We start from the raw sequence: 60,965 nt of genomic DNA, 5'->3' as shown, positions 1-60,965 counted from the left end.
AGCAGAATCATGAATATCATATCAGGTCCCTCCAGCGGACTGGACTCCATCTGAAGGCTCAGAACATGTCCATCATTCAGTTGTGTTTGAACTCTTTCACCTCAGCCACCCTCCGTGTCCACGCAGAGAGCAGGACTTGCCTTTCACTCATCGCTCCGTCAAGTCAATTAAGCCCCACTCGGATGCAGCTCCACTGAGGAAATGCTTTTTGATTTTCTCCTCACTCCATGTTTCATGAGGAGAGCAGGCAGGAGGTAAAGCCGTCCTCTTCCTGGAAACCTTATTAGGAGCTTATCTATAGGCAGAGGAGAGGAGCGCACACGGGGGAAAAGGAGATAGACGCTGGAGGAGACACAGAGAGAGAGAGGTTTGTTTGAATCCTGCTGTGAGTCATATTTGAGACTGTGGAGTTCAAATACAAAGCCTGCTTGTTCATATATAAGTCCACCTACAGGGATCACACCATGCGGCCTCTTTCAGAGCCTGGTGTGACAAAGGCATTATCACATTTTTATTTTTGCTTTGTGCAAGTCAGTGCAGACCTTTACTCTGGAAAGGAATTGTTTGTTTGCTCTAAATCGCTTGAATTAATGTGTTTTTCTTCATATATTCGCTGCTTTTCAGAACCTGCACTGAAGTCATATTAAATAAACTGAGAAAACAATTCTTGAATCCACTCCAAAATGTTATGGACTCAAGCCCCACTCCTCAAAATGTCATGGAAATCTGCTCAGTAGTTTTTTGCGTAATCCTGCTGATTAACGAACAAACAAATGCAGATACAAATCCAAAGACATTACATAACATAAAAGCCAAACAAGATGTCACACTCTACGACACCAGCAGCTTCTCTGTGTGCACAGAGGAACGAATGAGCACATGAAGGGTTAACGGCAGCAGCAGCAGAGGAAGACAATACAAGAGAGAATCTGAAGAACAAAAGCAAGAGCAAAGAGCTGCGTCAAAACAAAGGTCAGCAGTGAAGTGATCTGGGGAAATATGATGAGACAAAAGAAACAGAAAAGGTATTCAGAGGTTACATGAGAACAAAGAACAACATGCAGGAGCATAGTCCTCCCTCGACGTGACTGAAGAACCACCTGCAGCCATTCACCACCAGGGGGACTTGAACAGAAACGTACCGATACCCACTCATGTCACAACGGTTCCAAGTCTTGTCTCCATCTGAATTTGAATGTGTCCTTTCCTGCTCCTGTTGCATTAAACACATTTTAAAGCAGCTTTATATAAAAGCTCCTGTTAATCTGCTTTATTTGACTTGAAAATGAGAACACAAGCTGAAACGCTGCAGTTCAAACATCTCAGAGGCGGATAAATATAAACACAAGCTGTTTTCCTTCCCTTCCACTATATGCTTACAACGTCCCCGTCACTGTGGGAACCAACAACAACAACATCCATGCCAGCAACCGGCCTGGCTGCTCCACTCAGAGCTGAATGAACACACATTTAACGCAGCAGGCGCCGCGAGACATCCACTTGACCAACGTTACGTTCCACTTCACACGAGCTTCCACTTCCTGAACGCTACCAAAGAGAGTCCTGATTGGTTTAAAGACATATAAACAAATCTAAACAAGCCGATAAATGCGAACCCATTAAACCACTGGTCACCTGAGGGTAGTGACCAAAGTCAAGGTAGGAGGACTAGTTGGAAAACACTGAAATCAGTAGTTTGCCGTGTACTGTCGTCCTCCTGTGAGGAACCATTGAACCATTTGAAACCGCTTTCGTCATCTAAATTACAAGCTACCACCACATCGGCTCATTCTGTCAAACACTGCAGCCTCGGGGACGCTATCACCTCCAATATCTGTTTCTGTCTCTATTTTTAATCTTGACATGCCACCACATTTGACATCTGTGTTGTTAACTCGTAGTTAATGGCCGACAGCTGATACACCCAGTGGCCATGTGTCGGCTAACGGCGGAGAAGAATGAGTTTAACCATCAACCCCATCATGGTTTTTTCCCATCTTTAATATCAGAGGAGAACAGGCAGCACTTCATCAGAGATCAAGTCAGAGGGATTTCCAGACATTTCTATTCACTAATGGCAGCGACGATTTGATTTGATGTCTCTTTTATATGTTTAAATGTTTCCTAAAGCCTCAGAGCTGCAGGAGTTCACCACAAGGAGACAATTCACATCCTGTTTTCTTTAGTATTAATCAGTGACGTTTAGAAAAATATCAATTTAGTTGTTAATTGAAGGTGCAGGAGCCGAGACATTAAGATGCATAAGACGGCATCTTAGACTCGAACCGTTGGAGACATAATTTATTGCCAAGAACAAGGTCTTCTAAAGGTCAAACCTCGGCCCGGCATTAAATTGCAGCATCAAGGCTGAGTGTGCGATTGCAGTGGTTTTCATCATATTTGCTCTTGTCATTGTGTGTGAGTGCAGCTATTTCTAGCTTTTTCATGCCCCCCCCCCCCCCCAGCCAGCCGCCCCTTCCTCTCTCAGGTTCAAGCTCGTGAATACAAAACAAATCTGCATCACATTCCATTTACAACTAAAACATTTATCCTGTGAATTACGTGTAACAAGTCTGGAACTTCACAGATGTTCCCGAACTGACATCCAGCTTCACTGAATCACGACGGGAGCTAAGTGTCTTGTCCCGCCTTTGAATAGAAGTTTATTTCTGTGATTGTGAAATGAAAAGTGAGTTTTGTTATGATGACACAACGATTCCGGATGGTTTTAGTTTCAGATTCATCGCAGAACTCGACAATAGAACAAAATGTAATGGTGCAAAGCAATTTGAATCAAAACAGGAATTACTTCACACACACAATGTGGCCGGACTTTGAAACGCAGCACATACAGTGTGTCCAAACAAACCCTGAAAGCAAAATGACTTTGGGTTGGACGCTGAAGCGTGTGAAGTCTTTACAGGGAACATTAGTTTTTACACCAGAAAACAGGCCTTGAACGCTCCATCGCACACGGTGCAGGTGCTCGGGAGATGAGCGGCACGGGTCAGTGCTCCGACACGCATCGCCTGCTGAACTGATCAAACCGACCTCCTGACGCTGATGTTTGACTCTCTCCGGCGTCGAGCTCCCGTCTGTCTGTCGCCGTCCCCCGTCACCTGTGACCCGGCACAGCAGGTTCACTTCAGGCTCCGTGTACGTTCACCACCGGAGGTAAAGGCAACTTAGCGAGAGCGCCGCAGGAACAGGATGAAAGATTAAAAAGGGACGCACAGATGTCACATGATGTGTGTCTGATGTTAAAAGGCCATTTTCACCTCGACGCTCCCTCGTCTGTCGTTTGTGTGTCTCTCTGTGTGTGTGTGTAGCGTGTGCGAGGACGTGTGCGAGGACGTGTGCGAGGACGTGCTCCTTTAAGAGTTCATAAGTGGAATGTTTCATTTAAAAACATTAAATCTTCAGGAGCAGCATCTCTCAGCTTCTGCACAGACGCATGTAGTGTAGTGAAGTCTTATTGTGTAGCTCGCTCTGTTGCTGAATAACATGACAACTAACAGGAAACACAGGAACCACCTCACAGCAACAACATGTATGACAGAAAGAAGGTCAAGGAAGGAAGGAAGGAAGACATGTGCTCATCCCAGTAAGCTGCTCCCATCACGACACGTTCGAGCCTCGGGGTCGTACGACGACGCTTCAACCTCGGACAAATCGAGCTCTTTGACACAATATTGATATTCTCCTTGACGTGTCTACTCCCAGTTAAGATCCTTAACCCTTACGTGCAACCTCAACACTTAAACCCAACGCTTAACCTCTAAATAGCCTATTGACGAGGTGATGAGTGACCAACGCACCCCCCCCCCCTCTGAGTGCTCTGCCCTCGTGAGGATCCTCATTCTGCACAAATGACGTCACCCTCAAGGTCTGCGGAGCTCAAATGCGTCCTGGCAAAGATAGAATCACAAGGACACACACACACACAGAGAGATGTTCCTCTTCCTGACTAATCATCCGTGTTGTCAACAGGTAAACAGATATGTTCTATTTTCACGTCCACACATGTGGCTTCCACCTGCTCACAGCAACATACGTGCCTCAATGAACATGGACGAAAGAGACGGAGAGCAGAGGGATGGAATACGAGCAGGAGAAAACCCCTCGTGCACGAGCCCTCTCTATTACACGGCTATTACATGAGCATTTCACTTATTTCAAGCTCATGTTTGGACAACTTCAGATTTTGGCAAATTGAAAGTTTTCTGTTCTGTTGGCAGATAATTTTGGATATTTCAATATTGTTTCCCCCGATTTAATTGCTTTGTGCTTTAATCAGTGAAGAACAGAAGTTGCTCGCAGGAGAAAATGCTTGTGGACATCGGCTCGTTTTTTAAAGAAATGTCTGGGTGTTTTTCTTAAAATCGCAAAATCACAAAAACAAATGGAGAGATTTTGCATAATTTGTGGTGACTAATGCAAATGTCATTATTCCAGAATAAAAAGCGTATTTACGGAATGTGCATTAAAGCGTGAATGAATGAACTCTGTGTATGTGGAGTTCTCACTTGAAGTGAGAGAGTTAAATTGTTTTCGTGTGGTCCACTTCCCATCTGCTAACACGGAGGAGACTGGATTTATGTCTGATTGAGCCGTCCAACTTCATATAGAGTCTGAAAGCTGCTCCGCTTAGAGAGGCCCGTCAGGAACCTAATGAAAAGTCTCCTCTGCCCTTCAAACATAACGATGCTGTAGCCTGACAAATGTAAAGTTAATGGTGAAATGATATCAGACGCAATTCATAGAGGAGAAAATGGCAACTTCTGTTTATCCACATGCCTCCTATTTGCCGACTCATCCGTCGCGCTGCTAGCTGTCCCCGACTGTCACGGCAGAAGGGTTTTTAATGAGCAGCCGACTCTTCACATTCTGACTTTCGCTCGGAACAAAAGGCCAAGTGTTGCTTTTGTGAGACTCTGAGGAGCGAACTTTGAACTCTCCAGACAAAGTCTCTCATTACAGCCTCTGTTTGAAAGTGGATTTTCTGTGTCTGGGGGCTGCATCGCCTCAGACGGGTCGTAACCCGCCCCATTAACCACCTCCTGCGGTATCCTGATCCGTCTCTGTCCCACGCTGAGACAACTTGTGCAGAGACGAGCGGCGGTTGAGCGACGGACGCTTCACTTCGTCGGCCTCTGAGTTGAATCGCACTTTCAGCCATTTTCTGCGTCGCCACGCGCTCCGACTGCGGAGGACGACTCCTGAGTGGTTTTCTCCTCAAGTCAAAACGGATCTAATTTATTCTGGAGAGAGACAGATGGGTTTTTTTTTTTATTGCTGCAGAAATTAAACTGAAACAACCCAGTGGCTGTTTATTCCTGCGTCAGCGCGCTGGGTTGTGTTGATGGTGATATACTGACCTGATGTGGGGCTGTAATTTAAAAAAATACCGTCGGCCGACACCAGGGTGAGTACGGCTCATATTCAATTTAACTTATAGGTGATGAAGGTCACATTGTACTTGAGGTGAAGTACGGTTGACCCAAAGTTCAGACCCGTTAACCCACAGCCTCAGATTTCTGCTACAAGCCGACATGACGTTTTCCATCTTTCTGGTGGTTATCTGAGTTACCACAGCTTCTCTGTCAGCTGGAACCAGTGCGTCCCGTCTCCTCTGATGTTTCATTAACCCGGCGTACGGCAGCAGCTCTAGTTTTGAATTCAAGTTGTGTTTCAAGTCAGACTTTGACGAGGAAATATTAAATAAAAAGGATGTTTCAGTTCAATTTTCCAACGCAGACAGTTAGATGATCAAAACAGAACCATTACCTGCTCCGAATGGTTTCCTCTCCGACTCCCTGTTTGCCCCGTGAGGCAGCTTCAGTGTCCCGAGTGAAACTAAATGGTTTTGATTACCTCTGATCAATCCTCCGCTCGCTCTGTCCTTCCAGCTTTCTAATCACACACTGATTTGCACCTGGTGGATACAATTACCCACCTGGCAGGAGAGTGAAGTGGACGGCAGGAACACGTCTGCGTTTAGAACCTATGATCTCTGGAAAACATCCAAGTCCAACAAGGAAACACAACTTCTGTAGATGCTGTTTGACACAGTCTAGTTTAAAGTGTGTGAAATATTCTTTTTTTACTTTCTGGTGCGTTAAGAAAATCGAATTTGGGGCATTGGCGAAAGGTTTGACAAGAGCCGGGTGGGTCTACGACTTATCGAGGTATCAACAGCCGCTCACACCTCGACTCCGGAGACTCCGGAGACTCCGATGGCCTCACAGTTCGCCGACGACAAGCAACCACCCACAGAGGTGAAATACCGGGAACCTCAAACAGTCCATTAGAGCTGAAGAGGCCACTAGAGCCATGATACGTGTTCAAGAAACACAAGCACGTCCAGTTGCCTATAAACACATCGTGTATAACTCCTGTAAAAACAAAACGCTGTCGCCCAGTCCAGAAAAATCAGCTCGCAAAAAAGTTGCCCGTCCATTCAATCATAAAAATAATACTTTTGGTTAAGAATTCCTGTTAAAATCCTCGGCCATTGCTTTGTCATTCCGTTCAGCCAAAGTTTAATCACTTACAGGAAAGAGAAAGACACACAGAGACGGAGCTGTTGTCTCAGCTGGAGGACGATTTGCCATGAGTCCATTATAGAGCAGTGAAATATGATGGTCGTCCGTCCCAAATGGTTTTCATCACATCTGCCTCACAAAATAACTCACTTATATTATCATACATAATTGACTGAGGAGAATAAAATCGCCACAGGCTTCAGAGAAGTTCAAATATGTGGTTGGACAGGAAATATTCTCTACGAGGTCAAAAAACGCCCGTGACATGTTGTGTCATCCAGCTCAGATCTGCTGCCCTCTGTTTCTCCAATGGAAAAGAACATGAGGTTTCAAAAATCTACAAGGGTCCGACTCTCCAGCACATGAGCAGAAGACTCGGTGGCAGTGAGACGACGCAGATGAAGAGTTTCAACTGGGCTTTGTTTCCAAATAAGGACGAAGAGGAATTAGTCCAAACAACTGAAACTTTACTTATATTCCTTTCTTTTATTCTCTCGTCTTTAACAATCATATTGATAAGTAACGTGTCCAAACCGAAATAGTTTAAAGCTAATCTTGTTCCATCGCAGAGCAACTACACACTGAAACGGAACTAAACTAAAGTAAAATGTTGTTTTTCTCTACGTTGACGAGCGAAAAGCAGACCACGCCTTCTCCGTGTTAGCAGTCGGGACATAGACCAAAGTCAAAAGTCAAAAGTACGTTTAATAAGCAGCATCAGTATCTGGCTAATAAATAAACAGTTTCTATCTGTTGTTCTGTTCTTCTCTGCTAAAGGAACGAGTAGTTCTCAGAGGAGGAGCCAAAAGGAGGCTGAATATTTGACTTAAGTTCATCAGGCTGCCAGAAACACTAAATAAACGACGATGTTTAATGGGCTTTTTCATCACATTAGCCATAAAGATTTCATGAGGCAATAATCTGTCAATGTCGTGTTTGTCCTTTCTGTAACAAGCAGACACATTCCTGCAGCGCTTCTACACACCTCTGCTTTAATTTGGGATATTCCTCTGTTTTCATGGTGTCATGTTCTCTTGCAGCAGGTTTTTTTTCCCCCACCGTCACACGACAGGAAACGTGATAACGATCGTCTGTTTTATATTCTGGAGATGTTGGAATGAGCCACAGAAAAACCTTGTGAATCTCATCACACACACACAGACACACACAGACACACACACACAAACACAGAGATGTGACACACACTTGCGTAGTCACACAGGGGAAGTGGCGGTGAAAGTGCCGATACTCATTCATACACACACACTCCAACATGAAGAGTGTGTCGGGACTGATAAATAGTGTAATGGCCTTTTGTACCAGTGCTGGGTAACAGGTTTCATTGTCTCACTGGGAATTATGGTAATGGCAGCGAGGACAGGCTCGACGGCGCCAGATGTAGTCGGAGCCCGTGGAACGGCGACAAACTCGACCAACGTCGGCTCTAATGAATGGCGAGCGCTGGTGCGTGGCAAAGGATTTTCTATGCGGCGCATCATCAGCGGTACGTGCAGGTGGATCCCTGGGAGGCTTTGTTACAGCTGCTTGTAATCCTCGTCTGGTTTATGGGCCCGGACATCAGTCAAATCTGAGCAGAGTCTCCACGTGCACTTAAAACGTGAATTACCGTCGTTTGTACGTGACCTTGACGTCTGATTTCAGAAGTAACAAGTGTGAGTGGAATTTTCTGGCTGACGACGGATGAGGCAGCTGCAAAAACCGATGGTTTGATGTCGGAATTCACCAGAAAAATACGACAACTAGATTAACTGGAATCTGTTCACTTTGCAAACACATCGTTCAGTTGGTTGGTTTGTTTGTTTGTGAACAGCTTGACACAAAAACTACAGGATAGATTTCCACCAAACTTGGTAGAAGGATCGGAGAAGGGCCAAGAATGAACCCGTTAAAATGACGTGCAGATCGAGGAATCATTTTCTCCAAGTAGCAGATAGAATCTAAACGTTCAGATCCAGTTTCCGTGGCGACCACCACCCTGGTTGGATTTCTTCACACACGCTGAGCCGCTGTTTCCTGAAGTTCATCTCTGTCCTGGAGTCAGCGCTGCTCCGTCCGCCGCCTGCAGGACGCCCTCTAAGAACTGAGCCTGCTCATTAAGTTCCCCCCCCCCATCCAGCTGCCAACATCTGTTACACTTCACGTCCTTCAAGATGCCCCATCAGCTGACCCCCCCCCCCGACCCCTGTCTCACGAATGCTTTATTTTATATCGGAGTAACCATAAGATGAGCTGGGCAGCCAGCATGAGGAGTGATGGCTGAGAAACCTGGCGCATTAGACGTGGAACAGTGTGAGGGGATATTATTGGATGTATTTAGTCTATTGGACTCATTTCCACTCGGCCCAGTTCATTTATTTCCTTTATTAAACATCTGAATATCACACGGTCTGCACCGTTCATCACGGCCTCACTGTGGCGTGTTGTATTTCCACCGTCCGTCACAGCTTGTCTTTCCTTCTGAGGCATCTGGCCGGCTGCAGACACACTTTATGACTTTGGGCTCTATAAATAAACATAATTTGAACTGACATACACACACATACGCACACATGTACACATTTCTGGACCATCTGCTTTGTATTTAGACGTGTGGACAGACATAGTGTATATCCGTCTTTTCCAGCTGCTGACGGTTTTCCCGACACTGGATCGGAGCGGTACGGAACACTGACGGCTCAGAATATCTGCACACGACAGAATATTGGTAAAGGTTTCCTGGGCCTGCTGATGAAAGTCTTTCTTTTATGTTTGGTGAAGAGAAAAGAAAAGCGTTTGACCGGAAGCTCAGCATGAATCCGTCAACCTGCCTCTGACATCCTTCATTACAATCAACATACTGTAAATCAAGGCCCCTGTTACGTCTTCACAGCCTCCTTCAGGGTCCGTGCACGTCCACTAAAGGACTGAATTCACGCACTGCATCGCTCCGATGGCAGGAACCTGGTTTCCAGGTGTGGGTCAGTGAGTGAACCGAGTCTTTGTCAGGTTTTCAATGAAAGGCTGGAGTCTCCGTGCGGAGCGTGAGGTCGGAGGCAGATACGCTTTAACAGGTTTTAATACAGAAAGTATGAAAGGGGGCGAGTGAATGACTTCAGAGTCCAGAGGAGGATTTCTAACCGGCTTCATTTCCAGAGTCCTGGTGCAATTTACAGAAAGGGAAGGAGGAGGAGCAGCTTTTTAATGCACATTTAAAAATAAAACAATGACTTAATTAATAAATGTATCTTTAAACAAATGTGTTGTTGCCCATTTTTATGATTGTACAGTTATTAATCAATGATCAATAACTGTTTCTGTTTCAGGTGTGGTCCTCTGTAGACGTACCTGCATTAAAGCAACGCTACATCACTTTTACTGAGCAACAGCGCCCCCTGCAGTCACATGTGGTGATTCATTCCTGGCCTCAGATGAAAGTTTGATCTTTGTTTTCTCTGCTCATTCTTTAGAAAATGCTAAAATTCTAAATATACTTTTCATGCAGTAGATATATTTTCAATGCATCACGCAACGGAACAGTAACTGTAAATCATTTATTTGACAAACTAGTTCGAGCTGATTGAAGTTGTTATGTGCAACTAGTGATTAGTTTTATTTGCTATAATAACATTACATTGAAGTCGTAATTCATACTAAAGAAAGAGACAAGTACCAAATGAAAATAAACAAGCTGAACATGTGTGAAAATGAGCCTCAGGAAAAATAAACAAGCTTCAGATTCAACTAATGATTCATTTGTTCCTGTGAAGTTAATCTGGCAAACCGAGAGGTTTTACCAGAAAGTCCAGTTCCCTCCATCACGCCTCATAAAAGCCACTCAAGCTCTCAGATGTTATTCCTGCTACATTGTGGAATGGATTTACTGGAATTAGAAGTCGACAGCGACACCGGGAGTGAAAAGAACTTCTGGCAAGACTCGGCATTCCAAACATTTACATCTGCTGAACCTCAGAAATACTGTTCTCCGTCTGCAGACGTCTGGAACGTTTGATGAACCCCCCCCGAGAGAAAAGAGCAGTTCAACCACTGGCTAACCGAAACATGTCAGACCACTCGGGTCTGTGCAGGAAATATTTGCAGAAGAGTTCAACAGGTACAAGGACTTTCTGCTGAGTAACAAGATGAAACAACCCCTGAATGAATTCATCAAAAAGAGAGACAGGAAGAAAAGAGAGAATTAGAAAGACTAAGCTGTTTGGTGTCCGTTAGTCAAACGTGTATCTGGTGGGTGTCGGACGCCATGTTTCCCCCCCCCGTGTCTCCAAATCCTGTTTGTGATATTCACGGTCAGGATTTTAAGGCGAAGCCCAGAAGCTTCGGGTTGTGATCAGAATCCTGGAACTGGCTCTTTAGTCTTCACAGAATCAAATTCATATAGAAGCTCTGTCCTTATTTCCCATCACAGGAAAACACAGACGCACAAACATATGAACACAAATAGACACGTCGTGAACCCAATGACATTTAGATTTAATTTACTCATGCAGACAAAGAGACGGAGCAGAAGAGACAGGAAAACGCTGAGTAACACGACGGAGAGACAAGCTGCTGACTCATCACTCAACACAAACAGAGAGAGATTCTTCAGAGATCCGTTCACTGGTCAATAGCCAATCTCTGCTTTAAAGTCTCCACATCAGTCACTAGGAAAGCTGCCATCCCCGGCTCTAATAGGCTCATCCATCAATAACAAATGGCTCCACGTCTGCTCTGCCACGTGCCGACACTTCTTGTTTTTTCCAAAACTCTCTGGCCACGAGCCCAGAACTTCTTCAGGTGGAAACACCCTGAACTGACGTAGCTCAAACTCCTACAAATCACAGTGATAGAGGGGGAACCTGTCCGGTTTCATCTGGAATACTTTCCTCAAAAGTTACCGAGGGTGTGTCCATGAGCACATGGAGCCTCCGGGTTTACTGCGTCTTCCCCTCAGCGCCGCCCAACGTGTCCTCGAGGCACGGGGTGAATCCTCCACCAGGCGGCTCCATCATCAAATGTGACATTGAATTTCAATTTGCAGTTTCCACAGCAGTCCCACAATCCCCTGGCCCGCTGCTAATAACGGTCCCCGCCACGTCTGACAATAACAGATTACCTCAGGAAACAGAGAGTGTCAGTGTTACCAGCCTCTGTTCCAACTCCTCAAGGATTAGACTCACAATCATTAATATGTGGCAGAAACACAGCTCAGGTGTTTATTAATGTACTTGCTGTTTCGTTATAGGAACATTTCTATGAAGACACGGTTTGACACCTATTTGCTGGACAGTAAAAAGAGGAGAAGAGAGGAGAATACAGTATTTTCACCTCAATCTATAATCTCTATAAACTGCAGGATTGCTTCAGGACCCTCCAGCACTTTGCAGTTTAATCTCAACCATCTTCACAGGGCGCTGGAGACACTCTGGGATTCTGTCAGCCAGCTCAAGATTTAATCCACGAACCCTTCACATCACAAGATAATCTTGTCCAGCCGCCGCGGTCACCGCTTCCTCCGGAAGTTAATCTGACCAAAGATCTTCATCGGTGTCCACGCTCCGGCAGAAACCACATCTTAATCCACACCCTCCTCACCAGTACTGCTGGTTTTCATTTTTGATTCCATTACCGTTATTCTTGTTTCTGGTCCAGTTACCTGCTCGGTTTTGTCTCAGTTATGATAAATGTCAACATAAAAATGGAAAATAAAACGGCATCATCTGTTTAATCCGTTAATATTTAGATGTTTCTTACAGAATGTAAGTCGTGCATGATTCTTCTTTACTTTTCTGTCGGGAGAAATTTGGTATTGGTCAAAATATGGGGTCTGATCAAGTGTCAACGGGGGGAGGGCACTGCACGCTCCGCCTACACCTATTGGACGGTACTACCGGTCAATCACACTGCATTGTTCACGCCCCCAATGGTGCTTTATGGTCTATTTGACTCTAAATGTATCATAATTTACTTTTTAAAATGTATTATTATATTATAATTAAAAAGATTCCTTCGGGATCTTTTGTTTTATCTCATCTTACCTTATCTTCTTTTTTGCGACCAGTGGAGTCGCCCTCTGCCGGTCATTTGAGAGACTTCGGGAGTTACGTGACCCCCGAGGAATCATCCGGGACGGGACCTTCAATTATCCAAGCGTGAAGACGAGTAGCAGGAACTCTCAAGGATTCTCCTGCGTGACCTCCACCTGCGGAAATGAAATCACAGGGCTATACATAGATTTCTGTCAAGGGCACAGTTTAGGAGGCAAATGTAATTGGTGTTCGCCGTGTGTGGAGATCGGATAAAATAAAAATAAATAAATACAATGTGTGTTTCTGTCTAATCTAACGCAAGAGAGACAAAGGGATTTCCAGGAATATGCCGTTTCATCTCATTTCATGTTGCCGTGGATTGTGTTCACGTGTGCGTGTGTGTGTGTGTGTGTGTGTGTGTGTGTGTGTTGTCTTGTCTCCATGTTGAGTGGATTAAACAATAACCCGGTTTGACACTGGAATAAAACCAGAGTCATATTTCTGCCTCTCGCTCCCTGGTGGTCTCCCTCATTGTATACGAGATGAAGTAATAATCACTCAGAAAGAGAGGTACAGTGGATGCAAGGGTGTGTGTCTGTGTGTGACTGTGTGTGTCTGTCTGTGTGTGTTTGTGTGATGCAGGAGGATTCGGAGCGAAGCCGCAGCCAGGGTCATTCTGCCAGACACAATCCTTGACCTGAAGAAACTGCCCTAGTTTCCCTGTGAGTAATCTCTCTGGGCTGTCGTCTCCATTCAGCTGAATACTGAAATAAAACCACTGCTGTGTGTGTGTGCGTGTCTGTGTGTGTGTGTATGTGTGTGTGTGTGTGTGTCCCAATGCAGGTAAACGACACCACAGCGGCGGAGGCTCAGACCTGAGCTTCTGAAGGTCGATTCAAACCCTGCACGCTCATTATATATACTCCATATAAACTGTATATTCAAGGTGTTACTAGTGTTATGATTTAGTCCGACATATATAATGAAATATAAGATGTATCAACAACCTTTAAGTCAATGGAAGTTTAACAAGTTCATATAAACAGTTTTCACACTGAACTGCAGGGATTATAAACAAGTGCTTTCATAAACTATAATTATCACCAATCAATGACCCCCTCCTTTGGTCTGAGGAACCTTTCACACCTGGTATTTGATATTTCTCAGACCGGAGTTGCCTCAGAGTTTTAATTATTAGCTCTGCAGAGGGTGACACAGTCAGCAACATGGCTCAGAGTGCAACCACGAGAAAGTTCAAAAGGAGGGTTTTTATACAATGCGATAAAATGGGAAACAGAACAGAAAGCAGACAGGACCGTCTGCTGCCTGTCATCACTGTTACAGAAAGAGGAATCAAATCCAGCACACAGTTGCACAAATAAAGGTCAACAGGAGGTGGAAGACACTGATGTTGTATCAGCTTGACTGCATTCTTCATGAGTGGAGTGAGAGGCACTTCAAACTGCTGAGTCTGACTAATTAGTTTAAAGTTAGATTAAGTTAGATGAAGCGTCCACTTCTTTGATGCTGTCCAGGATGCACTCTGGCTTTGAGCTACAGCCTTAAACAATAGAAGAAGAAGAAGAAGAAGTCTTCACCTCTGACGATATAATGTTTGAACCACGAGGACGTTCATTTGTACAAACAGACACATTCCACCAACACTGTCAGTCGTGGAAAATTACATTTTGTTGAAAAGTTGAAAAGTAACTTTTATATTCCTGGCTGAATCTTTTATGAGCTTTCGATTACTTCTTTTCTATCTGCTTTATCTTAAAAGGAAACTTATACAGAGTAGTTTCCTGTTTCTTATTTCCTGTCTCAAACTGCGTCTACAGAACTGTTCATCCTTTCTGCAGAAAGCCCCTACTGAAATACTCAAAGACAAATTTGGGAATCCAGCCTCTTGTGTTTTCAGATTTCCATCACAGTACTCTAACTGGATCTGATGGACCACAGAAGTTGAGCCAGTCACTTTTCTTTTTTTCAGTTCAACATGCGCAGAACGGTGAAAAACCAGCCTCTTGTCGTGTGTCCCCGGTGAGACCGTCCATCTTTAACATCCTTGCTCACATAACCAGAGTGTTTGTAATCATGACCGTCTGGAAATTAATGAAATCTACATGAAATCAACAGGTTTAATGTTCTGACATGTTCACAATGACACGGATCACATGAAAATATCTGGGAATGTCCAACACTACCTCAATTTCCTCAAAGCAGTTTCTGTTTGATAAGGTCTCACATGTCTGCCCTCATGACATTGTGTCCTTCTTTTGTCCAGTTATTCATAAAAGATTACGTAATTTTCACCACAAATTCGTTTATTTATCTCCTGTCATGTTGTCCAATCAGACGAGAGGACGGATTCTGTATAAAAGAGACATGTTTCCTCCTCAGGTCACAGACTCAGTTTGTTCAACAGGTAAGAAAGAGGAGTTTCTTTACTGACTGCTACTGATGATTGAAAAGGAACTTAACATCTTTAACTTGTCTTTAACTTGTCTGTCTGTCTGTCTGTCTGTGTGTCCTACGTCCTCTCTGTGTCTCTATCTCTCTCTGCCTCTCTGTATGTCTCTGTGTCCTACATCCTCTCTGTCTGTCTGTCTGTCTGTCTCTCTCTCTCTGTCTGTCTCTCTGTCTGTCTGTCTGTCTCTCTGTCTGTCTCTCTGTCTGTCTGTCTGTCTGTCTCTCTGTCTCTCTGTCTCTCTCTGTCTCTGTCTTTCAATCAATCAATCAATCAATCAGTGGGATTAAATGTTTTTTCCTCCTGCAGCTTCCAGATCAAGATGGATCCACGTGTGCCTAAGTGTGATCTCGGTGAGTATTTTGCATGAAGTCAATGTTTCTTTTATTTGGATGAAGTAAATTATTATTTATATTTATTTGAATATTTTCCGTAAGTAGACCAAACTTTTTACTGTCTCATAAAACAGAATCAAATGTGAGGAAATGTGAAGCCATCTGCGGTTGAGTCCGTTAAAGTTTATATTGAAAGAGAGTTAAAATCCTTTTTCTTGAGTTTTCTCTTCCAGTCTTTGTGTGTCCAGATGTTGTCAGTGTGCTGCTGTTCACAGGGAACCAGGGTCAGACTGCTGCTCTCAGCTTCAGGGAACATCTGGCTGATTGTCTGGAGGACACAGACTATGAAAAGCTGCTGCAGACAGCAAAGACCGGCCTTCGGCCCATACACAGACTGCACCATGTTGTGATTGTTGGAGCTGGCATGGCTGGACTGACGGCAGCAAAGCTGCTGCAGGACGCAGGACACACGGTACGTGCAGCAGGTCCATCACTTAAAGCTGCTGAAGTTCTTGTGTTGACCACTAGGGGCAGACATACACTGAAACAATCCCGAACACACCACCTGAACCAAGGTCTGCCCCCTGCTGGTTCCGTGCTGCAACATGTTGGGTGTTTTGTATGATGATTTAAGGAGGGGACCACTGGACCAACTCCCGTATCCGAGATATTTCAGCTTCATTTCTGTTCAGTGGGAGGAAGTGAGGAAGCTTCATCTATCTTTATTTATTATCTAGTTCTTGACGACATCACTTCTGTTTGAGTTTCTTTATGTTTCAGACCTGACTTCACTGATCACTTCTAATCTTACATTTATGACCTTTTTGTAGCGTATAATCCAGAGTTCAGAGTCGAAAATACCCATTTATTATAAAATCAGGAATAAGATGCTTATGTCTAACCTGGTAATTTACCCGTTTGAACAAGGTGACCATATTAGAAGCTAGTGGTCGTGTGGGAGGACGAGTGGAGACCCACAGGAATGAGACAGACGGCTGGTACGTGGAAATGGGAGCAATGAGGATCCCAAAATCTCATGAGTGAGTAGAAATTGTTTTTTGTTGAGATTTTATTTCGTGGTATCTTTAGCTAGCTAATGTTCTTTCTTAGGTAACATGGGTTTGTGTACGTAGAAAAAACAAAGTGTGTCAATGTGTTGAGCTCTGACTGAGTCGTCCCACTGAAACACAACTGAACACTGGATATTACCCATGATCCTCTGCTCCCTGACCCTGAAGAGCTGCTGCTGTAACAAATCCACCAAACTCTGTTCAGAATTCTTCATGTTTTAACAGTTTCCTGCTGAATATTGGAGATAAACTCTGGTTTTTAATAACTTCAGAGTGTTTTTAACTGATCTCAGTTCAGCTTCACTCTTCAACTGGAGCTGATTGTGACAGTTGAAGCTGACTCTCAGTCAGTTCTTCTCACAGGAGATGGAACCCACTCAGCAGAGTTACAGAGAACAGACGTTCAGGGAGTGAAGGAGGAAACTTTCTCATGTTCACACTCACACATCAGACTCACTTTCATCAAATTGATGATTTAAGGTTAAAAATTAGCAAAGTGTTGCTTTAAAGAAACTCCAGAACTCTTGGACAGGTAATGTTTTGGGACTGCACTGTGTTTAGCTCTTGTTACCTTGCTCTAAGCTAAATGTGATTTAGTGATGTATAGATATAAAAAGTCTAGTAATTTGAATCTATTGTTATCATAACCCTTGTGTTGTCCCTGCTTCCCCCGGCTGTAGGCCCCCTCACATAGTCCACCCCATATTAGGACGCACACGTAGCGCAATAGACAAGTGAGCAGCCCTTGCAGATGTATTTGTTACACCCGCGGCACATGGTGTGAGTTTTACAGACCTTTTTCCTGGGGCATATCTGACACCTCTTCCTCTTACTCGCCCCGAGCGGGGCTGCTGCTAGGGCTATGGAGGAGGCCGGACACTCGGGTCGAGCGTCGTAGTCAACAGCTCTCTGTGCGGCGGCGGCGGCTTTTACAGCCTTCACAACCGCGGCGGACGCGTCCGTGCGGGGGATGCGCTCCCTTCGTGCGATGAACGGAGTCACGAGAGCCTTTCCCAGCTGCTCTAGGAACACCCTCCGCTTGTTACGCTTGCCCGGCATCCAGTCGGGGTTGATCTCTCTCCATATCACGAAGGCGTTGTAGGAAGAGACATCGAGAATGTTGTGAAAGACGACCAGGGGCCAGCGCGCGGTCATCCTCCTGCAGCTGTACGTTCCGATCACCTTGTCTAGGTTGTCCACGCCACCTTTGTTGCGGTTGTAGTCCAGGACGATGACCGGTTTCCCGTCCTCACGGTCGCTGATGTCGGCCTCAGGGTGCTGTGTGCTCAGGAGCACCACATTCCTGTTTTTCTTTGGGATGTAGGACACAAGAGTGGCAGTGGGCGTGAATGCGAACTTGGATGAGAACACCTCTCTTCCCTTGACCGCGAGCAGCCCGGTCGGGAGCTCGGGCTTGTTCTTCCGAACAGTGCCGACCACGGTGAGCTTCCTCTCCAGGAGCTGCCGCGCAAGTTCGTAGGAGGTGAAGTAACTAACCTCTGAACGGAACCAGTTGCTCGTCCACGGTCACTTCGGGCCCCGGGTTGTAGAGGTGCGGTAGCCGCGACACCCACGCGTCCCAGACCTCTCGCACGGCCGCCAATTTGTCCATGGCTCGTCTCGTCTCGCGGTCGTCGAAGCGCAGCAGTCTGGAGTACATGTGGAAGCGTTTTAGGGGCATCGTGGCACGAAATATCGCCCGGCCGCTCTCGGCGTCCCACAGGCTGGTGGCGGCCTCGCCCCGGGACCTATACACCCCGCTAAGATCAACAGCCCTACGTAGGCGCGCAGGTCGGTCTCGTCCATCCCTTTCCATTCGTCACCGTATTTTCGACGACCCTCCCGATTCGTCATCTCCAGGATGATGTTCTCTACCGTCGGTGTGATGAACAGGTGGAACGTCGAGGCTAGGTCACCAGTGCGGGACGTCGCATGGATCGTGGGGCCCCGGTGGACCCCGCTTTGAGCCGCAGCAGAGGAGGAGGAAGAGGAGGAGGAGGAGGAGGAGGAGCAGTGGCCCTCCTCTCGGCCGTACGCCCTCGAGGACCATGTTATTTCCCCGTTTCTTGAGGGGAAGGTCTCTCTTTCCACGAGTCCGGTGGTGGTGGTGTCGCCGTGGTCTTGTCCTCCTTCTTCTTCTTCTTCCAAGGATGACAAATCTGCAGAAGCATCACCCACTGGGTCGTAGTCTTCGTCACCGTCGTCGTCTTCGTAGTCACCGTCGTCGTCTTCGTCTTCTTCGCTATCGCCGTTGTCTCCGTCTCTGTCTCCGTCTCCGTCCTCTCTGTCTTCTTCTCCATCTCCTTGTCCGTCCGCTTCTCGGTCTGGCTCTTTCGTGTCCTCTTCGGGTTCAGAGGATGGTTGCTGGGAGAATAGCTGTTGGAGAACCTGTTCTCTGGTGAAACGCTCCTGACGCGACATCGTGCCATGGTCCGTGAGAGAGTGGCACACTGAGACTTATATGTGGGTCTAATGTACCCCCCCTTGATTTCAATTGGAATCAGGTGTGGGTCTAAATGACCCCACAGAGCACCACAGCGCCATCTCTGGTGGTCTAAATGACCCCTCCCAGGACAATCGAGAATGACAATCCATTGGTCTCAATTACCCCAGGAGAATTGGATAATGACAATCCTTGGGTCACCCTAACTCTAACCCTGACCGGCCAGGGCTTGCGTATGATCACACGCACGCACTCACGCACGCGCACACACACACACACACACACACAGACACACACACACTCTGGGTCAATTCGACCCAGGAACAACACAAGGGTTAACTACAAACTCGATAGCACGACATTCACATTCTCAGCTCAAATGTTTGCAAACTTCAGAATTTCTACAGACACAAGCTCACGACCTTGTGTCTCAACAGAATCGTCCGCTGGTTCGTGAAATCACTCGGACTCAAGCTAAATAAATTCATCATGACTGACAACAACACCTTCTACCTGGTCAATGGGATAAAGAAACGGACGTCTGAAGTGAAAAGAGAGCCTGACATCCTCGGGTATAACCTGGAGGGTCACGAGAAAGGGAAGTCGGCCGACAAGCTGCTACAACAAGCTTTGAAGAAGGTGTGGAAGCATCATGTGTTCTTTCATATACAGTAAATACCAAAGTATGAGATGAAAGATTGTCTTACATATGTATTTATACATTTTGTCTTAATTAATGCATTCCTCTAAATCTCAACCCTACAGGACGATTATGATTAATACGTATACATGTTGACATAATAAGGTCAGAATACTCCACGTTTCAATTCGATTATTGTTTCTTCCAAGTTTGACCTTACTTGGTTTAAGGTAATCAGGAAATACATGTCGCCCAGATTTGGCCCACGCTGCCCTTATTTGTTTTGGGACATTTGGGCCACATTTACTATTTCAAATTGTTTTAGACGTCTGAGTTTTATACATAAACATTAAATTAAACATTTACAGTATTTATTTCAAGTATACACTTGAATATAAAACACATTTTCTCTTCTTGTTTGATGGTTATGTGACTTAAATGTGTACCTGTCGTTGTAATTGATCTTTTTTGTAGGTGTATGACTATGTGGAGAAACATGGCGGTGCTGAAGCTCTTAAGAAGTACGACCACTACAGTGTGAAGGTAAAGCACAATGTGATTTCAAGTAAATGCACAAAGTTAGAAACACAACATTGTGTGAATTATGTTCCTTCAGCACAAATTGGTCTGACAAATATGACAAAACAAATATTCAGGTGTTCAGTTTTTGGAAAAGGGTCGACTAGCTGGGTAATTATGAAAAATACACCTCGTCAGTAGTCTAGTAGATAGTCTGACACGCCCCCTAACAAAGCCTGGTAAAGCGAGAGCAGGAGCAGACTGGGGGGGGGGGGGGGGGGTCTTAAAGAGACAGGAGCTAAAACCTAGTGTTTGAGACAGAGGCTGAAAAGAGGAGCTGCAGCAGTGGACAGTCTGAGGAAAGTTTTGTGAACATTAGAGCATGAAAACATTTTACAGTAATAACTCATTAAAATGAACAACCTGAATATAAACAGAATATGTCTCCTTTAAGATGAATGTTTCCTTTTTCACAGGAATATCTGAAAACGGAAGGTAATTTGAGTGCAGAAGCCGTGAGGATGATCGGAGACTTGCTCGACGAAGAGAGCATCATGCACATGGCTCTGACTGAGATGATGTACATCAGCAGCGACGTCAACGACAACATCAAGTGAGACTTACCAACATTAGCATGTGTTTGAATTGCCGCTCTCTGATGCAGGGTCTCGTATAAAGAGGCAAGATCCAATAAACAACTAATCTATTTGTACTTGTTTGTATTAAGTAGTAAGTAACAGAAGTTGGTGTGTGAGCAGTACTAGTGGATAACAGAGGTTAGAATCTTGCCTTTGCACAGTGATACATTAATTAGGCCGCTAAAAGCAGCTAACATCACCTCAACTCTTCCTTACTTGTTTTTGTGAACAAGATATGTCAAGAACAACTTGAGGAAATGTCTTAGGCAACGACAGGATGCTCAGGCAGAATAAATAACAGTGTTGACTTCCCACACTTTCCGTACAATAATTTAGTAATTTTCATGCTCAAATGAGAACATGTCTCTTTGCTTTTGAAGGTACTATGAAATAACAGGTGGGACAGATCTTCTCCCCAACGCTTTACACAAAACACTGAAGGCCCCTGCTCTCCTGAACTCCAAGGTGAAGCGTATCAGTCAGTCAGATACAGGTGTCGTCATATCGTACCAGAAAGACCAGGAGTCCTCTCTGACAAACCTTGAGGCTGACGCCGTCCTGGTAACCACCACAGCCAAAGCAGCCCTGTTCATTGACTTTGAGCCACCTCTCCCCATTAAAAAGATGGAGGCCCTGAGGGCGGTCCACTATGGCAGCTCCACAAAAATCATCCTCACCTTCAGTGAGAAGTTCTGGGAGAAGGACGGCATCAAAGGAGGGAAGAGCATCACTGACAGGCCCTCTCGTTTTATCTACTATCCCAGCCACAGTTTCAAAAACAAGAAGATCGGCGTCCTCCTGGCTTCCTACACCTGGGCTGACGAGTCGCTTCTCTTCCTGGGAGCGAGTGACGAAGACCTGAAAGAGCTGGTTCTGAGAGATTTAGCTGCGATCCACGGCGAGTGCGTCCGGTGTCTCTGCACAGGGGTGGTGGTGAAGAAGTGGAGCTTGGATCCCTACAGCCTGGGCGCCTTCGCTCTCTTCACACCCTACCAACACCTGGAGTACTCTAAGGAGCTCTTTAAACGTGAAGGCAGGCTGCACTTTGCTGGTGAACACACAGGCTTCCCTCACGCCTGGATCGAGACAGCTATCAAAACTGCAATCAGAGCTGCGATCAACATCAACTTAGCGCTGCTCGATCGAGACGATCTCTGAGCCGTTACATCTGAATAAATCAGTATCATTGTACTTCATGGTTTTAGGGAAATATTTATAATTTTTAATCACTTAATTTTTACATTTATTCATTTGAATGCAGATGTTTGTCATTTGAGCTTGAGATTAGTGCCTTGTTCTGTTTTCTATGATTTTCATTAATTCTGGTCACAATCGATGGTTGTATACGGTTTTATTCTGGTACAGGGGCTACATACATGGAAAGATTTTACCTGTTCAAATTTTATCTTTCATATTCTACAAACACAATTAAAATGCAAAGAAAATGACGTATGTAATCTGATTGATTTGAGTGTGTTATTAAAGTCTATAATTGAATCTGAAGCCTGTGCACTTGAGTTACTGATTTTAGCGAAAAAACAACAATTAAGTAATAATATGATCAGATGCATTAATTCTTTCACACTAAGACACATATGTATAAATCCTTTGTTTTGTATTATGGCGTCACATCGAACCTTCTGCTCTGGGCTCAGATTTAGGGATTGTTTTGCCATATTGTTCGACCTTAATAGGATCAAAAGGGACAGAAATAGTCCCTTTTGGCTTTGGATCCACATAATAGAAATGAACTCATGCAGCATTATTCAGTGTAGGTGAACGAGAGGGAGCAGGAACCTCGGCTCCGTTTTGCCTCCAGTTCTCCCCCCCCCCCCCCGACTCGACAAAGTGATCAAAGGCTTCTCGGCCGACGGATTATTACAAATTCACTCTCTCCCTCCTGATGTCACGTTAACTTACAGTGACCCGGCTGCACGCCTCTGGAAGGTGATGAAATATGAATTAAAAGCACATTCTTTTTCAAGTTCTCAGGTGTGGTTGAGTGGAGACGCCGTCCTCCAACACGGTTCTGCTCTCTAATGATGAGCGGCTTTGAAGATGAGAAGAGCTCGGCAGCGATCAGTGCTTTCATCAGAGAGGAGAGAACGATGGGAGGAGGCGTGGCATCAATTAAAGCCTGACTAATATGTCAGAGGGCCAATCACGGATATATATCGATATCATCATACGTGTTGTCTGCTTTGCTCTGATATGAAATGTATTCATTATTTCACATAATTAAGAAAAAGACACTTTAAGAAATGTATACAAGGTGCCATTGCTTAGTTTGTCCAGCAGGGCGCTCTCCTCCTACTCTGTCGGAAGCAAATCTAGCCAATTTTTTTCTCTTTGCAATATAACCCCGAACATATATTTATAAATTAAGTATATACATTAAATGTATCATAATTTACTTTTTAAATGTATTATATTATAATTGAAAGATTCCTTCGGGATCTTTTGTTTTATCTCATCTTACCTTATCTTCTTTTTGCGACCAGTGGAGTCGCCCTCTGCTGGTCATTTGAGAGAATTCAGGAGTTACGTGACCCCCGAGGATTCATCCGGGACGGGACCTTCAATTATCCAAGCGTGAAGACGAGTAGCAGGAACTCTCAAGGATTCTCCTGCGTGACCTCCACCTGCGGAAATGAAATCACAGATTTCTGTCAAGGGCACAGTTTAGGAGGCAAATGTAATTGGTGTTCGCCGTGTGTGGAGATCGGATAAAATAAAAATAAATAAAATCCTTGGGATTTTCGCGACGTGAATGTTTAATTTGGGATGCTGTAACAATGGATGTGATCTCGTCAGCAGTAGAAGAGAATTCCTCGACTAGTGCTTGACGGAGTTCTGTGTAGTTACTTGTGGGAAGTGACTGAATTAACTTGTGAACAGCTGTAGAGCTGGTTTTTAACACGAGTCTAACCTTCTCTCTTTCCGTTGCATTTGGCACATCACTTAAGCTGAGATCTAGTTCTCTAAAGTAATTATCAATATTGTTATCACAGTTGTCTGGATCACCTTGTTCAATATCTTTAGCTAGAAACTCAAGCAAATCAAAGCGAGGACACTGTGAGGTCCGGGCCCGTGCATCACCTGCTGCAGGTCTCTCTGGTTGAGGGGGGGGGGGGGGGGGGGGGGGGGGGGGGGGGGGGGGGGGGGGGGGGGTGCTAAAACATCTTGAAATGTTGAAGTCCCCCCTTTGGAGAGTTGTGCACGGAAAAATGTGTCATGCATCAGTGGATGAGAAGTATATGAGGCACAATGTGTTCTTGAGGGTAAACTACATATGTCATCAATGTCAGTGTCAGAGTCAAAGAGATGGGAAGTTAGGAAGCTGTTACCTCTTCCTGTCAGTGGAGGATCAGGAGGTGACTTAATTCCCAAAGACTTATTAAAATTTAAAATCATACATATCAACAATGGACCCTTTGATGCTGTTTGTGCATCACACTTCGTCGTTAAGTAGAGAATCTATTTCTTTATTACACTCACTGAAGTTCAACTTGCTGATGAATTCAGGATAGCCAGGGGTCAGGCTCTGTGCTAGGGAAGAAACAAACTGTTCTACACAGGGGTTCTCCATTGTTGGGTCTGAAATTGAAGGATTAGATTTACAAGTTTATAAATCAAAAAGCAGTGTGGTTGGTTTTGGTGTTGCACTGGCAGACACCTTGTAGTGTGGATTTGATCGTACACTAGCCTAACCAAACCTATGGTGGGTAAAACAGTTCACCAAACTTTTAATCACTAACTGATATGCTTGGCAGTAACAGCCAGGTACAAGCTCTGTTACATAGGGCCGGTGGCACGCTATGTCTTCATTCAAAAGCACTTAACAGTTGCAGGAAATTTCACAGCTTGACCAGTTAACATTGAATACGTGATATTCAAATGTTAAAAGAAATTCTTAAAATTTCAACAAAGAATATTCAACTGGAGTTATTAGCAACGAAAGCAATCTTTTAGCGAAACACTATGAGGACTTAAAGTGGTAGTTATGAATAATGAATTATTAATAAACATTTAATTTATGAATAAATTAAATTTCACCACAATGCACTTGTTTGTTAATACGGTTGAATGTCTACTCCGGTGGCAGACTAGTGGAACTGAATTCAAACCTTTGGCTTGACTGAAAATTCAAAATTCCACTTATTTCTGGCGTTTGCCAAAAATGAAAAAAATATTAATATTGCATAATTATGAATTGTTGCCAACTGTACTCTCCCTCACACGGGGCACCATTATGTTGTGCAATAATGCATTAAACGTGATACCATAAAATGGTGTGCCTTTCGGCATTCAATAAATTTGGTTTTCAAAATAAAATATTGAATATTAATATTAAAAATATTAATATTAAATCATAACTTTAATTGATTAAAGTTACCTCGGGGCACCACCCTTCAAAGGAAGGGAAAAGATAATACATTTATTGATTAAGTCTCATAAAAGTTCTAACTACAAATTTGGAACTCTGATTAACAATTAAATTAATAACTATAATCAAAATTACCATATAGATAGTTAGCTAAGTTGAAGGATATGGAGTTCTTAACAGTGTAGAGGTTGGCAAAATTCACTTATGCAACATTGTTACACTGTGTGAGGCAGCGTGCTTCCAAAATGGCAGCTGGCCACATCGAAGGTAACACCCTCCCCCCTTTGGAGTGTTTACGACATGTGGCGGGGTCAGAGAGATTAGGTGCTGCGATATGCGTGTGTCTGTGTGTTGGTGCCAAATTAGAGAAAGTTACTAGATGCATGCAAGGAAAGACTGAAGAGCATAACTAGCATTAACTTTCAAATAACTTGTAACCACAATATCACAGCAACACAAATCAAACTTATAAACATCACAAGGAATTGAATAAACAGTCTTTGCTTAGCCTAGTATGATTATTAAGCCCAGTTGTGTTACCCGTCCGTGGAAAGGGGAAAAAAGCAGTACTGTGAAGTCGTCTTGCTGGTTTGTGGCTCCTGCCTTCGTGGTTCTGTTGGGCTGTGCAGCTCAGTTGCTGTTTGAAGTTCTCCTGCCGGACATTGCATCGCGGCTTAGAGGTTGGTAGAGCTTGGATTGCGAGGAGGTTTCCTTGGTGAGATGAGCTGGAAGCTGCAACTCTCCTCCATGAAGTTGCAGGTAGGAAGTCCCAGTGACTCATGATGGCTGCTGACGAGCGCCGCTGGTTCCACCGCTGGAAACCCAGATACAGGATGAAGACGGAGAGAGGGAGGAGGAGGACGATGCTGGTGAAGCAGAAGGAAACGTACAAGGATTCGAGGCATGAAGGTTCAAACTGGGAAAAATTTGAGGAGGAGCTCTGAGGAAGATCGTCATGAGGCGAAGACGAGTAGTTCACTGACATTTTCAAACAGTGGAGGCCTGAAGAGAAGATGAAAGGCAGAGATGAAGGAATTAATGATTTTACAGAGAAGGAGAGAACAATGAAAAACACATTTACTGGAATAAACTGTCGAGACATTTTCACACATTCTGTAAAACTGTATATACACCCGTAGTTTCCATGTGGGGGGTGTAGTTGGAGGCTGGACTGTGTAAAAACATTGATTCTGTCAGTCGGAAAAATCAGGATTTACATGAGTCGTGTTTCACTACGTAAAGTTCCTCCTCAACACAAAGCAGCTCATCATAATCTGTCAGTGTTTACGAAGCTGTGCAAATTTACTGCAAAGCTCAGGTTCTTATACTGCAGACAAATAAAAAAGTATCGTACTAAGAAGTATTAGGTCGATTTTGAATTTTTTTTTCACATTTTGAGAATAAAGTCATAATAGTACAAGATTGAAGTCGTATAATTTGAGAGAAATAAAACTGACATTTCCTCCTTCACAGAAGGACCTAGCTGTTTTCTTGCACAATCAAAATATGGTGGCGCTAACGTGCTAACAGACGCTACAGTTCCTTATTTGGAATCTTCTACTGAAGAATTTATTCACTTTTCTTTGACTTTATTCATGAATTACACAAAACGATTTGACTCTAATTTGGTTTGACTCTATTCTCAAGAGTTCTACTTAGTTTGGATGTTTTCATTTCATTCACAACATTTCGACTTCATTCTCGACTTGTCAACGTTGCGATATGAGGAACAGAGTTTAGTCCGTTTGCTGCACACAAACAACAGTGTTGTTACTTCACACTCAGATTCATGGGAGTCAGAGTCGGCAGTTGAACTTTGCTGGGTGTGTACTTGTTGATATTAATCGGCACGCTCACACACACACTCTCTCGCCCACATACTCTCTCTCACACACACACACACACACACACACTCTCTCACACACACACACGTTTATACTTCTATCTTAATGAGGACACTCATTGGCATCATACATTCCCTAACCCCTTACCCTAATTCTAACCCTTAAAGTCTTAACCCCCAAACAGTCACACTCCGTAAGTTCTAGGCTCAAAGTGGTCCTCACAAAGATATCTGTACAAGAGCACACACACTAGGAACTCTACAGTTTTCCCTCAGGGCGTTGGCTGTGTGAGGGTTTCACTGGAAGACTGATTTCAACTGTTATCTCACTATCGTACAATCTGCTCTACACTTGACTGCATTCTTCATGACCGGAGTGAGAGGCACTTCAAACTGCTGAGTCTGACTAATTAGTTTAAACTTAGATTAAGTTAGATGAAGCGTCCACTTCTTTGATGCTGTCCAGGATGCACTCTGGCTTTGAGCTACAGCCTTAAACAATAGAAGAAGAAGAAGAAGTCTTCACCTCTGACGATATAATGTTTGAACCACGAGGACGTTCATTTGTACAGACAGACACATTCCACCAACACTGTCAGTCGTGGAAAACTACATTTTGTAGTTGAAAAGTAACTTTTATATTCCTGGCTGAATCTTTTATGAGCTTCCGATTAATTATTGACTGTGCGATTACTTCTTTTCTATCTGCTCCATCTTAAATGGAAACTTATACAGAGTCGTTTCCTGTTTCTTATTCCCTGTCTCAAACTGCGTCTACAGAACCAGTCTGAACTGGCTCAGACAACAGCCTTAGTTTTCCTAAATAAGATGTTTGCATTTGACTGTTCTCCATCTTCACTCTGAGATCCCTGTGACTCTCTGTGTTCATCCTTTCTGCAGAAAGCCCCTAATAAAATACTCTTAAGTGTGTCCCCTGAATAAACTGTTGAGACATTTTCACATATGAGCTCTGTCCTGACATGTTGTGTAGTTGGTGTTTGTGAAGCAGCAGCAGCAGGTTGTCGGGTCTGACTCATTCACACCAACAGGAACATGTGGGGAACATCCAGGCGAGGGGCGGAGCCTGTAGAGCAGCAGGAGGCCGGACATGACGTATAAACTCTGCTGTGGAAAGATCAGTGTTGTTGTTTACAGCTCATCCACACCGGCGTCGGCCCTCATCACCAAACGATCTGGAATCTCCTCGTCTTTCCAAGTTGACGTCTTCATCTTCTACGTGTACGGCTCCTCTTCTTCATCCTGAGACATTTGTGTTCTTCCAGTTTCACGTCCGTCACGTGTTAGAAACCTCATCAACACGTCCACTCGCTCACTGGGAAGCTTCCACACATTGTCCTGCTGTGTCCTCACATGGACTCACTCTGACATGTTACAGACATGTTACTAGGAGGCTGCAGGAGTGAGATGTTATACGTGCTGTATGTTATAGAATGTTATAGAAGTGTGAGCTAATGAGACCATGAAAACCCCAGAGCAGCAGATAAAGACGTGAACAAGTAACTGGACTCTCTCATGCAACATGGACCAACATGGAAATGTGACAGATTTTGTGATTTTCATAACATTACTCAGCTTGTAAATAGTGTGAATTAAATCTTGTCTTTTTTATCAAATAATATGAATAATATAAAAATGTCATTTATACTATTGTGCAGCATTTTATCATAAAGACTTTACTCCTTTATGTGTAATTTATAAACTTGTTGACTTTGCAATTAAATTATCAAAAAACACCTACTGAATATATATTTTTAAACTATTTAATTTATTTAAATATGTAGATGATATAAACCTACATGTTCACACACGTGACATGTTTTTCAGTAATATATCATGAAAGTGCCGTAGAGACAATTAGAAACTAGCAGGACTAATAAAAGACTTAACATATTTATCTGTAACATTTCAAATTCAGACCTTTATTGATTTTACTTTCAAATATCTTTGTTCATTTCAACTCATTGAAAACAAATTTCATGATAAGAATATAAAAACAATTCTGACCTCAACAACGTGTTGGTTCCTGTTGGTGACGAGCTGCTGTGTCGAGGTCTGAGGTCCAGATATACACCCGTAGTTTCCATGTGGGGGGTGTAGTCGGAGGCTGGACTGTAAAAACATTGATTCTGTCAGTCGGAAAAATCAGGATTTACATGAGTCGTGTTTCACTACGTAAAGTTCCTCCTCAACACAAAGCAGCTCATCATAATCTGTCAGTGTTTACGAAGCTGTGCAAATTTACTTCAAAGCTCAGGTTCTTATACTGCAGACAAATACAAATAAAAAAGTATCATACTAACAAGTATTAGGTTGATTTTGAATTTTTTTTTCACATTTTGAGAATAAAGTCATAATAGTACGTGATCGAAGTTGTAAAATTTGAGAGAAATAAAACTGACATTTCCTCATTCACAGAAGGACCTAGCTGTTTTCTTGCACAATCAAAATATGGTGGCGCTAACGTGCTAACAGACGCTACAGTTCCTTATTTTGAATCTTCTACTGAAGAATTTATTCACTTTTCTTTGAATTTATTCATGAATTACACAAAACGATTTGACTCTAATTTGGTTTGACTCTATTCTCAAGAGTTCTACTTAGTTTGGATGTTTTCATTTCATTCACAACATTTCGACTTCATTCTCGACTTGTCAACGTTGCGATATGAGGAACAGAGTTTAGTCTGTTTGCTGCACACAAACAACAGTGTTGTTACTTCACTTACAACACGTAACTTCACACTCAGATTCACGGGAGTCAGAGTCGGCAGTTGAACTTTGCTGGGTGTGTACTTGTTGATATTAATCTGCATGGCATCACTCCAACGCTCACACACACTCTCTCTCGCCCACATACTCTCTCACACACACACACACACACACACACGCTTATACTTCTATCTTAATGAGGACACTCATTGGCATCATACATTCCCTAACCCCTTACCCTAATTCTAACCCTTAAAGTCTTAACCCCCAAACAGTCACACTCCGTAAGTTCTAGGCTCAAAGTGGTCCTCACAAAGATATCTGTACAAGAGCACACACACTAGGAACTCTACAGTTTTCCCTCAGGGCATTGGCTGTGTGACAGAGGGTTTCACTGGAAGACTGTGATTTCAACTGTTATCTCACTATCGTACAATCTGCTCTACACTTGACTGCATTCTTCATGACCGGAGTGAGAGGCACTTCAAACTGCTGAGTCTGACTAATTAGTTTAAACTTAGATTAAGTTAGATGAAGCGTCCACTTCTTTGATGCTGTCCAGGATGCACTCTGGCTTTGAGCTACAGCCTTAAACAATAGAAGAAGAAGAAGAAGAAGTCTTCACCTCTGACGATATGTTTGAACCACGAGGACGTTCATTTGTACAGACAGACACATTCCACCAACACTGTCAGTCGTGGAAAACTACATTTTGTAGTTGAAAAGTAACTTTTATATTCCTGGCTGAATCTTTTATGAGCTTCCGATTAATTATTGACTGTGCGATTACTTCTTTTCTATCTGCTCCATCTTAAATGAAAACTTATACAGAGTCGTTTCCTGTTTCTTATTTCCTGTCTCAAACTGCGTCTACAGAACCGTTCATCCTTTCTGCAGAAAGCTCCTAATAAAATACTCAAAGACAAATTTGGGAATCCAGCCTCTTGTGTTTTCAGATTTCCATCCGAGTCACTTTTTTTTCAGTTCAACATGCTCATGAAATGCACAAAACAGAAACTGCTGGTGAAAAAACAGCCTCTTGTCGTGTGTCCCCTGTGAGACCGTCCATTTTTAACATCCTTGCTCACATAACCAGAGTGTTTGTAATCATGACGTCTGGAAATTAATGAAATCTACATGAAATCAACAGGTTTAATGTTCTGACATGTTCACAATGACATGGATCTGGGAATAAGGTCTCACATGTCTGCCCTCTTAGACATTGTGTCATTCTTTTGTCCTGTTATTGAGAAAAGATTTTGTAATTTTCACCTGAAAGTCGTTTAGTTACCTCCTACCATGTTGTCCAATCAGACGAGAGCACGGATTCTGTATAAAAGAGACATGATTCCTCCTCAGGTCACAGACTCAGTTTGTTCAACAGGTAAGAAAGAGGAGTTTCTTTACTGACTGCTACTGATGATTGAAAAGGAACTTAACATCTTTAACTTGTCTGTCTGTCTGTCTGTCTGTCTGTCTGTGTGTCTCTGTCTGTCTGTCTGTGTGTCCTAAGTCCTCTCTGTCTGTCTGTCTGTCTGTCTGTCTCTGTCTCTCTCTGTGTCTCTGTCTGTCTGTCTGTCTGTCTGTGTGTCCTAAGTCCTGTCTGTCTGTCTGTCTGTCTGTCTGTCTCTGTCTGTCTGTCTGTCTGTCTCTCTCTGTGTCTCTGTCTGTCTGTCTGTCTGTCTGTGTGTCCTAAGTCCTGTCTGTCTGTCTGTCTGTCTGTCTCTGTCTGTCTGTCTGTCTGTCTCTCTGTGTCTCTGTCTGTCTGTCTGTCTGTCTCTCTCTGTGTCTCTGTCTGTCTGTCTGTCTGTCTGTCTGTCTCTCTCTGTGTCTCTGTCTGTCTGTCTGTCTGTCTCTCTCTGTGTCTCTGTCTGTCTGTCTGTCTGTCTGTGTGTCCTAAGTCCTGTCTGTCTATCTCTCTCTGTCTGTCTGTCTGTCTGTCTGTTTCTGTGTACTACATCCTCTCTGTCTGTCTCTCTGTCTGTCTTTCAATCAATCACTCATTGGGATTAAATGGTTTTTCCTCCTGCAGCTTCCAGACCAAGATGGATCAAGATTTGCCTAAGTGTGAAGTCGGTGAGTATTTTGCATGAAGTCAATGTTTCTTTTATTTGGATGAAGTAAATTATTATTTATATTTATTTGAATATTCTCCGTAAGTAGACCAAACTTTTTACTGTCTCATAAAACAGAATCAAATGTGAGGAAATGTGAAGCCATCTGCGGTTGAGTCCGTTAAAGTTTATATTGAAAGAGAGTTAAAATCCTTTTTCTTGAGTTTTCTCTTCCAGTCTTTGTGTGTCCAGATGTTGTCAGTGTGCTGCTGTTCACAGGGAACCAGGGTCAGACTGCTGCTCTCAGCTTCAGGGAACATCTGGCTGATTATCTGGAGGAGTCGGACTATGAAACGCTGCTGCAGACAGCAAAGACCAGCCTCCCGCCCTTGCTGCAGACAGCAGAGACCTTCCACGGGCCCATAAACACATCACGTCATGTTGTGATTGTTGGAGCTGGCATGGCTGGACTGACGGCAGCAAAGCTGCTGCAGGACGTAGGACACAGGGTACGTGCAGCAGGTCCATCATTTAAAGCTGCTGAAGTTCTTGTGTTGACCACTAGGGGCAGACATACACTGAAACAATCCCGAACATACCACCTGAACCAAGGTCTGCCCCCTGCTGGTTCCGTGCTGCAACATGTTGGGTGTTTTGTATGATGATTTAAGGAGGGGACCACTGGACCAACTCCCGTATCCGAGATATTTCAGCTTCATTTCTGTTCAGTGGGAGGAAGTGAGGAAGCTTCATCTATCTTTATTTATTATCTAGTTCTTGACGACATCACTTGTGTTTGAGTTTCTTTATGTTTCAGACCTGACTTCACTGATCACTTCTAATCTTACATTTATGACCTTTTTGTAGCGTATAATCCAGAGTTCAGAGTCGAAAATACCCATTTATTACAAAATCAGGAATAAGATGCTTATGTCTAACCTGGTAATTTACCCGTTTGAACAAGGTGACCATATTAGAAGCTAGTGGTCGCGTGGGAGGACGAGTGGAGACCTACAGGAATGAGACAGACGGCTGGTACGTGGAAATGGGAGCAATGAGGATCCCATCTACTCATCAGTGAGTAGAAATTGTTTTTTGTTGAGATTTTATTTCGTGGTATCTTTAGATAGCTAATGTTCTTTCTTAGGTAACATGGGTGTGTGTACGTAGAAAAAACAAAGTGTGTCAATGTGTTGAGCTCTGACTGAGTCGTCCCACTGAAACACAACTGAACACTGGATATTACCCATGATCCTCTGCTCCCTGAACCAGAAGAGCTGCTGCTGTAACAAATCCTCCAAACTCTGTTCAGAATTCTTCATGTTTTAACAGTTTCCTGCTGAATATTGGAGATAAACTCTGGTTTTTAATAACTTCAGAGTGTTTTTAACTGATCTCAGTTCAGCTTCACTCTTCAACTGGAGCTGGTTGTGACAGTTGAAGCTGACTCTCAGTCAGTTCTTCTCACAGGAGATGGAACCCACTCAGCAGAGTTACAGAGAACAGACGCTCAGGGAGTGAAGGAGGAAACTTTCTCATGTTCACACTCACACATCAGACTCACTTTCATCAAATTGATGATTTAAGGTTAAAATGAGCAAAGTGTTGCTTTAAAGAAACTCCAGAAATCTTGGACAGGTAATGTTTTGGGACTGCACTGTGTTTAGCTCTTGTTACCTTGCTCTAAGCTAAATGTGATTTAGTGATGTATAGATATAAAAAGTCTAGTAATTTGAATCTAATTTTATCTTAACTAAAAACTCAAGATAGCACGACATTCACATTCTCAGCTCAAATGTTTGCAAACTTTGCTCACGACCTTGTGTCTCAACAGAATCGTCCACTGGTACGCGAGATCACTCGGACTCAAGCTAAATGAATTCATCATGACTGACCCCAACACCTTCTACCTGGTCAATGGGATAAAGAAACGGACGTCTGAAGTGAAAAGAGAGCCTCACATCCTGGGGTATAACCTGGAGGGTGACGAGAAAGGGAAGTCGGCCAACGAGCTGCTACAACAAGCTTTGGAGAAGGTGTGGAAGCATCATGTGTTCTTTCATATACAGTAAATACCAAAGTATGAGATGAAAGATTGTCTTACATATGTATTTATACATTTTGTCTTAATTGATGCATTCCTCTAAATCTCAACCATTTGGAGAGTTCCATCGGTGACTGCGTTTACATAGACGACTATATTCCGATGGTTGATCTTATTCTGAGCGAAACATTTCATTCGATTATGATGTTTACATAAGTTGCGAATAGAATATTCAGTTACAGAGCATAGCCTCATTATGACTCATGTCAACATTGCGTCCTATTAGTGATCGAACCTAAGAAATGCGTTGTCAAGCAGTTGGTAAGTGTCGTTAGTAGATGATGCAAACTCCTGTGAAAACTCCTACTGGACGTTATATAATGATTAATACGTATACATGTTGACATAATAAGGTCAGAATACTCCACGTTTCAATCTGATTATTGTTTCTTCCAAGTTTGACCTTACTTGGTTTAAGGTAATCAGGAAATACATGTCGCCCAGATTTGGCCCACACTGCCCTTATTTGTTTTGGGACATTTGGGCCACATTTACTATTTCAAATTGTTTTAGACGTCTGAGTTTTATACATAAACATTAAATTAAACATTTACAGTATTTATTTCAAGTATACACTTGAATATAAAACACATTTTCTCTTCTCGTTTGATGGTTATGTGACTTAAATGTGTACCTGTCGTTGTAATTGATCTTTTTTGTAGGTGTATGACTATGGGAGCAAACATGGCTGTTCTGAAGCTCTTAAGAAGTACGACCACTACAGTGTGAAGGTAAAGCACAATGTGTTTTCAAGTAAATGCACAAAGTTAGAAACACAACATTGTGTGAATTATGTTCCTTCAGCACAAATTGGTCTGACAAATGTGACAAAACAAATATTCAGGTGTTCAGTTTTTGAAAAAGGGTCGACTAGCTGGGTAATTATGAAGCGAGAGCAAGAGCTGACATTTCCTACATGAGCTGGAATCGGTCGACCAATCACAAAGAGGGTACCAGCTGCCTGGGCTTTATCAGGGTGGGTGGGGGGGGGGGGGGGGGGGGGTGGGGGGGGGGGGGGGGGGGGGGGGGGGTCTTAAAGAGACAGGAGCTAAAACCTAGTGTTTGAGACAGAGGCTGAAAAGAGGAGCTGCAGCAGTGGACAGTCTGAGGAAAGTTTTCTGAACATTAGAGCATGAAAACATTTTACAGTAATAACTCATTAAAATGAACAACCTGAATATAAACAGAATATGTCTCCTTTAAGATTAAAGGTTTCCTTTTTCACAGGGATATCTGAAAACGGAAGGTAATTTGAGCGCAGAAGCCGTGAGGATGATCGGAGACTTGCTCAACGAACAGAGCCTCATGCACATGGCTCTGACTGAGATGATTTACCTCAGCAGCGACGTCAACGACCACACCGAGTAAGACTTACCAACATTAGTATGTGTTTGAATTGCCGCTCTCTGATGCAGGGTCTCATATAAAGAGGCAAGATCTAATAAACAACTAATTTATTTGTACTTGTTTGTATTAAGTAGTAAGTAACAGAAGTTGGTGTGTGAGCAGTACTAGTGGATAACAGAGGTTAGAATCTTGCCTTTGCACAGTGATACATTAATTAGGCCGCTGAAAGCAGCTAACATCACCTCAACTCTTCCTTACTTGTTTTTGTGAACAAGATATGTCAAGAACAACTTGAGGAAATGTCTTAGGCAACGACAGGATGCTCAGGCAGAATAAATAACAGTGTTGACTTCCCACACTTTCCGTACAATAATTTAGTAATTTTCATGCTCAAATGAGAAAATGTCTCTTTGCTTTTGAAGGTACTATGAAATAACAGGTGGGACAGATCTTCTCCCCAACGCTTTACACAAAACACTGAAGGCCCCTGCTCTCCTGAACTCCAAGGTGAAGCGTATCAGTCAGTCAGATACAGGTGTCGTCATATCGTACCTGAAAGACAAAGAATCCTTTCTGACAGACCTTGAGGCTGACGTCGTCCTGGTAACCACCACAACCAAAGCAGCCCTGTTCATTGACTTTGAGCCACCTCTCCCCATTAAAAAGATGGAGGCCCTGAGGGCGGTCCACTATGGCAGCTCCACAAAAATCATCCTCACCTTCTGTGAGAAGTTCTGGGAGAAGGACGGCATCAAAGGAGGGAAGAGCATCACCGACAGGCCCTCTCGTTTTATCTACTATCCCAGCCACAGTTTCAAAAACAAGAAGATCGGCGTCCTCCTGGCTTCCTACACCTGGGCTGACGAGTCGCTTCTGTTCCTGGGAGCGAGTGACGAAGACCTGAAAGAGCTGGTTCTGAGAGATTTAGCTGCGATCCACGGCGAGTGCATCCAGTGTCTCTGCACATCGGTGGTGGTGAAGAGGTGGAGCATGGATCCCTACAGCATGGGCGCCTTCGCTCTCTTCACACCCTACCAACATCTGGAGTACTCTAAGGAGCTCTTTAAACGTGAAGGCAAGCTGCACTTTGCTGGTGAACACACAGGCTTCCCTCACGCCTGGATCGAGACAGCTATGAAAACTGCAATCAGAGCTGCGATCAACATCAACAAGGCGCTGCTTGATGTCTCCACCTAAACAAGAGACGATCTCTGAGCCGTTACATCTGAATAAATCAGTATCATTGTACTTCATGGTTTTAGGGAAATCTTTATAATTTGTAATCACTTAATTTTTACATTTATTCATTTGAATGCAGATGTTTGTCATTTGAGCTTGAGATTAGTGCATTGTTCTGTTTTCTATGATTTTCATTAATTCTGGTCACAATCGATGGTTGTATACGGTTTTATTCTGGTACAGGGGCTACATACATGGAAAGATTTGACCTGTTCAAATTTTATCTTTCATATTCTATAAACACAATTAAAATGCAAAGAAAATGACGTATGTAATCTGATTGATTTGAGTGTGTCATTAAAGTCTATAATTGAATCCGAAGCCTGTGCACTTGAGTTACTGATTTTAGCGAAAACAAAAATTAAGTAATAATATGATCAGATGCATTAATTCTTTCACACTAAGACACATACTACCGTTCAAAAGTTTGGGGTCACTTAGAAATGTCCTTATTTTTCAAAGAAAAGCACTGTTTTTTTCAATGAAGATAACATTAAATTAATCAGAAATACACTCTATACATTGTTAATGTGGTAAATGACTATTCTAGGTGGAAACGTCTGGTTTTTAATGAAATATCTACATAGGTGTATAGAGGCCCATTTCCAGCAACTATCACTCCAGTGGTCTAATGGTACATTGTGTTTGCTAATCGCCTTAGAAGACTAATGGATGATTAGAAAACCCTTGAAAACCCTTGTGCAATTATGTTAGCACAGCTGAAAACTGTTTTGCTGGTGAGAGAAGCTATAGAACTGGCCTTCCTTTGAGCTAGTTGAGTATCTGGAGCATCACATTTGTGGGTTCGATTATACTCTCAAAATGGCCAGAAAAAGAGAACTTTCATGTGAAACTCGCCAGTCTATTCTTGTTCTTAGAAATGAAGGCTATTCCATGCGAGAAATTGCGAAGAAACTGAAAATTTCCTACAACGGTGTGTACTACTCCCTTCAGAGAACAGCACAAACGGGCTCTAACCAGAGTAGAAAGAGAAGTGGGAGGCCCCGGTGCACAACTCAGCAAGAAGACAAGTATATTAGAGTCTCTAGTTTGAGAAATAGACGCCTCACAGGTCCTCAACTGGCAGCTTCTTTAAATGGTACCCGCAAAACGCCAGTGTCAACGTCTACAGTGAAGAGGCGACTTCAGAAAAAGCCATATCTGAGACTGGCCAATAAAAAGAAAAAATTGATATGGGCAAAAGAACACAGACATTGGACACAGGAAGATTGGAAAAAAGTGTTATGGACAGACGAATCAAAGTTTGAGGTGTTTGGATCACACAGAAGAACATTTGTGAGACGCAGAACAGGTGAAAAGATGCTGGAAGAGTGCCTGACGCCATGAGTGGCCAGCGCAGTCACCAGATCTCAACCCCATTGAGCTGTTGTGGGAGCAGCTTGACCGTATGGTACGCAAGAAGTGCCCATCAAGCCAATCCAACTTGTGGGAGGGGCTTCAGGAAGCGTGGGGTGAAATTTCTACAGATTACCTCAACAAATTAACAGCTAGAATGCCAAAAGTCTGCAATGCTGTAATTGCTGCAAATGGAGCATTCTTTGACAAAAACAAAGTTTGAAGAACAAAATTAATATTTCAAATAAAAATCATTATTTCTAACCTTGTCAATGTCTTGACTATATTTTCTATTCATTTTGCAACTCATTTGATAAATAAAAGTGTGAGTTTTCATGGAAAACACGAAATTGTCTGGGTGACCCCAAACTTTTGAACGGTAGTGTATGTATAAATCCTTTGTTTTGTATTATGGCGTCACATCGAACCTTCTGCTCTGGGCTCAGATTTAGGGATTGTTTTGCCATATTGTTCGACCTTAATAGGATCAAAAGGGACAGAAATAGTCCCTTTTGGCTTTGGATCCACATAATAGAAATGAACTCATGCAGCATTCTTCAGTGTAGGTGAACGAGAGGGAGCAGGGACCTCGGCTCCGTTTTGCCTCCAGTTCCCCCCCCCCCCCGACTCGACAAAGTGATCAAAGGCTTCTCGGCCGACAGATTATTACAAATTCACTCTCTCCCTCCTGATGTCACGTTAACTTACAGTGACCCGGCTGCACGCCTCTGGAAGGTGATGAAATATGAATTAAAAGCACATTCTTTTTCAAGTTCTCAGGTGTGGTTGAGTGGAGACGCCGTCCTCCAACACGGTTCTGCTCTCTAATGATGAGCGGCTTTGAAGATGAGAAGAGCTCGGCAGCGATCAGTGCTTTCATCAGAGAGGAGAGAACGATGGGAGGAGGCGTGGCATCAATTAAAGCCTGACTAATATGTCAGAGGGCCAATCACGGATATATATCGATATCATCATACGTGTTGTCTGCTTTGCTCTGATATGAAATGTATTTATTATTTCACATAATTAAGAAAAAGACCCGAAAGAAATGTATACAAGGTGCCATTGCAATATAACCCCTAACATATATTTATAAATTAAGTATTGTTGGGACATGGAATTTGTGAAACAAAGTTCGGCCTACATGTGCCGTCAAAAACCTGAAGCCGCATGTCCCTTTGTTCTGGAGAAAACCAGAGCCTCCAGAACTCAGTCTCCCAGGGGCCTCAACGTCACACAGAGGTGTGAAAACCCCCCAGGGACACAAGTTTCAACTCCTATTGGTCACTCTGGGCCAATATAAGGCCTGTTCCCTCTCTCTTCTATCTCTTTTCTACAATCCCTCCGAGGGGAGAAGGCTGTCCAGGCTCCTTCCATTCACCTCTTCGAGAGGAGCACACCGCTCCTTCCACGAATCCTCTCAGAGGAGAAGGGCGGCGGTCCAGCTCACTCTTTCAACTCAAATCAACTTCATGGAGGAGAGTTGCAGCTTCCAGCTCATCTCACCAAGGAAACCTCCTCGCAATCCAAGCTCTACCAACCTTTAAGCAGCGACACAATGTCCTGCAGGAGAACTTCAAACAGCAACTGAGCTGCACAGCCCAACAGAACCACGAAGGCAGGAGCCACAAACCAGCAAGACGACTTCACAGAACTTCAAAAAGCACAGCAACTTCTTTTTTCTCCTTTCCACGGACGGGTAACACAACTTGGCTTAATAATTATACTAGGCTAAGCAATGTTTATTCGATTCTGTGTGATGTTTATAAGTTTGATTTGTGTTGCTGTGATATTTTGGTTACAAGTTAGTTGAAAGTTAATGTTAGTTATGCTCTTCAGTCTTTCCTTGCATGCATCTAGTAACTTTCTCTAATTTGGCACACACACCGACACACGCATATCTCAGCACCTAATCTCTCTGACCCCCGCCACATGTCGTAAACACTCCAAAGGGGGGAGGGTGTTATCTTCGAAGTGGCCAGCCGCCATTTTGGAATCACACAGACACACACACACATGCATACTCACATACACATCTTTGTTTAGTAAGTACGCCGTTAGTAATTTGTGTTTTTATTCTTTATTATATTCATAATAAATGTTTCATTAATGTTGCATGAGTGAATTTTGCCAACCTCTACACTGTCAAGAACTCTATATCCTTCAACTTAGCTAACTATCTATATGGTAATTTTGATTATAGTTATTAATTTAATTGTTAATCAGAGTTCCAAATTTGTAGTTAGTACTTTTATGAGACTTAATCAATAAATTGAGTATCTTTTCCCTTCCTTTGAAGGGTGGTGCCCCGAGGGAACTTTCATCAATTAAAGTTATTATTTAATATTAATATTTTAAATATTAATATTCAATATTTTATTTTGATAACCAGATTTATTGAATGCCGAAAGGCACACCATTTTATGGTATCACGTTTAATGCCTTATTGCACAACAGTATATACATTAATTTACAAAGAATTTCAGCCGATGTATGGATATGAGAACTCAAAATATTGATATGTTTTGCCCTTATTCCCCAGAATTAACCTCTGATCCAGACCCACACCTAAAGTTTCTCTCCTGACTCATTCCACCCCCTCCCACTAAAGTTTGAGATAATCCGTCCAGTAGTTTTTAAAGCAGCAGCCGAACAAACGCAGATGAGTCCTCCTCGGTGAAGTGCTCAACTGAAACAACAAGCTCACATCTATTCTTAATGAAGGTGCACAAGTGGGACCAATTACTGAAGCGATACGCATCACGGCTGCTGGCCGGCTGATTTAGAAAAGTAAAAGGAGTGTAACGCATCATGTGTACTGAGCGTTTCATGAGATTTGACTAAATATAGAACTAGTGTGGATAGAGAAAGAACTTCCACATGGACAAACAACAAAATCCAGACCTGCAGTAAATTGCACCAACTCAATATCTGCCAACTAAAGATGCTGCTCTCTTGCGAACAACCAACAAACAAACACAGATGGAAACTCGTTGGTGGAGGTAATAACATCCGCCTCTGGTTTCAGTAAGTTTGTAATTATCCTCCATCATCCTGCTATGTGGATGAAATTCCTTTAATATATTTATACAAAACTCTCAGAGCTTCAGCTCTTTTTAAAACAACCTTGAAAATAGAAATAAGATAAAATTCCTCCACATCACTTTCAATTGCACGTACTCTGAATTTAAAACATGAGCTTACCAAGAAATCCTGCGGTCACGGCAACGACATGTTTAATATGGAAATATTACAGCCCATGTAAATTAGTGGGACTTGGCAGTTCAAGATAAAGGCGACATTTTAAATACACGTCTGCTTTATTGAACGTGACAAACAAGGCAGCGGAAGAGGAAGAGGAAGATTCATGAGGGACGACAGTGCAGCTCTAACGTTGTGTATTTGTACTTATACAATATTTTTGCATAGAGAGAGATTTTCCTGAGTGTGTGTGTGTGTGTGTGTGTGTGTGTGTGTGTGTGTGTGTGTGTGTGTGTGTGTGTGTGTGTGTGTGTGTGTGTGTGTAGCTGGAATCTCCCAGTCTTGCAGGAAATGGCTCCGCTGCTTTCAGGTTTCATACTGTGGTTGAAAATAAACGAGCTCAAAGATCCGTCACGTGTGAGAAACCTCATCAACACTCGGACACTTTCCTGCTGCCCTCTTTGGACTCTGACATCTTTTTGGGGACATTTAACTCTGGCAGGAAAAGTTCCAGAGAATGTCTGGAGCAACTGACTCGGACATTTGCGTGGCCACGTTCAGCACCTCTGGATAATCCAGTACTACTTCAGTGCAGGTCTGAAAGCAGCTACAGAGACATGCAGAGAAGATGTGATGAAACGAGGGCAGATAACTCGAGGTGAAGAGACAGGGAGAGAGAATTAAGTAGACAGAAAATTAACCGAACTAAAAAATGCTGCCAACCACAGACAGGAAGACGGAGCTGGCATCAGATGGGAACGAGCAGGGAACAGTCCGTCGGCCGAGAGGAAACCACCACGACAGAGCAAGAGAAGAAGAGAGCGGGGCCGCCGTCGCTCGGCCGAATGGTCCCAGAAAAGAGCTAAAACGGGGAAAGTATTTGTAGCAGCTCCCAGACGAGTTCTCGACAAAGCAAAGGGATTAAATCATTATCACGAGTGCACAAATTAACACCATGTGTCCCAGTAAAGTCTGAAACCCTTTGTCCTTCCAGCTCTTGTGCCACTTTCCTTGGAAACGTTGGTGTCCTCCCGTTTGAATACGCTTCAAAGATGCACCTCAAAGACACTGACACACACACACACTCGCTAAGATGCAAAGATGCCGGAGGGTTTTTGAGGTACTTGAATGAAACTTTAGATCGTGGCTGCGAATGCTCCAAACCCTCCATCCATTATGCACGTCATCCTTTGAGGGCGGCAGGAGGCTGGAGCCAATCCCAGCTGACACTGAGCGAGAGGCGGGGTCAGGTGACCAGCGTGTCACAAGGGTTAATACTTGGAGACAATGGACTGTAAACAAAGATGGAGCCAAAAACATCCTGGAATACGAAAGCTGAGCCAGGATCTGTACGATGGAGCCAGGGTTTGTGTGCTGGACCAATTACGTCTCAGCTGTCAAGACAGAAACCATCTTTGAGAAACACGTCACCACAGCTGATGGACATGAATTTCTGTGGTTTCTTATAGATGATGACAGCAGCTCCGTGCAGATACAGATACAGATGTTTAATATCTAATATCCACACCATAAATCATTTCACGCCCACAACACGAGTGTCGGGATGATCCAGTCAGAGCTGAGGCTCCTGTGCTTCTTCAGAAACTGAAGCCGACAGACGGCATCATGGGCGTGATTAAATATTTTCATCCTTCTCGGGGGGTTTTCCCTCAAACAACCTCCCGACACGTCCAATCTCTGCAGTTTCAATTTGGAGAAAATAAGAGTGTCTGGGTTTTTCCAGTGAATTTTCTTTTTTTTGATCCCTGCTCTTTTTCACGGCAACGACGTCGGCCTTCTTCACGCTCTGATTCATCTTCGCATCAGGGCGACTGACAAGAGAGGGAGAGAGTGACAGGGAGGGGAAAAGAGGCAGAAGCAGCAGACGGAGGGATGGAAGAGGGGGAAGACGAGAGGCGGACACAGGGAGGTGTGGGGAGTTCATCACTCATATCGACACACGTACTAATTCCTCTCCTCTTGTCAGACACCGTCCCTGTGGGGGTTTACTCTTCATCCATCCTTCCCTCTTCTTCCTGCCATTTATTCAATTTCAACTTTCCACGTTCCACTAGATTGTCTCCTTCTCTCGCTCCTTTTCCTTGCGTCACCTTCATCCCTCTCTGTCCTCTTTTCATCTAACCTACCCCCCTCTGTTTCTCCTCCTCCCCTCTCCTCCTCCTCCACCTCCTCCCTGTCTCGTCTTCCGATCATTCAGAATAATTGCTCTGCGGCGTTCTCGTTCCCCGGGTGCTTATCAAGCTGCGGCTGCTATCTGCACACACAGCGTGCCGTAACAACACTGACAACGTGTTTGCAACCCACACATGGAGACGCCGACACACTGACACACACACACACACACCTCCGTCAAGGTAAACAGGGTTGTTGTCGCACAGCGGGACCAATCACATAGCACTTACGGCGCACAAATCAATGGCCCTGCGGGTGTTTGTTTGTGTGTGTGTCTGTGTGTGTGTGTGGGCCTCTTTGTTGAAAAGCTGTCACATCTTCCTCTCCCTCCCATCAGTCCATCCAGCCGTCTATCAATCACTAATCCCCCCAGAAGGATGAATGAGTCGCCAGTGATTCATTTTACTCCTCCCTCTCGTCTTCCTCTTCTTCTTCTCTGCTCTTCCCTCAGCGTCACGGTCTGACATTTTCTTTACCGGGGGAAGAAGCTTAATCAGGAGTCTCTGGATGTTGCACATGTGTAAAGTGTGACCCGTCAATCCACCACTTATATGAAGTCACACGATGAGTCCACAAAGAAGTCAGCAAGCGACATCATGCATAACGGACACAACCTAGAGCTTATATTGCAGCTGCCCTTCAAAATAAAATGATAAGCCAGAAAAAGCAAGATTCCGTCCAACGTGCTCAAACCACATGAGGACATGAATATGCAAAGCTGAACTGGTTTAATTGTTATTTCTCAACTTTAAATTGACCTTCTTCTTCTCAGTCTGCCCTCGTGTTCCTCTCTGGCTCCGTTATCACTTACAGCAAAAACAAGGCAAGATCTGTTGAAGCACATTTTCCCGGGTGCTTTGCAAATGTTTCTTCCATCGCTGAGGTTCAACGCACATTATCGCTAATAGCTGCATTCAGCATCAAAGAGCCACGACTCCAGAAGCTTTTCCAGCTCGGTCTAAGTGTAAAGTTGTAACCCGAGCACTCCACTCGTCCTGTGAATTCGTCTTTAAAGACGCTGGTGAAGCATCAGAAACCAGATCCTGTGCCTCAGAGACAGCGCGAGGCCGCAGGTGGTCGGACACACTCACAGGGAGCTTCCTGTAAAACTGACCTGATGCCGCTGCCGCTCACTTCTATCGTCATTTTAATAGTTTTTAATGCAGCGGTTGCTTTATTGTTGTTTTTATTGCCTCTCAATGCTCTGAGCCTCGTGTGGTTTCAGGTCTTTGTTGTTGTGATGCAGATCTTTGCATTTAGTGTCTAATGCACCGATGTTCGATGGGAGCGACTCAGCTCTTTGTGTTTTTGTAAAAATCCATTCATTTCAAACACACATTGCACTAATCTCTCCGTAGAGTTAAAGCAAAAATGACATTTTAGTGAATGAACAATTAATTGATTTGTTGTGTTTTTTTAGAGCCAATAAGATAAATGATTGATGATGAATAAAACTTTTAATAAAAGCCCCAGACCAACCTGAGCTTTCTCTCATTTCCTTCTCCGGGTTTAACTTTGAGCTCCATCAAGGACACCGCCTTCTTCATTAAAGGCAATAAAGAGCTTTTCATCGACTCACAAACGACTCGTCGGGCCGTTTGTTTTCATCCCGTCTCTAAATACAATAATGAGTTCTGCCCTTGTGGAAACAGACAGATTTTAATTAGGCTGAAAGACGAATGACACATCCACCTGGGCTGAGTCGCACAATAAGTCACCTGCCCACACAGTGCACACACACACACACACACATACACACTTTGTACCTGAGAGTGCACAAGCACACGTGCGCTCTTCACTCTCTGTCTCTCGTGCACAGTCAAACAGCTGATCGATGCAAAGAGAAAGGAAATCATTTCTCTTGTGTCGACGGTCACTTCACCGCATTGTATTCCAGTGGCTGAATCGACCGACGCTGATTGATGGCAAACAGGAAACGGCAACGATTCACCGGAGAGAAACCATTCAGCTCGACCACATCACAACAGGGAGGAGGAATAAAAACTGCCCCAAGAGAATCTGATCCCAAAAAGGATTTCTGCTTTTAGAGATGAACAAAATTTTATGTTTGAATACTTTATCATTTAAAATGTGCCATCACAAATTAAACTCTATTACTGAGGAGGAAGGACCAACTTCTATTTTCACTTATTTATCTACTTATCTATTTTAAATATAGCCGTAATTACAACAGATGGAATTTGTTCGTATACTTAACTCAAACTAAATTTAATTAGACATGGAGAAATGTTTCTGCTTTTTATTTAATGAGACAACACTCTGTCTTTTATTACGGAGGTTTTTTGAGAAGAGTCAGAGAACGAGATCCGTGCAGGTTCAGGTCAAAAAGACACAAAGACTCATCAGAGCTGCGTCTTAATGGAGATAAACATGTGTATAAATAAATGAGTGTGTGTCTGTGTGTGTGCAGAAGCCCTGAGCGGAGCCACAGGCAGATGGAGGGAGCAAACAAGGGTTAGAGACAGATGTGTGTGTGTCTGTGTGTGTGTCTGTGTGTGTGTCTGTTTGTGTGTGTGTGTGTCGTCCTCATACATAATGGACAACGTTCACACAGAAGTGGTTGTTAATGAGAGGGAGTGAGAAAGAGAGAGAGGATCACGTAAACAAACATAAATAGACATTGACGGACAGACACACAACAAAAGAAACACAACTAAAGTTTCTGAACATTGAAACTTAACTGGAAATAAATGCCAATGTTGAAGAGTAACACGAGGGATTCAGCAGATTTAGCATCGCTGCTCATTTCCATTAGTATTTTGCATCCAGGTCTGTTAGTGGAGCCGTGGAAACACCTCGTCACGAGACGTCCGACACACGAGAGGCCACAGCTGCCTCCAGCTCCGCGGCCGCCTGTGGTCATCAGGGTTTCTGTGTGTGTTTGCTTTGTGTTTGGCTCCATCTGGGCTCCACACACACACATTTCAGAAGCTGTGACAGTGACCGTGTGTTTGTTTCAGCGGCGTCAGCGCGAGGCATTATATAACACTGACACGGTGTAGATACGCAAAGAGCAGAAATAACAACCGGAGCTTAACTTGGGTCAACAACTCAGGTCATGAACCAACACCCTGCAACAACTAACTAACTCACTTTCTTTAACATTGAGAAATATGATGTTTTTTTCACTTTTACACCAATTTCCCAAGGGATAATTTCAAAAATATTAAAAAAAAGGGACATGAAATAATGAGACTTTAAATTGCAACAAAAGCTTTTATACGCAATTTTCTTAAAAGGAACCGATTGAAAGAAAATCTTTCCTCCATGTCTTTTTTTTCTGTCACACACACACACACACACAGACACACACTATATAAATACATAGTGTATATAGGTTGCTGAAGGCGTGTGGAGGAACTTTTGTCAGCTCACACCCCTTCCTATTCCCTCACGTCGTCCTAGTGCCTGTCATTGCCTACACACTCAATCTGCCTGTGTGTGTGTGTGTGTGTGTCTGTGTGCATGCGCGTGTGTGTGTGTGTGTGTGTGTCTGTGTGCATGCGTGTGTGTGTGTGTGTGTTGGGGGTATATTCAGCTTTCTATCTGTTCTCCAATGTGGGTGTTGAGTGAATGTCTCTATTTTTGTGACATCTTTCGCAGAAGTAGTCGGGCCGTGTGTGTTTGTGTGTGTGTGTGTGTGTGTGTGTGTGTGTGTGTGTGTGCGTGTGTGATGCATGTCAGTGCAGTAGCGTGTGTGAGTGAATGAAAGACACACGCGTGTTCATGTGCCTTCCGCAGCTCTTACATTAGTAACCATGCCGCGCTCCTCGTCTCCCTCCTGAGTGAGAATCGAACACGCGGCGCTCGCTGCTGCTGGAACATATTTCATCACGTAAAACCTGCAGAGACCAAAATAAATGCGTGTGAAATCAGTGACAGGACTCAGATTCATACATAAAGTTGAAATGTGACGAGATTTATTCGAGCAAATATTAAATTCTATCCCACAGGGGGTTCAAGCGGTAAAATACACTTCCTGCCGCCTCCCTGGATGTTTGCCTTTGGTTCTGCGCGCTCTAGAAATGACCATGATGAGTCCTTAAAGTTAGAAAAACTCAACTTCTTTCTCACTGTACACTTAGATGTGGAAACTCAACCCGAGCCCAGTCCAGTCCCAGTCCAGTCCCGGTAAGATATTCAGGTTTGGGTCGAGTTAACTACTTGATGTTGTAACGTTGCTCGTGCCTTTAATCGTCAGGTTTAGATACATAAATCTGATGGAGACACGACACCAGGGTGAACGCACTCATTTCTTTTTCTATATTTTGGCAGTGCAGATTTAATTTCTACATTTAATCATCATTTAGGTAAATACAACAACGAGATCTGACTGTTCTGGTCGATATCAGATGTTCTGCGGTTCCTCTGGGGCCAAACAGTCTGGATCGTGAACCATATTAGAAAGACCAGACTAAGAGTCATGTTTTTATTCTCCTCGACCTTGAACTTGACTTTCACTGCTGCTAACGAGCCTCATGTTAACTCCACTGAGGAGCAACTCCGTGTTTCTCTTGTTGAAGTATTTTTAAATTCCAGGCAGACATTAGTCTTTGCACCAACATCTTTATTCTGAGTCTGTTGCTCCCTCAGGGTCAGTTTGCTTTCCTGTGATGCTCTCACACCAGTTGCAGTCGGGTTTGGCTTTATTTTTTAAAATCAACTTCCTTTTTTCTGCTTCTCGTTAAATATCTATTCTTTGGTTTATTTCCTCAGACACTAGTTGAAATGTTTAGGATTCATCGTTCCACTTCTCTCTATTTTGAGCGTCTACACATCTTTTGACCACTTCAGACGTTTCCCAGCATGTTGGAGCCCCTCACTGTGTAATGAGCTGCTGCCTTCGTGCATCACGAGTTGTTTTCATGCTGATTATGACCCAGAATTAATGAAAGTATGTAAATGAAGTGGGTAAAACTGTCTCTGAGCGTTTTGGGATAAATAACAAGGGATTTTTTTGGAAAGTAATGTACAATCTGTTCCCTTTTTAACCAGATCAACACCAGTTGAGTGACAAAAAAAACATTTGGCCTGATGCAAGAACCATTTGTACCAATAGATTTGTTCCTAAGTTGTGCGAATGAGTAATTCACCAATTTAGCATTCACCACTTTTCTTAAATTTAGTTTTTTTACTGGTACAAACAGAATAAAACTAGATAAGAACCTGAACTTGTTCTTGCATGAGGCCAAACGACTACTCGGCTGTTTCCTGCTGGATCTCTGCAGCTCATTCTTCTCCAGAGCTGCATGAACTGGAACACTTAGTATTCTTTATTACCCACGCTGCCTGGTGGGATGGAGAATAATCAGGGTCTGACGAGCCTCGCCTCTTTTTAATCTGCGGGATCTTCACATCACCGCCTTATTCATGGAGCAGTTTTTTTTCTATATAAAATCAAGTTTGTCATAATGGGATTTTGGAGGTTTTAGGTCACAGGGCGAGTCTGGGCGCGCACGTTTCCTCCTCTTTCATCAAATCCACTTAGCAAAACGAGAGAAGGCTGAAGTTATGTGATCGCCACAGCTGGGATACGACTCAGAGAGGAAGAAGAACAGAGGAGAAAGGAGGAGGAGAAAGGAGGAGGAGAGGAGCCTTAAACGATTCTAACAGCAGGATTTATCCCGGAAGACGTTGATCCCTCACTTCAGCTGCGAACGCCCGAGTTGTGTGACAAGTAAACCTTCCGCAAATAATTAGAATTCATGCTCAGGCGTCTGGAATCACACACGAGAGAGAAGAGTCTTGATTGTGACAAAGCACATTTGTTAGGAAAGTGGTTTACACAGCAAATAAAATGACGGAGAAGAATCCTGCGGTGAGTTTCTGCCCAGCTCTCGTGTTTGTGTGGGCGGGAAAACAGCTGGAGAAGACGAGCGGAGGACAAGAGGAGGGAGGGGGGGGTAGAGACAGGAGAGAAGAGAAGATGGATTCATTCACCGTTTCTCTCCCTGAGAAATGAATCACTATTTACAGGCAGCGCAGTCGGAGTGAGGTTTGGCTCCGTCACCTCGCAGCAGGAAGTCACAGAAAACCTGCAGCAGCTTCGCTCTGCCAGGTTCCGTTAACCGGTGACTAACGAGAGATCTTCCATGTGTGATTGATTCGTCTGAGCCGAACCGGAGAGACGATGTTCTCAGGTTAAATCTGATTTTGTACAATATGTAAGACAAAAATTATGGAATCACTATTTTTATTTTACTAGCGCTGCTAAAAAGCTAAAGATGGACGACGCATGACTGAAGCCGAAACATCCTGGACACGGGCGCCGCCATCTTGAGCTTTTGGCGCCATTTGGAACCAGAGTCTCTGCAGCAGTGATCGTGGTAAGATACATCGACCAATCAGGGGTCAGTCTCAGCCGTCAATCATGACGTTTCAATCCGAATTTATAGCATCAAAATACTAATTAAAACCAAAACACTTAAACATCAGCGTGATGAGAAATACCTTAAATGACAAGAACCAACGTTTACTTTGACTTCTTAGTTTGGCCCATCTGCTAACGTGGAGGAGGTGGGGTATTGATCCTTATGACCACTGGGCTGTAATCAACCCAAAATAATCTACTGTACTAAAAAATAATTATTGTAGATACTGTATTTAGCAGTAGAACAGTAGAGTTTGTGCATTTTTAGGTGTATTTCTATGTTAAATATGGTTTAAACTAAAGCTTTACAGTCTATTTATCTGAAACTCCACGAGCCAGCCAGCCTGAGAAGCGTATTTTCCTCCGATAAGCTTCAGCAGTTACACTTTTCTGCCTTTGAACGTTCGATCCTCATTTTCCAGAAGCCTGATCTCCACTATTACTTCAGCTCCAGACTTTTCCCAGATCCAATTTCATCACCGTTACGCAGAACCTGCGCAGAGACGGGTTCTGTTCCTCCCCTGAAGTTTCCACACATCTGGTCTCAGCTGAAGTTCAACACGTTGTTAGACACGAGTCACATCTGATCCCAGAGAGAACTTTCCTTTCTTCTTTCATATTCCCTCCATCCTTTATCCCTCGTTCCCTCTGCGTGACTCCTGCCCTGCACCTCCTCCCGGGCATCACTACACCTGATATACTTCTAAAGGTCGATCACCTCCCGTTCCCCTCGCTCATACAAACGACCAATTATCTCATTATCCGCCTTTTTCTTTCTCTCTTCACAATGTTTTCTCCATTTTCTCCTCCCTACACCTTCTTCTTCCGCTCATCTTTCTCACTTACGCACCCCCCCACGTCCCCCTCGTGACTTCAGGTGTCGAGATCAGCGGCGCCATATGGCTCACAGCTCTGTAACCGCAGCGTGTGCATCGGGCCCGTGAACACGCGGGATGTGGACGGATGGCTTATCATATGTGAGCTGACGTGGGATTTATCAGCAGGTTTGTGAGAGAGTGTGTGTGTGTGTGTGTGTGTGTGTGTGTGTGTGTGTGTGTGTGTGTGTGTGTGTGTGTGTGTGTGTGTGTGTGTCAGATGGGCCTAAATGATTGTCCTGTTCCCGGTCAGTCGATAGCTAAAGTAAAACTGGGTGTGTGTTTGTGTGTGTGCAGTTAATTTAAGTTAGTAAGGCCTTCTTATACCTTCTCAACACAACACACACAAACACACAGATATATATATATATATATATAATGGAGTAATAACCATGAAATGAAAACTAAAGTTCACGTCTCTCAGTGCACTACGTGAAGGGTCCTGCCTGGATTTACTCCACCGAGGGATTTAACTACATTTAGTCACTCGGGCTAAATGTCAAATTTACCATATTACCATATTGCCCTTCATTACACGGAGCGCTGCTTGGTTTCCTCGCAGCGTCAGTGTCGTCCCGACGGGCCGAGAGGAAGGTTCCAGGTCCGACCACCGTCAGAGGGATGAGAATCTGCTGCAGCTGTTTTTTTGTGAGGTTAAACCGATCGTGATTCCTGTCGTGATCTGTAGACGTTTGTTATCAGTTCCACGTCGGTCATGTTTGTGGTTTTAATACAGCGTGAACATGTCTATTTGTTTGAGAAAGAACTACAACGCTAAACTCATGCACGTTAGCAGACAAGCTGCACCTCAATATGACTTCTGCACCGACGCTCCAGCATCAACAACCTAATACAGAAGTTATATTTGATATTTATGTTATAATAAAGTGTCAGTCGCTGAGGCCAGTGTTTCTATTAAGCACATTTGGCTGATAAGACGTCAAGAGTTTTTCTTTAAACACTACGAGACTTTCTGTCGCTTTATTTCTTCATCACAAAATCCTACTTTGGTTCACTGTTTTTTCAGTCCTGGGTTTCGCTCACTACGCCTCAACTTCTCCACATCTCCCTCCTCCTCCTCCTCTTCCTCCTCTTTCCCCCGTCTTCCTTTGGGCACTTTCTCTCCTCTTTTGCTGCCACATATTCGCCGTTTTTAGACACAGCAGTGACGGCTCTGTTCTCCGCCCGAGCCTCGACTGCCGGCTGATTGGTGCGTGCCTGTGTCTTGACATCCTGAATATGTATTTACGTCCTTGTGTTTGTCAACACTTGGGAGTTGTCGGAGCGCATCACTGTCAAATCTCCTGCTTTTTTTCTCGTCTGCGTCTTGTCCCCGGCTCCTTCCCTTCAAATGGCCTCTCGTCTTCCTGTGCGTCTCGCCATCGTATCTCTGTGCCCTTAATAGTCCCGCAGCCGAGTGTGTGTGCTGTCAGACGCGGTGACTCGGGATTCAACAAACCCTCCTGTTCTTGGTACTTTGATTTAAGGCGTCACCAGCATTTTTTTGCAAACTCTATTCGGAGACAGGGCCCTCGTACGAGAGGAGGCGCTTTTATTCCAGCGAGTCATGCAAATCATATTCCACACATTTGTGTATTTGTTTGTTATTTCATACTTTCCATTCACCACATCGTAGAAAGTAGACAGTAGAAAATATGTTTGTGGTTTTGAACTAATTAGAACAACATATTTGCGCTCTCTCACACCGTCTCTCAACCGTCCTTTACAACACGGCCTCATTCATTCATTCATTCATTGTGAAATATGGGCGATGCGTCGCTTTTCCAAACCAGAGGACGTCTCATTCGTTTTGCTCTCGTTCTATTATGTCTCCGTCTGTCTGACTATTTATAGAGATTAGCTTCCTAATTAGGTGTGTGTGTCTGTGTGTGTGTGTGTGTGTGTGTGTGCGTTGCCTTGCGGTCTGTCAGTCCACCGCCCTTGCCCACAGTCAGCTGCTAATCATGAGTCCTAATCAGTTTTTGGAGAACACACACACACGTACATTCTTGTACTTCCATCTCGGTGAGGACACTCGTTAGCATGATGCATTTACCAGCTACCGTCACAACTTAATGCTGAACCCAAACCTATATATACCTTAAAGCCAAGTCTTCACCCTCAAACAGCCCTTTGGAAAAGTGAGGACGGGACAAAATGTCCTCACTTTCCAAAAATGTCCTCACGCTGTAAGGTTGATGCCCAAAGTGGTACACACACACACACAGGGAATGTCACACGCGGCTTGCATGTGAATGACTGGAATACCTGCACTGCAGCAGGTTGTTGAAAAGAGAGAGGGAACGCACATGCACACGCACACACACACACACACACACACACACACACACACACACACTTCCCCTCCCTTTGTAACCCAGCTGCCATTTTGTTGTCTCAGGGGTGTCACCTTATCAGAGTGTGTGATGCACTCGATGCACCGAGAGCTTCATTTAAATGGATGGATCTCTCTCTCTCTCTCTCTCTCTCTCTCTCCCTCTCTCTCTCTCTCTCCCTCTCCCTCTCTCTCTCCCTCTCCCTCTCTCTCTCTCTCTCTCCATTGCCTATGGAGACCTCATAACTCTGTACTGTGAGGTGATAATGATGGAGTGTATACGATGATGGACGACATGACGGCTAACCAAAGCTGAAGCCAAAACATCATGATCGCCTCCTGGTGGCTGGATGCAGTATAGGTCAAAAACCCCAGATGGGACACGAGGATTTCCCCTTAAATTCAGATGTTAACCTACAGACTAATATAAGCAGGTAGTGATTTAAAGACAAGTCATGTTACAAGAGCAGCTTTTGTTATACGAGATTTACTTTGTAGACTTTAACCGACTCAACTCGTATCCGTCAGTAACGAATGGATTTCGTGAATTTGGCCAGAAATTAAGCAAACACCTCAGGACTCAACCCAAATCTGATATTCTTCCATCTTCTCTCATCCCCATCTCCTTTCTTCCTGCGCCACTTTCCTCCTCCTCCTCCTCCTCCTCCTCCTCCTCTCTCGGTTCCCTGAAGTCATTTCACAACAGAGCTCCACCAGATGTTATAATACACTGAGGGCTCCATTAAACTCATAGTGCAACCTAAACCGACACGGCCCCACTCTAATAGGCCACTGTACAGCGCTAAACAACTTCTCTCCCGCGTCACGCACTCCCCACAACATGGCAATAAAGGAAATTGAATAGCTTTAAAGCTGCAATGTCTGTATTTGAGTGATGACAGAAAAAAATCCAACACACTTTCAGGCAAAGGGCTTATTGCCGTGTGGCCGTTTGGGAAACAGGTTTAATGCCGTTTGCCGTTTGTTGGGAAAACGCCGGACGTTAAACCTGCTGTAAAGAAATATTCTGAGACAGCGCACAGCTAATTTTCTACATTGATATTCCCTCCAGGGTTGGTTCCATTATTTCAACACCTGTCATAAAGATGACATGACTTGCAGCAGCCAAGCTGGTTCCAGCCCGCCCGTCCTCTGTTGTAAATTTTTAATTGCTGTTGTTGATCCAATAAAATCTGATGCAGCAGAAGAATCATAAACTCACAGTGTTACACTGCAACTTCACATTCACTGCACATAGAACCGACACACATAGAACCCACACAGCAGAGACATCGTACGGAACCCGTGAGCTCGAGGTCGTAACGTGGGACATTGTTGGGACACCGCTGCTAGGCAACGACAACGTGGAATATTAGTAATCAAACCATAATATTCACTATTTTTCGGCATCTAGAAGTCACAGAGGCTAAATAATACAAACGCAAAGAGGCTTGTTTCCCCCAGCAGCAGCGGTTCGGACATGTTCACGCTCCTTTGCCGTAAGAAACCAATAAAAGATATTATTCCATAGTTTCCTACAGAAGGCTCCATCTTTACCAACTGTCTCTGTAATGCCCCCCCCCCCCCCAAGGAGCCATCTGGGAATCTCTATGCACATTTATTGAGGGGTCATAGAGATGTTGGTAGACTTGTCGCACTAGCGCACGAGCCAAAACAATGATGATACGTAGGTTCTGGCATGTGCCTGAGCCAGGTTTCAGTTTCCTGCCTTATCTCACACACTAGCCTTGCTGGTCTATTCCTTTAGTCTGCTTCCATCCATCTCTATCCATTACTCCTTCACTTCTCTCATCCCTGTCTCCTGTGCATCCTCCTCTGGTTCCTCCTGACCTTCTCCACATGCCTCCAATCCTTCCACTCAGCCAAGAACCTGTCAAGTGAAGTTTCCTTTGCCTCCTGTTTCAAACCTCCTCTGACCCCAAAACACCCGTTTGCTCTTCCCTCTTCAGTTTCCACATCCTTCTCATCGGTCAGGGCCGTAATCGACTCTTATCTGGACGTCCAGTGAATGTTTATGCTTTTGAAATGGGTTGATTATTGTTGTTTTCATCCACCACATCACAGGTAGAGCCGCTAAGTGGCAGTGGAATGGGGCAGAAGCTCTTATCCTCTTTGCACAGACAACATGTCTCTGTATCAGCAGCCGGTCGGCAGAGCGGTGAGATTCACACTGAGGTTTCCACCTTCATCTCAACAAAGTGCCCTGAGAAGACGTTATTACTGGAGTGAAGCTCGCTGCCTCTGCTACGCGGAAACTGAGTACAGCTGGAAAACAGTAATAAAGTTTGATGTTTGTGGTTTAGGAGGAACAGTTTAGGACCTGTACTGCAATCCAGATGATTTGGTCTCTTCTGGGGAGCAGAGCTGTCGTCCATCCTCATACACAGACTATGTTTTAGACGTTGTGGGACAAAGTACGACTTATATACAAGGAACCACTCAACTGAATAAAACTGCAGGTTATAGCAGTGATTCTTGATTTCACTCCATCTCCCAGTGAGTGACTCATGATTCTACTGTTTCATTTCTCTCTGCAGAGAGAGAGACCAGAGATTAATAGATTCTGCACAAGTCCATCACAATAATCAGATGTGGTTCAAATTGAATGAGGACATTTGTCTGATTCACTGCATCTCTTCGATTTATCTTTATTTGCGAGTATTGTTTTCATATTTGGGTTTTTTTACTAGATTAAATCAAATCAGTGGGAACATCCTCGGTCACAAGAGTCAGTGGAGAAGAAGCTGAAGATTTTAATAACGCTGGCTCTTATTAACCCTTCATTTTACCCTCCACAAAATGGGTTTAAAATCCCAAAATTGAGACATTAATAAAAAAATGAGCAATCACTTAACGTGGCGCTGACTAATCACAGTGTTATATCATGTAGAAAGTGGAGTTGAGACCTTTTCGAGGACTGAATCTAACCTTTAGATATTCTTCTTTCCCTTCGTTTCTCTTGACTCAGAGTCTCTGTGTACAGAGTAGAGCCGGTCTCGGTCCAACAGTGTTAACATGGAGGTTATCACAGTGCTGACTTCAGTCCCAGCTGCCGCCTCTCATCCGTACGGCTTTTCAAAAATCAGGTTTAAGAATAATTACAGCCGAGCATGTGGACCCGCGTGTTCCTCTGTGTGTGTGTGTGTGTGTGTGTGTGTGTGTGTGTGTGTGTGTGTGTGTGTCCTCTCGAGACTGCATGGAGAGGGTGAATGTTTTGGATAATGTCGCACTCCAAGGCTCGGCTGGTAATTACCTTCCTGAAACTGGCTCAATAGAATGGTTGCTGACTGCAGCGTGTTTTTCTCACCGTTTCGTTTTTTTTAAAAAGCAGTGAAACAGTTGATGAGCGACGGAGCGAAGGGGCGACGGAGCGTTAAGAAGTTAACGGCTTCGAGCCAACGTCCATTCTCCCATTCACTGCACGTTTTCTGTCGTAGTGGCCAGAATCCAAAAAGTCCAGTGGTGGCGTTTTCTCTCCGAGGTGATTGGACGATTCGGAGCCACATCAACATCAGATATTGTCTCCTTAAAGTACTCATGATTGTAATCTACTGTTTCCTCTACACTCAATTACCCTAACCCCAAAAGTGAAGCCAGAGCGTCTCACTCACCCCCTGGTGGCTGGCGCTCGTATCGGCGGGACCTCAACACCTTCGGCTCCATCCCCACGATCGGCGCACTGCACTGCTCGTGTCCGGGGATGTTGTGGCATCATTTCTGGACAATGGGAGGAAGAGCAGAGGTCATCGTCAGTCTTTATATACGATCTGTGTTCACGACTCAAATCTCTAATCTTACTTTCTCTTGTTTGTAGTGTTTTCTGCAACAAAGCAACGTTTAAGATTTAAATGCCATTTTAAAAATGAAAACATTAGTTTGGATGGAGCCTAATTGATAGATTCTAATTGCTGCGACTGCACCCTGACGCGTTTTTGATCTCCTTTCTCTAATCCCATCAGCATTCAGAGCTCGTGATGGTCAATTCAGTCAACGCAGTCAACAAGCGCTCAACGACTTGCTCGACCCTCCGGAAAATAACAGAGCGGCACATGGAGCCGGTGCTCGAGTCGCTAAAACCTCTCAGGCCGTCAAGTCCAAATAAAGTCTTGAGTCGCCCAGGAAGGGATTTGATGGCACAGATAAAAACGGAACCACCGGCACTTTTCTATCAATACAAAACCAAGAGGAAGGCCTTCATGCCAAGGATGTTGTTTTTAGGGGCTCCTCTCGTTGATGTCTGGAAATGTGAGATGCAGGTTGGGATGCTGTTGTTCTCGTGGCAACCCTCCCAGAGCTGAAATTATGGTCTGTTCGGCCATTTGGATGATTGCTGTTGTCCACGATTACGTACCAGCTGTGGAAGGCGTTTTAAAGCTGCACCAGCACAGCGTCACGGTTGTAATTATGTATTTGCCCTTTGTCACCGGTCTGGCTCCAGTGAACGTATGTTTGACGTTTCCCCTTTTTTCTTTTTTATCATCTCTCCATCTCCCAGACTGCACCATCCATTTCCTCCGCTGCTTTCCCCATCTCTCTGGGAGACGTATAGATTTTACTTATCAGTGTTTGCTCTTTCTGTGTGTGTTTGTTTGTCTGTGTGCGCGTCCGCCTGGTGTTGTCACCTCCCCGTTGGCTCGGCAGTAATGGAATTAGCCGGAGTGACCGGTCAGCTTTCGGTAAGAGGCAGAAGATATATTGCCCCGGAGAGAAAGAAAAGGACGTGAGCCAGCGACTTACTGGAAGTGCTTTGTTTTAGATTACACTTCACCAGTTCACACAATCTTTAGATAATACACACACACATCCTCACACAGTTACCAAAATCGGCCAAGTCGTTAGTCTGCTGTTGGTATTTCTCCAACGTGGCCTCCTGCTACGTCTCGGAGAGGAGGAACATATTTCTCGGTTGCCAGGCATCAATATTTCTCAATTTTTTAAGATAGAAATGTCAGTCCAGACACTTTCGAAACTACCACAGTTGGAGGAAAAGTTTTGTATTTACAGAAAACGACCTCATCAAGAGTTTTTTTATTGTCACGAAGAGCTCAGCATGGAAGAGATCGGGAAATTATTTCATGATAGACAAATTATTTAACTGTTTCTGTGTCTTGCTGTGAGTTCACTTCCTCTCTCTCACCATTTACGTAACTGAACATATATAATTTCAAGGTCATATAAAGCTACACTCAACTATAACCACCATCATTACGTACGTGCGGCTGAATTAACAAATAACACTAATTCCTCCTCCCGGGCTGATCGGTGTAATCGCCCCCTCGAAGGTAACTCTGTTATATTTAGAGCAGAGAGAGCAGCGCTGGTGGGAGAGTGGAAACACGTAGGACGCAGAGAGAAGACGAGAGGGGAGCTGTTTGTGTGGGATAGCAGAGACAAGAGGTTGCTCTTCTCTGTGTCATTTTGCTCTAACAGCAGAATTATACTGGATATTACCTGCTTGGAAAAAAAAGGGCAGAAACCCACCAGGCCTCTGCATCTCTGCACAAAACAAGTGCTTTCTGGAATTTGTTTAACCCGGCAGGTTGACTTTGAACATATTCTGATTCCTGAGAAGCGGCTGAAGTTAATGTTTGCTTTCATGCAGCAACACATTTCAATCCTGCAGCTTCGCCACATTGGCAGAGAGATTTGCAACACCCACACAGTTTATGCTATAGTTTAAATTTGGCTAAATAGTGTCATGCACAGAGTTTCAAGGGCAAAGCTAAACTTAAATTAAAGGGCACGTCTCTATCGTGGGACTTGGCATTTTGGGTGAGAGCGTCCCTAAGCCCAAAAGGACAATTAGGGATGTTAAGCCCATATATAGACATATTTAGAAAACTGATATCTACCGGTTGAGTGTGTGCAAACTGGTGGAGTGTAAGGGCACAGTTGGTTCTTGGTGGTAGTGGTCACACATTGTCAGTTTAATGTTATAAGAATATTGATCGCAGCCGGTTTGCAGTCTCTGCCTCCCTCTGGGCGACTCGTTGGTATTTCTGGTACCATGAGGCAAAGGACCGCTGTGCCACTAACAACCTGCTGTGCCCAAATAAATGAAAGTCATTAGCAAAAATCGAGAAGAGCTCAGAGTTTTATGACAGTGACAGAGGGGGCTGTACTCAATGTGGAGCTGTCACTTCAGGGCCAAAGCATCCTTCGTGTGACGAGGACAGGAGCAGCAGGAACACCGATCCTGACTTCATCACCGCCTCTTCACCCCGAGTAGCCTTCATCACGCCGCTGGATTTTCAATGTGGATTTAGACCCACGCCGGCGTACCACTTGCTTTTTGAGTTTTCAGCTGTGCACTGATGCTGCAAACAGTGTTACACCTCATCGCTGCAGCCCACGGTCCTCTGCAGTAACTGTTAGAGTCAGGTTCGCTGAACCGTCCTCGACAGGGAGTGTGATTCACTGGACCAGCCGATGCTTTGCCACTGTTAATTTCTACCTTTTTTTTTAAAACCTGAAGTGGCCACTGCAGCACCGTGTTCATGCTCTGTGATCAAATCCTCTTTCTGGTCCGACAGGTTTGGTTCCTGCAAGTTGAATATTTTCATGTCCTGTCCTTCCGCAAAGTTTCGAGGAAAAGTGTCGAGGTTTTTTGTCAAACCACCGAACAAGCAAACAAACGGACAAGAGCTAAAACACAAACCCCTTGGGGAAGGTAAAATAAATCCTCACGTGTGTGTGGAGGAGTTTGAACATTGCATCAAGAGAATTAGACTCTTTTCTTTCACCTTTTGTTTGGGAGAAACTCAGGAGATCCAAAAAAAACAGTGGGATCCGAACAGTTACACGTGAAAACAGGAACACATAAGGACAAGGGATTCTCCTGGGGGCAGTTTTTTATTAACACTTACTGAAGGAAGCACTTCTAACAAAAACCCATCTCTCTAGAGTTATTACTAAAGAGGGACTGATAACATGAAGTGTGAATAGTTTCATCCAAATATCGCCTGACGCGTGACACAGAGGAACGAGGCGAGGCCGGCGACTGGGTGAAGGAAACGCAGGGATTTAATACACACAAGCTAACAAGACACGGGGGAAACCAGTAAGGGGCCCGGCAGGTAATCAATAAAGGAGGGAAACCAGACAGGAAGTGCACAGAAATGAGACACAGGGGTGAGTAACTAAAAGAAAAGAGCAAATACAAACATAATGCAAACACGAGGAAGACAACGCGGTTAAAGAGTCGACACAGACGAATCAAAAGATCCACACAGGACATATTAATGACAGCCAGTGTATCGCAGGACTGACCATTCATATTTATACCTATGAGCAATTAAGAGTCTCCAATTAACCGAAGCTGCATGAAGACCACGAAAAGGGGATTTTTCTGACACAGAAATCGAGGTTTCTGATTGTGTGTGAGCCGTCAGTGGTTTTCTCTCCAGACTCGGTTCATTTACAGACTGGAAAAGTGTCTGTGGTTTGCTCCGTGTTCCCGTCAGACCAGTGGTAACGTGGGGAAAAACTGGGAAAACTAAACTCGCACTGAATGAGGCTTTTTCACCGCGAAGAACAAACGCAAGAGCGCCGAGGCCACTTTCCAATCATCGCAGTTATTGAAAAGCAGAGACGCATCATTTTCTCAACGTTTAATTACATTATGCAAAACAGAATCTGAGAGGTTTCCCAAAATTTCATCATGGGAAATTAACAAAATGTGCGTTTCCAGCAAAAGCAGCAGTTTAGGTGTCTATGGTGGAGCTGCATCCTCCATTGTTTTGTGTCTGTGATGAAACTTCTGCTTATCCTCCATCCCTCTCTCCCTCCGTCTCATCCATTACCACATCTTTCCATCCATCCGTCTTTTTCCTGCTCACTTTAATTATCCTTCCATTGATTTCACCTGAATCACTCGCTTATCCTCATGACGTCTTTCCGTCCTTCTTTGTTGGACATGTCCTTGTCACCACTTGTTTTACCTTTTGAATGTTCCAGGACGAAAAGCAGCGACATTAGCTTTGTGTTGCCAACACGCAACAATGACATCACGTGGACACGTCCCAAGTCAGAGGCCTGATCCTCTGGAGGACGCAGAGGACTGTAGACGTCAAAGGCCAAACCCAAATTAGACGATCAGGTCTACGGAGGATTTTGTATCATAAGCATTTTGGCCAAGTTCACACTACACGACTTTCAAAGTCCTCGAATCGCTGTAGTTCACACTACGAGGCTGATTGACGACACAG

At 43.9% G+C, this 60,965-nt stretch overlaps 2 protein-coding genes and 1 long non-coding RNA gene across 4 annotated transcripts; 2 read left to right on the top strand and 1 right to left on the bottom strand.

The window, feature by feature from the left end:
- Positions 1-15,347: 15,347 nt before the first annotated feature.
- On the top strand, positions 15,348-36,703 carry LOC117752108 (L-amino-acid oxidase-like). The gene is made up of 8 exons (XM_034569273.1): positions 15,348-15,391; positions 15,622-15,845; positions 16,301-16,413; positions 19,324-19,525; positions 20,001-20,069; positions 20,522-20,658; positions 21,064-21,814; positions 36,321-36,703. Exons 1-8 carry the CDS (start codon positions 15,361-15,363, stop codon positions 36,342-36,344), a joined length of 1,551 nt encoding a protein of 516 aa, XP_034425164.1. The 5' UTR covers positions 15,348-15,360; the 3' UTR covers positions 36,345-36,703.
- Positions 23,198-56,478, bottom strand: LOC117752115. The gene is made up of 3 exons (XR_004611994.1): positions 56,370-56,478; positions 46,906-46,999; positions 23,198-23,325 (listed from the first exon to the last, which is right to left on the bottom strand). It is a non-coding gene; the product is annotated as an uncharacterized LOC117752115 (long non-coding RNA).
- LOC117752109 (L-amino-acid oxidase-like) lies at positions 31,675-36,707 on the top strand. 2 transcript variants are annotated; one of them, XR_004611993.1, is made up of 8 exons: positions 31,675-31,718; positions 31,976-32,205; positions 32,661-32,773; positions 33,531-33,732; positions 34,463-34,531; positions 35,028-35,164; positions 35,570-36,445; positions 36,552-36,707. XR_004611993.1 is itself a non-coding variant. In XM_034569274.1 (7 exons), the coding sequence occupies exons 1-7, from the start codon at positions 31,688-31,690 to the stop codon at positions 36,342-36,344; spliced, it is 1,557 nt and encodes a 518-aa protein (XP_034425165.1). In that variant the 5' UTR covers positions 31,675-31,687; the 3' UTR covers positions 36,345-36,703. The 2 variants fall into 2 exon arrangements, 1 of the variants encoding a protein (XP_034425165.1); XM_034569274.1 differs by having other exon boundaries at positions 35,570-36,703.
- Positions 56,479-60,965: the final 4,487 nt, after the last annotated feature.

The sequence above is a fragment of the Hippoglossus hippoglossus genome, chromosome 18, assembly GCF_009819705.1.
Source record: "Hippoglossus hippoglossus isolate fHipHip1 chromosome 18, fHipHip1.pri, whole genome shotgun sequence".
Lineage (NCBI taxonomy): Eukaryota > Metazoa > Chordata > Actinopteri > Pleuronectiformes > Pleuronectidae > Hippoglossus > Hippoglossus hippoglossus.
This window is presented reverse-complemented; position numbering and strand designations above follow the sequence as displayed.

Coding starts and splice junctions, on each gene's coding strand:
- LOC117752109 (XM_034569274.1), top strand. CDS start 31,688: ATGGATCAAGATTTGCCTAAGTGTGAAGTCG. Junction 32,206..32,660: donor TGCAGGACGTAGGACACAGG/GTACGTGCAGCA, acceptor CGTTTGAACAAG/GTGACCATATTAGAAGCTAG. Junction 35,165..35,569: donor GACGTCAACGACCACACCGA/GTAAGACTTACC, acceptor TTGCTTTTGAAG/GTACTATGAAATAACAGGTG.
- LOC117752108 (XM_034569273.1), top strand. CDS start 15,361: ATGGATCCACGTGTGCCTAAGTGTGATCTCG. Junction 19,526..20,000: donor TACAACAAGCTTTGAAGAAG/GTGTGGAAGCAT, acceptor TCTTTTTTGTAG/GTGTATGACTATGTGGAGAA. Junction 20,070..20,521: donor ACGACCACTACAGTGTGAAG/GTAAAGCACAAT, acceptor CCTTTTTCACAG/GAATATCTGAAAACGGAAGG.